This window comes from Ursus arctos, unplaced genomic scaffold, assembly GCF_023065955.2.
Source record: "Ursus arctos isolate Adak ecotype North America unplaced genomic scaffold, UrsArc2.0 scaffold_31, whole genome shotgun sequence".
In the NCBI taxonomy this organism is placed as follows: domain Eukaryota; kingdom Metazoa; phylum Chordata; class Mammalia; order Carnivora; family Ursidae; genus Ursus; species Ursus arctos.
In genome coordinates this window covers 28372336-28434887 of record NW_026622997.1, presented here as the reverse complement: position 1 = coordinate 28434887, position 62552 = coordinate 28372336, and the positions used below count along the sequence as shown (strand labels likewise).

Here is a 62552-nt window from a genome sequence, read left to right as displayed (position 1 = left end):
CCCTTCTATGAAGTCTTAGTTAAGCTAGTCAATAGATACTTTACGTCTTTTTGGTTAGTGTAAGTGATTTCTAACTTTTATTGTATCTCTCTCTTTTTTTAAAGAGTCTAATCCTCAACTCATATTCTTTTTAAATTAATTAATTAATTAATTTGAGAGAGAGAGAGAACATGAGCGGGTGGAGGAGCAGAGGGAGATAGCAGCTCCCTGCTAAGCAGGGAGCTGAATGTGGGACTCCATTCCAGGATTCCAGGATCATGACCTGAGCCAAAAGCAGATGCTTAACCGACTGAGCCACCCAGGCACCACTTTATTTTATCTCTTATTGGTTATTCTGTGTAGGGAAATGTTAGTAATTTTGTAAAGGCTAAAAGCCTTCATACATTCTATTGTTATCTTAATAGTTTGCTGCTTCTGTTGTTTTTTTATTTCTGAGCAGATGATCATATGATCTGCAAATTTATCTGCTTTGCTCACATCTCTTTCTTTCCTTATGCACTAGTCTGAATTCTAGTGCTATGTTTTGCTAGTAGTTATAGTCAGTGGTCTTGGGCACCCTCAATTTTTTTCCATTATGTATGCTGCTTGTTATAGATTTTTTGGAATACGACCTTTACCAAGAAAGTTTTAAATGATTCTGGGTTCCTTAACTGGTTTTTCAAAAATCATAAATGGATATTTAATTGTATAAGTTAAACTTTATAAATTATTTATTAATTGATTGAGAAAAGCAGCTGATTTTTCCTCTTTAGTCTACAATTATGGTGAATTATAGTAATACATTTTATTATATTGGAAGCTTCCTTGCATTCTAAGGATTTCTCATTTGATCTTGACGTATTATTATTTTTTCCCTAGTTTTAATTTAAATTCCAGTTAGTTAAAATACAGTGTAATGTTAGTTTCAGGTGTACAATATAGTGATTCAACACTTCCATACAACACCTGGTGCTCATCACAAATGCACTCCTTAATTCCCATCACCTGTTCCCCCATTCCCCCCACCCACCTCCGCTCTGGTAATCATCAGCTTGTTCCCTATAGTGTGTATTATTATTTTTAATACTGTTGAATTCAGGTTTATAGATAATTATTTATTTTTTCATCTATGTTCAAATGAGATGGGCCTGTTACTTTCTTCCTTGAATTTTCCATACTTGAATTTGAAATCAAGATCATGCTAGCCTGATAAAATTAGTCTGACAAGCTTAATGTTTTTTTTCTACTTTCTGGGGAAAAAAAAACCCACATAAGATAAGAGTTGTAATTTCCTTGAATATTTGGTGTAACTCACCTGTGAAACCATGTGGGCCTTAAAAAAAATTAGTTTTATCAGATGCTACTAGCAACTTTTTTTTCATTTCTTCAATGTTATTGCATACTCAACTTTTATTTCTTCTTGTGTGAATTGCATTAGATAAGTTTTTCTAGGAGTTTACTTATCTCATCAAAATTTTTCAAATTCATTAGCATATACGTGTTTATTACACCCTTTATTATGTTTTTGTATCTGTTGTATCTATAGCTACTCCCCCCCTTTTCATACCATATTTTGTTTCTTCATTTTTTTCTCCCCTTTATTCATGATCAGTCTTGTTCTAAATCTGAATATCTTACAAATATTTTTTTAAGAAGCAGCTAGCTTTGGTTTTGTGAGTTTTTACTACATAGTTTTTTGTTTCTTATTAAATTGCTCTCTGTTCTTATCTTTATTATTTCCTTCCTTCTTATTTCTTTAAGCTTGCTCAATTGTTCTTTTTCAAAATTTTGGAGAATTTTTAGGCATCTATATTTAACTTTCTTGCTTTAATAAATGTATTTGTAGCTATAAAATTCTTTCTGAGTACTGCTTTAACTGTATCTCATAAAATTTGATATGCAACATTCTTACTACTTAGTTCTAAATGTGTTAATTTCCTTAATGACTGCCTTATAAATCCAGGTTATTTATCAAAATTTTCTTAGTTTGCAAACTGTCTGAATTTTAGGTATCCTTTTTTTTTTAAAGATTTTATTTATTTATTTGACAGAGATAGAGACAGCCAGCGAGAGAGGGAACACAAGCAGGGGGAGTGGGAGAGGAAGAAGCAGGCTCATAGCAGAGGAGCCTGATGTGGGGCTCAATCCCAGAACGCCGGGATCACGCCCTGAGCCAAAGGCAGACGCTTAACCGCTGTGCCACACAGAAGCCCCTGAATTTTAGGTACCCTTTTGTTACCAAGTTCTAATTTTATTATAATATGGCTACAAAAATGTAGCTTTTTTCAAAGATATTGATACTTTTAAATCTATTGTAGCTTTCTTTATGGCATAATGCATATTCTGTTTTAGCAAATGTGTGACTTGAAATTTATACAACATAGGAGTTGTTTCTGTTGGATTTTTTTTTTTTTTTAAGATTTATTTATTTACTTGGTGGAGAGAGGCAGAGGCAGAGGGAGAGAATCCTCAGGAGACTCCCCGCTAAGTACGGAGTCCCCTGCGGGTCTCAGTCTCACAACCCTGAGATCCTGACCTGAGCTGAAATCCATAGTTGGATGCTTAAATGACTGAGCCATCCAGCAGCCGCTGGCTTTTCTTTTCAATGAATCCTTTTTTTTTTTTTAATTGAAGTGTAGTGGACACACAGTGTTACATTAGTTGCAGGTGTACAAGTGATCCCACAAGTTTATATGTTATGCTCTGCTCACTACACGTATAGCTACTATCTGTCACCATACAACACTATCACAATGCCATAGACTGTATTCCCTGTGCTGTACCTTTTTAAATGAATCTTTTGATTTTTTTTTTAAGATTTTATTTATTTACTTGCCAGAGCGAGAGAAAGAGAGAGAGTGAGTACAAGCAGGGAGAGGGAGAAGCAAGCTCCCTGCTGAGCAGGGAGCCCGACGACGTGGGACTCATTCCCAGGACCCTGGGATCATGACCTGAGCCGAAGGCAGACGCTTCACCGACTGAGCCACCCAGGCGTCCCTAAATGAATCTTTTGAACCTTGTACCTAATTTCCTTTCCTTCTTTGCTTTCACTACCTTGTAGCTCAGAGCCAGTTGTTTTTTACCCATCTGTAGCTGGGTGATAAATATATGTCCTGTTAAACTGGCTCTCTGGGGGAAAAAAACAAAAAAATTCTGACATGTAACATTCCTGATTTCTGTAGAATAAATACTTCCATCAAGGCCGATGTGAAGCTACCCATGGTCAACAACTGTCTTTCAAATTTCCTGAATATTTTACAATTTGCTCTTGTTAGCCAGTATAAGATAGCGCCCCCCCCCCCCCCCCCCCCCCCCCCCCCCCCCCCCCCCCGGCGCGGCTCGGTCTGCCTTTGCCTCATGATCCCAGGGTTCCGGGATCAGATCGGGCCCCTCACTGGGCTCCCTGCTCAGCAGGGAGCCTGCTTCTCCCTCTCCCTCTGCCTGACTCTCCCCCTGCTTGTGCATTCTTTTTCTGTCAAATAAATAAAATCTTTAAAAAAAAGAAGACAGCTCCTGTACTCCATTTTTTTTTTCATTTTGTATTTTAGTTTGACCCTTGGCTTTACTTATTTCTTAGCTTTATTTTTTCTTTGCCCCAATTTCTTCTTCTCCTTCTTTTTAAATTGTGTCTGCCTCTGTGAGCTGTTATAAGCGCTTTTTGGAATGAGGGACACAAGGACACGATTCTTTGGTCAGTAAGGAAAAAGACAGATTTCTAATTTTAAAGGCTTAAGTCTTAGTTGGGCTCTCAAAGTTTGCGCTGTGCTGTTGTGGCTGTCTCTCACCTACGTGCAGCTCAGGCGTCACGGGGTATTCGTCAGGCTCCACCCTAGAATTCAGGAATCCCCTTCTCCAGTTCCCTCATGTGGGAAACCCCCTTCACTTTCCTGCCCACGGGGCCCCTTTTTTTGGATTCCTCCATTCTTTTGGCCAGAACTGACTATGGTGTTTCTCTTGGCAATTTAGGGCACTACAGCTTTGCACCTGAAGCCTGAATTTTCAGGGCAAAGCTGGGAGATAAAAGGGCAGGGGGAACTGAAAATCACCCACAGGGAGCATTGCCTCTCCAAACTCTGGCTCTCCTCATCACCCACATGCTTTTGTCTGTTTTCCAGAGTCCTTTAGCCCTTGCTTTTTGTCTGCTTTCCAGAGTTATTCTAGTTGTGATCAGCGGGAGAGACTGGCTCTTAAACTATTATTTTATTTTTTAAAAAAGATTTTATTTATTCACTTGACAGAGAGAGAGAGCACAAGTAGGCAGAGTGGGAGACAGAGGGAGAGGGAGAAGCAGGCTCCCCGCTGGACAGGGAGCCCGATGAGGGACTTGATCCCAGGACCCTGAGATCATGACCTAAGCGGAAGTCAGACACTTAAGAGACCGAGCCACTCAGGAGCCCCTAAAACTATTATTTTAAACTTCAAAATAAATTAAATATCATGGCTAGAAAGAGCTCAAGTCTCTATAATTTTAGACTTTTCCCCCCACCAAACCAACACATGTTCCGAAGGGCATAGGATTGTTTTAGGGTACTTTGGTTTTTTTTTTAGATTTTATTTATTTATTTATTTATTTATTTATTTATTTATTTATTTATTTGACTGAGAGACACAGCCAGTGAGAGAGGGGGAAACACAAGCAGGGGCAGTGGGAGAGGCAGAAGCAGGCTCCCAGTGGAGGGAGGAGCCCGATGTGGGGCTCGATCCCAGGACTCTGGGATCACGCCCTGAGCCAAAGGCAGATGCTTAACAACTGAGCCACCCAGGCACCCCCGTTTTAGGGTACTTTGAATTTATAGGTTAAGCCTGAGATCCAGGAAGAAAAGCAGACAAAAGCTTCCTGAGGAGTCCATTATGATTTCTGTTAAATATACCTTTTAACTGCTTACTTAGGAGCAAAATGTCATTGAATATAAACCACGTTCATTTGTTCATTCGTTCATTCGAAGTCAATGCCTTCGTTTGACGGAAGAGGAAATGAGGGCTCACAGAAGGGGAATAATTAGTCCTGTCACTCAGGAAGTGCATGGCAAAGACTGGGCCAGAACTTAGCCCATTTAACAACAGTTACTCGGGCGTCTGCTAATAACTTCCTAAGTCTTAACTGCTGTGCTGGGCTAATTATTGCAGATTTCAAGGAGGACGTGATATATGAAGCTTGAGGGAATGGAAAGTTTTATGGTTTATGTGGAAGAGGAAGAGCATATGGTAAAAAAAAAAAAAAAAAAAAAAAAGCTAAATCCCAGTTTTCAGCTTTTGAATTCGCTATGACTTTGGTTAAGGGACTTACTTTTTCTAAGCCTTCATCTGTCCATAAATAGATCTAGAAGTCTAATCTATAAAGGTCTTTTGTTTGGGTTATAAGAGATAAAGCTTATAAACATTTAGCTAATGCTTTGCTCAATGTTTTGGTTGTTGTTATTATTCTTTGAAACTCACAAATCCCCAAATTCTACACCCTTATCATGTATTGATATCTAATGTGAATGAACACATCATGGAAAGAGTATCTAACATCTAGGAGGGAAGAAGCCCCCTCACCTAAGCTTCATCTCCCTGAGCACCCCATTTTCCATTGACCATACCAGGTTCTGGTCTGAAAAAGTTTATTACAAAATGACAAAGGGAGGTCTGAGGAGGAGTCACTCGTCATAGAATTTGGGCAGCTCATTACCCAAGATTACTTGATGGTCCACACCAGCAGCTGTAACAGTGACCAGGTAGATGACACCCCCACTAGAGCCATCCCGGTTCATGGCTAGAGCAATAGCTGCAGAGGGTTTCAGGGTGGAGAGGGGGAGAGAGAATGAGTTAGCCTCAGAAATCTTTACATTCCTCTCCCATTCATATGCTTACTACCACTCTCAGACCTCAAAACCCATCTCTTGGGGACACATATCGAGTGATGTACTGCTAAATCAACTTAAAAGAAAAGCCTTTATATGTAACACCTCTTGGTACCCACGGTCTCAAAACTCCCACCAGGACTGATTTCAAGTTACAAATAGCTAAATAAGCCGCTCATGAGTCCTTGGATATTTAACAACTGGCTCTCATGAGCTGGCCCAAGCCAGCTCCAGCACTTCCCGATTCTTACAGCAACTGTAGATTTTGATTTGGGTACTCAGAACACTCCTGGTTTCTGCCCTGGGTTCTGAAATCCCATCTAGTTGGGCGTTGTCCTGCTTCCTTTCACTCTCAAAAGTGTGCCAGTTTGGACATTAAATTAAACGGTCACCCATGTATTCCATCGTGTTCCTCACGCTCTACTTCCTTCCCAGGTTTAAAAACCCTCCCCAGGGACCCTTCCGCTTGGTCAGTTACCATTTGTGGTGAAGGTTCTGCACTCCTCGGGGGACATGCCTGGTTTATACGCCGCATCCACATAACCGTAGATATAGGTGCTGCCAGAGCCACCGATGGCGAAGGGCTGCCGAGTCAGCATTCCTCCCAGGGTTCCGTACACCTAGGGGGGCATCTTCAGGTCAGACTACGGAAGCATCAGTCCTCTCCTTGCCACCGAGACAGGCAGGGTATCTCCGTGTTCTGCAATAAAGCCCCACTCTCTCCTACTCCCATCGGTGGAGATGATACTCTGCTTTCAGAGGCGGCGTCCTGGGAACCCATTGCTAGAAGGATATAACCTCTATCTCCCCCCTAGTGTAGTGGGGAACACCAAGGGAGGGGGTTACATTGGAAGACATGCACCTGGCCCCCCGCCACGTCGGTCCCAGCCGGCAACCATGAGATGCGCAGACAGGTCCTCCCGATACTTATAACTGATATTCCTCACCACGTTGGCAGCAGCCAGAACCAGCGGAGGTTCCTCCAGTTCCAACCTAAGGGAAGTGTTCGTAATAGGGGTCAACAGAATTTCCTGAAGTTCCACCCTCCTGTGCCATTACCATCACCCCTGCCAAGTGACACGTGAAACCTGAACCCGTGGTTGCAATAGTTCAAACTCCAGCTCCTCTGCCACACGGGTAGGGGGACTAGTCTCACACCACCAACTGGTAAGAAGATTCAACGTTCCCCGTCTTTACTCTGTCCCACCCATCCCCCCAATTGTATACCGCTTAGCTGCAAGGGCCCTGCCCCTGTGGGTAAAAGCAGATAAGCTTTACTTCTGCACCAATGACCTCGGTTTCTCACCCGGTAACTTCCTGATAGACGGTGGGCCACATCATCATTTTCTTTCTCGTTATTTATAGTGGGACAGTGATTTACAACGTTCAAGCCATTTTCACATATATCATTTGATTCTCAAAATAACCGTCAGGTGAGGAAGGGTAGGTACTATTAATTATCTCCACTTTCCAGAGGCAGAAACCACGCTGGAGATTCAACTGCCAGTTCAAAGCTAATAAAAACAGGAGCCCAAACAAGAATTTTTTATTTTTCACTGCAGCGCTCCTGGAACGGGACACTGCCTTGGGGTTGGCTGGTTGGGCGAACTCTGGGGAATGTGGACTTGAAGACCCAGAGCCTCATACCCGTGGAGCTCCAGTTGGTAGGCGGCCATGTCAACCATGGCTTGGGCATCAGCAGCGGAACCAGAGAGAGCACAGTAGATGTACTGGTGTAGTGGGGACAGCTTGTCAAACACTCGGTTTACCACCCGCCTCTCTGCCAGGAAGAGTCAGCAGTCAACAACATTAGCAATGCCGGAACTGTTGAGGTTAATCATCTAGTGTTTCTCAAATATATTTGACAAGAGAACACCCCCCAAAGCCCATGAAATTTAATATTTGGATTTAAACAGGAAGAACAAAATCATCTAAAATAAATGAAACACAGAAAGTGATTATCAAAATTAGACTTATTTTCAAGCTTAGATTTTATAATAAAAAAATAGTAAATTGAGAATGATGTTCTTAAGCAATTTTTCTTTGCTATACCCATCTTGAGAAAGTTATGTGTTCTGTGGGACATAAAGTAAGTAATTTTGACCTAATCCCACATACTCATTTTGCATATGGGGAAAATGGCCAGGATGGCGGAGACCAAATCAGTTCACCGTGTGCTCGATGAGAAACCAGAATATCTGCTTGGCAGAACCACTTTTTCTATCTCTAAATATAGATGGAAGTAGGGCCCCTGAAATCTTTTGTACCCTATTCTTTTGTACACTATTCTCTTGTACTAATCCCTGCAGGGACAGGCCACATAAGCATTCAGGCCCAGATTCTCCTCCATGAATTCAGGGACCCAAGCACTTGCCCAGTATCTCATTAGAGGGGCCTTTCTGGAAGGTTAACTCAATTTCTGCAAAGCTTCACTTTCTCAGTCTCTTTACGAATGGGTAAGAAAAATCTGTATTTGGGGCCATCGGCTTCCTTCCAGAAGCATGCACCTTGACTGGTACTTACCCCGCAGACACCCGCGAATCGGAACCCACCACAACGCCTCCATCAAACTCCACTGCCATGATGGTAGTCTGCGGAGATGCGGGGGACGCAGTGTCAGAGCAGGACGAGATTTGATTCCCTCATGTTACACATGAGGAAACATTTCCAGAGAGAGGAGGTGACCGGCCCAAGATCATATAGCAATTTAGGACAGAGCAGACTCCCAGTATGGGATATCTCCTCCATCCCTCCACTTTCTCCATCTCCTCTCCCAGCTGCAGGGGAATGTCATAGCTTGGTCCTGGCATAACACAGAAAGAATCCTATCCCTGGGCCCCAACCTCCCTAAGTCAAATCCTTCCCACTGTAAAGACAGAGGTGGCGATGAGGTTCGCAAAGGCAGACAGTTGGTTCAGGGGGGTGCTTCCAAGCACTGGCGGGCGAGGCAGCCCCGCAAGTGAGTGACCTCCACCACATGTGCTCGTGGTGCGTGCCAATGTGGTACAGACCCAACACAGAGCAGGTTACTGTGACCTTGGGAAAGAAGCTCAATTCTCTTTTTGGCCCCTATTCTCCACCCCACAACCCTTAACCAATTTATTAAACAGCAGAAACAGGGGTGTGGCGGTTAGCAGGGTCACACATTAAGTATGGAGGGAAGCAGCCAGGAACACAAGATGGTTTCATTTAAGGATTTCTTTTTTTTTTTTTTTCCCTTTTTTTAAAGTAGGCTCCACGCCCAGCATAGAGTCCAATGCGGGACTTGAATGCAGGACGCTGAGATCAAGACCTGAGCTGAGATCAAGCAGTTGGCTGCTAAACCGACTGAGCCACCCAGGAGCCCCTCATTTAAGGATTTCTGATCAAGAGGTTAATAGGTATCTCAGTAGCCAGGGGAAGAGATTTGTACCAAGAGAGAATTTGCCTGGGGAGTTTGAACTCACTTTTTTAGGTCAAGAAAAGAAATTAAAGAAAAGAATTAAAGAAGGTGAAAGGGATAAAGCTACACGATTTCTACTACTGTTGAGTTGGAAGGAGCCTTAAAGATCCTTGGTTCAAAGGGGAAACTGAATCATGGAGGAGGCGATTGGCTTGTCAAGGTCACCCAGAATTAACAGCAGACTGGGACTAAAACCCAGGTCTAACTCCTGTCTCTTGTTGTGACTTTTGCTTCCTATTTCGCACTGCTCGTCTGGCACTGAGGGGAGATTTTCTACCTTACAAATGGTTTTAGTGCATTCTCATCACTCCGTAGGTAAGTTGGCACCCCAGCGCCATTGCCCTGAGCATGCTTTCTGACATACTCAGTGATCTACCATGAATTGAGGGCCATTGAAAAAGGGCAGCCCCATTCTAGAGGGTATTCCTCCAAAACAAAGCTACCCCCAAGCCAAGACTGGTGGCAGTAGTTTGGGAGCAGAAGCCTGCCAGTCTTGGGCTGCCGACAGCCTCAGTTGCCCAGCCTGGGCAAGCGGGTGGGAGTGGGCAGGAAGGACACAGGGAAGGGAACTTGGCAGCCCCTGGCCAGGTGGGAGCCTCCTTGGATCAGGCTGGCGAAGGACATCACCGTCTCACAAGGAACCCCCATTATCAGGACTGGGGCTATGAGTTACCCAGCTACCAGTATATCAAAGGTCGGTGTGATGGGCTGTCCCTTCTCAATCAGTGCCCATATTCCCCTCGCCCGAGTGCTGTCCTACTTCACCCAGGGCACCATTTCTTCATCAATCTGCACCTTCCCCAACCCCCTCCCTTGATTTAACCAGCCCATCTCTCCAGTCCAGAGTTGAAAGCGAAAGCGCTTCAGAGCAGCTTCCCCTTCACGCTTCCAGCTAAGACCCAAAGCACCCCCTTCTCCACCGCCTCGCGGGCCCAGTCCCTTGGCGGACTCCTACACGAACCCCTTCAGAACAGAGATGCCCCGTCTTCATCTCAGGGCATCTCTACAAGCACTGGCTGCTACAAACCACCTCCTCACTGTTTCAGTCACCGCATTCACTCCTCGGAGGTTCCAGCGTCTCCCTGTCGCTCCACCTCCTCCACCTCCCTGCTAACCCTTTAGCACAGACTCCTTACCCCGGTGTGGACTTCTCCGACCCGCAGCATCTCGGCGGCGCCTGGGGCACTGGTTTCCGACCTGGGACCGCGGGCTGCGCGCGCCTACAGCCCCGCGCCTGCACCACGCCCGCTAGGGGGCGCCTGAGTCCTCTCGGTGAGGCTTTGCACCAGGCGCTAACCTACTTGGCACAGATCTGCCCGGAGACAGGTGACGAAGGAGGCTGGGGTCAAAAAGTCCCGAGAAGTGGAATTCGCAAGAGGAAGCAAAGAAAAGGAGGATGACGAGTGTGCGTGGTGGAGAAGGTGGAGCCGCAGGCTGCTCCCCAGAACCTCAGATCTGATTTGCACGCCTTCTCCCAAAATAGTCTGGGCGGGCCACATTCTGAAGCGGGGCGGATCTACGGAGCCCGCTGCAGCTTTCGTTTTCCCTTTCCGCGAAACCGCCCGCTTCTAGTAGCGCGGCCAGAACCAGCCGGTCCTGGGACTTTCCGGGATCCCCGCCTCCGCCCGCCCTGCCCTCCTCTCCCCGCCGCGGGTGTCGGCGCCCTCTCCCGCACAGTCTCGGACAGCATCCGGAACCTCCGGCCCGGCGCGGACACTGGAGAGTCCCAGGCCGGGGCGCGACCTCCGGCAGCACCCACGCGCCCATGGCCGGCACAGGGTCCCCTGGCCCCTGCGGCTGCCTCTGCTCGTCCCGAGCTTCCCTGGCGTGGCTGGGGATAACGCTGCTGCTTCTCGCCGACTGGGTGCTGCTCCGGGAGGCGCTCCCCGGAGCATGCTCCGTGCTGGTCCCCACCGCGCTGCCCCTGCTCCGGGTCTGGGTGGTGGGCCTGAGCCGCTGGGCTGTGCTGTGGCTGGGGGCCCGTGGTATTCTCAGGGCAACGGTCGGCTCCGGAAGGGAAAGCGCCGGAGTCCGGGGATGGCTCGCCGCGTTGCAGCCGTTGGCGGCGGCGCTGGGCTTGGCCCTGCCGGGACTTGCCTTGTTCCGAGAGCTGCTCTCGTGGAGAGCTCCCAGGGATTCCGACAGCTCCAGGCTCCTGCACTGGGGAAGTCGCCTGGATGCTTTCGCCCTCAGTTACTTGGCAGCGGTGCCCGCAGCCGCCATGTGGCACAAGCTCAGCGGACTCTGGGGGCCGGAAAGTCACGGGGGTTCAGGAGACGCGGTGCGCCGGCTTCTAGGCTGCTTGGGTTCAGAGACACGACGCCTCCCGCTCCTGCTGGTCCTATTGGTTCTCTCCAGTCTTGGTAAGAGAGATGCAGGGGCAGAGGGACGGACACTAGGGGCCTTGGCAGGATAGTAGTAATAATGGTCAGTGAGATCGGTTAGTGCGGGTTCTGGGAAATGTGGATCAGGGGAAGGCGACCGAGCTCTCTGGTCGTGAGATGACTTACTCCAGTGTCAAGGAAAGAGCCCTGGACTGGCTGGGAGTCAGGAGTCCTGGACTCCAGTGTTGCTTCAGGCGTTGCTTCACCAGCCGCCTTGGGCAAGTCCTTTCTTCAGGGCAGCACAGCCTATGACCTCTGGTTTTCCTATGTAAACCTCTGAAGGTCTGGTGGGGCTCAGGGTTGTGAGTTCCAGGGTTCAGGTGCAGAGCTGGGTCCTCAGTGTCCTCTTGCTGCCAGCGCCCTCCAGGATAGAGTGAGGGTTGGAAAGAGTGGGATGGGGGAGAGAGGGTAGTCTGCTTGGAACTGATCTGCTTAGACTTATTTGATATTTGTGACTGATCCCTCCCTCCTCTTCCTCTCCAGGGGAAATGGCCATTCCATTCTTCACCGGCCGCCTCACTGACTGGATTCTACAAGACGGGACAGCCTCTGCTTTCACACGGAACATAACGCTCATGTCCATTCTCACCGTAGCCAGGTCTGGGGGCTGAAGATGGAAGGCTGAGAATGGGGGGTCCTGAAGAAGAGGGATCTGGACGTTGGGGCTGCTGTCCAGTGTGCACTTCTTTGGGACCTTCTCTGTGTCCCCTGAACACACCCTGATCCTTCTCCCCCCCCCCCCCCCCTCTAGTGCAGTGCTGGAGTTCGTGGCTGATGGGATCTATAACAGCACCATGGGCCGTGTGCACAGCCACTTGCAGGGAGAGGTATTTCGGGCTGTCCTGCGCCAGGAAACAGAGTTTTTCCAACAGAACCAAACGGGTGTGTCATGAAACTCTTTCATTATACATCAGTATACTCTTTATTTTCCCCATATATCTTTTACTTACAACCTTGATCTTTCTCTCTCTTTCTCACATAGTCATTGTCATTTCTTATTCTTGATATACCTCGAGTATTATATTCTTTACCTTCAGAAAAACCTAGTTTTTCCATCTAAATTTCCATGAATTTATCCCTATGTGTTTATTTAGATAGAAACTATAGAATTTCAAACCTGGAAATATTGAGATCCCAGAGTCCAACTGCCTATTTTGCAGAGAAGGAAGCTGAGGCCCGGACCCTAAATGCTGAAACTGGCATGGTCACATATGATAGAGATGGGCTTGGGGCTAGAGCCCAGTACTCAGTAGAGTTTTCTGGACTGCTTTCTAGCAGCACTCTGTTTTTCTCCAGCTCTGTTACGCGACCAGCTTAAGCCCTTCTTGCCTCTGTGTGCAGCTGTGTGTGCTCTTTAAGGGACAGAAATGTGCCAGAGAAATGGAAATTCACATGGGCATCAATTTCTTTATGGTTAAAATGAAAGTCTTTGGCCACGTGTTTCCTCTCTAACACTCATTCTCCCTGCACTGAGATCCCTAAACTCCCCTATCCCCCTTACCTTGTTTTCCTCAGCTTTCGGCCCCCTTCCCTTGGCTCCTCCCCCTGGCTCATTGCTAGTCCCTCTCACCACTCTGAGCCGCTCATTCATCCACCCTCTTCTTCCCAACCCCTGGCAGGAGCCATCACTTCTCGGGTGACGGAGGACACATCCACCCTGAGTGAGTCTCTGAGTGAGAAGCTGAGCCTACTGTTGTGGTACCTGGTACGGGGGCTGTGTCTCTTGGGGCTCATGCTCTGGGGGTCACTGTCCCTCACCATGGTCACCGTGGTCACCCTGCCTCTGCTCTTCCTTCTGCCTAAGAAGCTGGGAAAACGGTACCAGGTATGTCTGGGGAGTTGCCTCACCCTACACAGACCTTCATTTCCCAGTCTGGGTGGAATTAATTCCTCTCAGGTTTCTTTCCTGGCACCCTCACTGGTTCCCCATCTTCACGGGACTCCCTGTCCCTGCAGCCCATGCTGCCAGACTGCTCAGTGTTGAGCTCCATACTCTCTGTGTCTTCTCTTCTAATTTCTGCCCACAGTCTGTCTTTACGAACATAAGCACCAGTCTCAAGATTATGATTCCCTATGACCCTTCTGCTCTGTACCCCTTCGTATCCAGGAAGAGTAACTGTGCCCCTTTCTCTTTCCTTCATGCATCTGCCTCTTCTCACCTTTAATCTCCAACTAGGTAACTCAGGTACTAGTGTCCCTGATGGTTCCCCAACCCTTTGTGACATCTCTTGTCCATGTCTCCACAGGTGCTGGCAGCCCAGGTGCAGAAATCTCTGGCAGAGTCCAGCCAGGTGGCCATTGAGGTGCTGTCAGCTATGCCCACAGTCCGGAGCTTTGCCAACGAGGAGGGTGAGGCCCAGAAGTTTAGCCAAAAGCTGCAGGATATGAATACCCTCCACCAGAAGGAGGCTCTGGCCTATGCAGTCAACCTCTGGACCACCAGTGTGAGCATCTGGAGATGCATGCCTATTCCCTTGTCCCTGAGATGCCTCGACTCCATTCCCTTTTCCATGACCCTGCTCCACACGCCTCCTCCCCTGGGCAATGGTTGGTTCGGTGTTCTCATCCTAGCAACCTGGGGCTCAACCTCTCAGTGTTCCTACCTGCCTCGGTCTTTTTAGACCTGCCGGATGGCTTCCTGTCACCATGGTACACAGAATCCATCCAGCCCCCTTTTTAGGAAGGTGCCGTGTCTTTCAGTCCTTTGCCTCTTAGGCAGCACTCAGGCATAGAGTCCTGCGCCTGGCCTGCGCCATGTTGGGACTCTGTGGATGTGCCAGTGAGAGCCATGGGAATAGCAGAAGCCAAGGATGAGGGGCATCTCTACGTCATTGAAAGAGAACTAGAGGAGCATTCAGGAATTCCTGGCTCAGCGCTGCCATGTAGTAGCTCTGTGATCGTGGGCTAGTAACTTACTTTCTCTTGAGACTGTTTTCTCATTTTATTTTTTAATTTGTAACAAAGATTTATTTATTAGAGAGAGCAGGGGGAGGGGCAGAGGGATAAAGAGAGGGGAAGCAGACTCACTGCTGAGCAGGGAGCCCGATGACTTGGGGCTCAGTCTCAGGACTCTGAGATCATGACCTGAGCTGAAACCAAGAGTTCGATGCTCAACCGACTGAGCCACCGAGGCGCCCCTGTTTCCTCATTTAAAAAAGTTGGAATGATATAACCTTGTTTATAGGGTTCTTGCTATGAATATTGGATGACATTATATTCATTTAAAGCCTTTTATGTAGAGTGCTCTGCAAACAAGTGCTCTGCACACAAGGTGATAGTGGTGATTGGGAGGACAGTGATGACTTCTATGACGTAGCTGAGCAAGACTCCGTGGAGCCTCCATGGCGCATGCTCCTTATCTCTGCTCTTACTTGGCCAAAAGGGACTTATAGCTCCATAATGCTAATGAGTCTAGTGCTTTGCACCTCCCCTCTAGATTTTTCATGCACAATCCCTTTTCTCCGCGGTCTTTCCACAGATCTCAGGGATGCTGCTGAAGGTGGGAATCTTGTACGTCGGTGGGCATCTGGTGACAAGTGGGGCTGTAAGCAGCGGCAACCTTGTCACGTTTATTCTCTACCAGATCCAGTTCACTTCAGCTGTTGAGGTGAGAGCCTTCCATTTTCACGCCCCAGTGCTTTCCTTCTTAGGTCCCCTCACCATCTGTCACCTTCCTTCCATTCTTTACCCTTCCCCTATCACATCGCCCTGGCAAGCAGAGCTGTTCTCCCCTTCTCAGTACCCACCCCTCCCCTCCAGGTACTGCTCTCCACCTACCCCAGTGTACGGAAGGCCGTGGGCTCCTCAGAGAAAATATTTGAATACCTGGACCGGATTCCTCGTTGTCCTGCCAGTGGTGTGTTGACTTCCTTAAACTTGGAGGGCCTTGTCCAGTTTCAGGATGTCTCCTTCGCCTACCCAAACCGTCCAGATGTCCCAGTGCTGCAGGTACCAATCCTTGTTTTTCACCAGCCTCACTCTCATCTCTACCATCCTAAACTTTCTTCCTGCCTTCAGCCTGCTTAACGCGACGTACAGATAGACCCTTCCTAACCCCTCAAAGGCAAAGCCGAGCGCCGTCTACTCCATACAACTGACCCAAACTCAAGGACCGGTTTGGATTTGTAAGGAGAATGGGAGAAGAGGCTCTCAGGGAGAAGGGTCTCACATCCTAAGGAGCTGCTGAAGCAAAATCTGTCTCTAGTCTTCTATCTTTTCCTTTTCTTTCCGTTTGTCATTTAGAATGTGATTTCCCCTGTTTTCTCACGGTATTTGATATCAGGTGTGACACATTGGTGCTTGCTCTTTGCTCTGATCTTTGCCTCACCTTCCATCTCTACTTCTTGGGGAGCTATCATCCCTGAGGGACAGAAATCTATGCCTGTGGGAGAATAGAAGTTGCTGTATTTCCCCATATTTCCCCCTTTCTTCTCGGGGGTAAGACATCATGCTATGTAATAAGACAATGACAGCCTCAAGGTTAGAGGCCTTAGTCTGTCTCTTATTTATTTATTTTTTTTCTGATTCTCTGGCCTCCAGGGCCTGACATTCACCCTACGTCCCGGTGAGGTGACGGCACTGGTGGGGCCTAATGGCTCTGGGAAGAGCACAGTGGCTGCCCTGCTGCAGAATCTGTACCAGCCCACCGGGGGACGGCTGCTGCTGGATGGGCAGCCCCTTCCCCAATATGAGCACCGCTACCTGCACACACAGGTGAGCAAGAAGATGGCGGTGGGGGAGGGTATGGTGGGGGGGAGGGCAGGGACATCACTGAACAGTCTAACGGAGCACTCTGAAAGGAGAACCAGGGAATGATAGAACTTGGGTGGAGATGGGGTGTAGTCAGGAGAGAGTGTGTGTTATTTTGTGATATGCTTTCAATAAAGATTTCGAGTCGTCATTCTCTAGATAACTATACTCCTGTGTTCCTTGTTCTCTGACTCTTTTTTTTTTTTAAAGATTTTATTTATTTATTTATTTGTCAGAGAGAGAGGCAGTGAGAGAGGGAACACAAGCAGGGGGAGTGGGAGAGGGAGAAGCAGGCTTCCTGCTGAGCAGGGAACCCAATGGGGGACCACGACCTGAGCCAAAGGCAGACGCTTAACGACTGAGCCACCCAGGCGCCCCTGTTCTCCGACTCTTCATCATATTTTGTCCTAGGTGGCTGCAGTGGGACAAGAGCCGCAGCTATTTGGAAGGAGTTTTCAAGAAAACATTGCTTACGGCCTGGTCCAGAAGCCAACTATGGAAGAAATTGTAGCCGCTGCAATGGTGTCTGGAGCCCATGGTTTCATCTCTGAACTCCCTGAGGGCTATAGCACAGGTGCTCTTTCAGCTCGTGTCCTCACCCGGACATCTTTACTGAAACCTTCATTCTGTAGTTCTTTCCAACCCACTGACATCAGTTTGAAGTTGTAGGATCTTGTTCCTATGGCTTCTTCATGCTCACATCCTCAGAACTCGGTCACCTTTCCAGAACCTTCCCTATCCAGGGGCATCCATCCATCCTTGGTGTGTATATGTGTGTGTGTGCCCTCGTGTGCACACAGGCAAGCACGTGAAGGCACATGTGGTTATCCAGCTCTCACCTTGGCTCTTGTCTCTGCAGACGTAGGCGAGGCTGGGAGCAAGCTATCAGGGGGTCAGCGACAGGCAGTGGCCTTGGCTCGAGCACTGATCCGGAAACCACGTGTACTCATCCTGGATGATGCTACCAGTGCCCTTGATGCAGACAGCCAGTTACGGGTGAGAGGGACATTTTGTTAGTGACTACACCCCCCCAAAGTCTTCCATCCTTCATTCATCCTATGTTATTGATACTAACATAATTATCCAAACCAGTCCTTGCAATTTTCAGTTCCCAAAAGCTGCTCCCCAAGATGCTTAGAACGAAATCAAAGACACGATCTACAGACGCTGCATCTTTGAAGCCAACATAAGAAGATCATCCTAATAATATTTTTTTCCATCCTAATAATATTAATATCAATTGAGCTTTTACTCTTTTACTATGTGCCAGACATGTGACTAGGCCCTCTCCATGTATTATCTCACTCATTTATTCATCCTGAACGCCTGTGAGCTGGGCATTGTTATCCTCATTCTACAGGTGATGAAAAGGGGGCGAAGAGAGGCTGAACGACCCGCTCAGTGTCACTGAGCTGTTGAGTAGCAGAGCATAGACCCAAAGTCAAGCCCGCCTGACTTGAATGCTCATGCTTTTTACCACTAAGTTGTATTTCTTCAAAATAGAATGTAAAATTCCCAGTTTATAGGTAGAAAGGAGAGACTGTTCAATACCCTTCACTCTTTTCTTATAGGTTTCACCTTAGGGCTCTTACTTTTATCCCACTGTTGCTACTGCATGTAAATAGTCCTTCACAAATAAAGTTGGACAGAGCAGCACTCAGAATGAGAATCTTCAGCTCCTCGGGGTTGTTGGCAGAGGCGGTAGTGATCCTGGTGAAAGCTTTCTGGGCTCTGGAAACACAGGTGTCTCCCTGGGCTCTTGACAGAGTCTGTGTCTTTTCTCAGGTGGAACAGCTCCTGTACAGAAGCCGTGAGCGGTGCTCTCGGTCGGTGCTTCTCATCACGCATTGTCTCAGCTTGGTGGAGGAGGCTGACCAAATCCTCTTTCTGGAAGGAGGCATCATCTGTGAGGCAGGAACCTACCAGCAGCTCATGGAGAAGAGGGGATGCTTCTGGACCATGATACAGGCCCCTGGCGGGCCAGGAGCTCCAGAATGAAAGACTTCTCAGACCTGCACATGCCGTGTCCCTCCCTTCTTTTCTCCTCTCTAGTGGAGAATTTGGGAACAAATGGCTGACCGAGCTGCACAGTAGGCAGCTGTTTCTAGGAGGAACGACATCCTAGAATCTGGCTCTCTAGCTGATGCCAGAAAATCTGCCGCAAGTGTTCCCCCTTCTCCAAACTCCTCTTGATAATGCAGATTTCTTGGAAGAAAACGGGGTTTAGAACTCCTTAGTGTAACTGGGTTCAGAGCCAGGGTTTTGGTGTGGAACCCTGGAAATGAGAAGAACTTTAGAATATACAGAAAGGGGGAGATGAGCTACTTTCCAATATGACTAAAGTCATATGCTGGCCCATAAACACACTCTGGATTCTTGATATTTATAATAAAACTGGTGTTTTGTACTGTGGTTTCTCTTGTTTTCAGCGCACCAAATGGCTCCCTCCTCCAGCAGCCTCAAGGCGTCACAGTCCTAAGTGAGCCATATCCTCCCTTAAGTTTTCTGTTTCCTATGGTTGCCCCCTCCACTTTCCCATGCCCCCATGTCCGCCCCCGAGGATGAGCCAGAGCGGGATACAGCACCCTCCAAGCACTAGCAGCTGCAGTGCGGAGCCCTGGCCTTTTTGAGGGGGAAAATGGAGGTCGAGCGTAGCTAGAGGAAGAAGCGCATGGCGCTCCGACCGAGAAACTGACTTTACCACCGCCCCCGCCCTGGTCCTTTCCCGAAGAGCTCACCCCGCTCAGAAGTGACACCTGCCGGGGTAATTTCAGCGTAGTGGGCGGGGTTTTCTAGTAAATCTCTTCCATTCTGGGAGGGCCTCGGTATGTGACGTCAACAGTTGCCGGGCAGTTTAGGCCAACACAGGTTGCAAGGAGAGGCGGAGTTTCGAGGAGTTTCTCCGCTGTGCTCAGTCGAGCAACAGTCTGGCAAGCAGGTGCGGGCCGAAAGGGCGGTTCTTGTGGGTGGCTATAGAGGCCCTAAGGGACTAAGTCGAAGGATTCGGAGACTGCGCCCTCTCCTTGGTGCCTCCTTCCCCCACACACTGCGGGGATATTCTGTTGCGGGTTGCCTCAGAACCTGTCCTCAAGAATCACTGCCCGCACGTACTCCTCTTTCTCCCACTTTTATAAAATGATGCTCCTGTGAACCCCAAGCCCCGGAGGTGAAACTATTCCCAGCTTCTTGCTGACTTGCAGCTTTCTGGTTGAGGCTAAGCCTTTAGACGATACAACCCCATACCCACGTCGTAACTCTTCAGAAGATACCCGGAGGCGTGGTGGTGTCTCTCCCTGGAATCTCAGCACCAAGGGGGCTTTCGAAGCCGCGCCCTCTCTTTCTCCTTTTCTTCGTCACCTATTGTTTCCCCAACAAACGTAAGGGCGGAGCAGAGAAGCCTGTTCCCAATATGATATTCCTGGTCGCCAGCCGCCCACTGGCCTCTTCTAGGAAAGGGCAGGGGGATGTAGAAAACGTTCTGGTTCCCTCCCCTTAAGGCTGCAGGCTTTCGCTTTCGCTTCCTCCGACGATTTTCTGGGTCCTAGGCGATAATGGCGCTGCTGGAGGTGTGCGGAGCCCCCCGAGGGCTGCGGAAGGATTGCGCTGTCCCGGGCCTGGGAAGCCACCTTCGCTCGGACCCTGGACACTACAGCTTCTCTCTGCGGTCTCCGGAGCTCGCCTTCCCCCGGGGAATGCAGGTCGGGCTGTAAAGAGAACTCGGAGTTGGGGGGAGACGGGGAGGAGGGCGCAGAGGAAGGGAGGGTCACCCTTGAGACTACCCAGAGGCCGGGAAAGCCAGAGGGGGCCATCCTATAGTGAAGGAGAGCCGCGTCCAGGGCCCGGTGCCAGGGAGGAGGCCACGTGGGAATCGGGGGCTGACCGCCTGAGGGTTAGAAAGTACAGATTAGGGTAAAGAGTTAGAGGTGTGGTGGAGGGAGACAAGAGCGCTTTCCTGCCAGTTCTCCCTCATACACGAATCACGAAGCCTTTCTCCCGGGGCTCTCGTGCCTTGGAAAACCGGGGAACTTGGACGGTTAGCCTCCACTCAGCCGCTCAGTGTTGTGGGTCTTGGCTCAATCACTTCGTCTAGGTCTGGGGCATGGCTTCTGTAAAATGGGGATATTATTAATAAAACGTGTTGTGAGTGTTAAATGACCTATGAATGGGAAAAATGCCATTAAAGTCGCCCTTAAAATGTTTACTTATGGTTGACATTGATTTCCTCTCGTATCTATTGTGCTGGAAGATGGAAAAGATGGGTGTCATGTGCTGCTTCTTTTCCTTCTCCCGAGTCACATCCTGCTAGAGATTGGTTATTAACTGTTCCAATTTTAATGGTTGCAGAGTTTCTGCCCATCTCCTCACTCCCAGACTCTTGTAAAGCCTTTCCTGGAGCCCTGTGTTTCAGAAATTTTCAGTGCCCCTTTCTCTGCCTTTTCTCTCTCATTAGCCCACTGAATTCTTCCAATCCCTTGGTGGGAATGGAGAAAGGAACATTCGGATTGAGATGAACCATGGCACTACCACTCTGGCCTTCAAGTTCCAGCAAGGAGTGATTGTGGCAGTGGATTCTCGGGCTACCGCTGGGAGTTATATTAGTGAGTGTGTGTGTGTGCCAGCAGGCAGAATCTGGGGAGCTGGGCCCCTCTCTCAGCAGGAGCCCACCATCTGCATCAAAGCAGAAGCAAATACTGATTTTGGACACACAGGGAGAGCTGTGGGGTCAGTTCAACTCTCTCAAAGCTCCATCTTCTTCCAGGCACCTCAAGGGTTAACAAGGTGATTGAGATTAACCCTTACCTGCTTGGCACCATGTCTGGCTGTGCGGCTGACTGTCAGTACTGGGAACGTCTGCTGGCCAAGGAGTGCAGGTAGGCCAGGCCTCCTATCTCTCTCCTAAGCCCAGTGGTCACTCGCGGACCCTGGAACCTCCAGATCACTGTCACTCACCCTTTCCCTCTGTGCTAATGCAGTGTATCACAAAACAGCCTTCTGGTGATTAAAAAACGTTCTCCCAAATCTCAGCCTGTGCTCTTGGTGCAATGCAAAGATAAGTTGTTGGGTATTTAGCACTGACGTCATCAATCCTGGTGGGACGGTGTCATTTACTAGGATTTCTTTATGTGGTTTAGATACTTCAAATTCCAAATCTCTCCCTGATCCTTAGATCCTACAAAACCATTCTTCTGAAACGCTTATCTCTTTAATTATTTCCTGCACATCAAGTGGGCTGCTCCGGGAGCTAGCCTTCCCCTGCCACCTCTGAGTCCGCTGCCCCCACCACCCTGTTGTACCCAGGCTGTACTATCTGCGGAACGGGGAGCGTATCTCAGTGTCAGCAGCCTCCAAACTGCTCTCCAACATGGTGTTCCAGTACCGGGGCATGGACCTTTCCATGGGCAGTATGATCTGTGGCTGGGATAAGAAGGTGGGTGCTCTCCATTCCCCCTATTCCCGCACAATGGATGAGAGACTGGCTTCCCCTTCGTACACTCCCACTCCTTCCCTATGAGATGCATGGCACATAGAACACTGGGTTATAGAACCGTTCCAGCATATCATGGACTATTTCTGGGTCCAGAGGTGGACCATTGTTTCATAAGCTTGTTCCTTTGAATAAAATAGCTGATTCCAACTTTTTTCCCTTAAAGTTCTATGATTGTTACTAAAATGCTGTGCTGGTTCAACCGTTCCTGGGTAATTCTTATTCTTTTAGCCACTTTTTATGGCTCACGCTTGAACCTGTATGTTACTAAAAACTCCCTCCCAACTCTGACTGGGAAACATGTTGCTTCCTATAGGGTCCTGGCCTCTACTATGTGGATGCAGATGGGACTCGGCTCTCAGGAAATATGTTCTCCACTGGCAGTGGGAAAACCTATGCCTACGGGGTCATGGATAGTGGCTATCGGCCTGATCTTAGCCCTGAAGAGGCTTATGAACTGGGCCGCAGGGCTATTGTTTATGCCACTCACCGAGACAGCTATTCTGGAGGTGTTGTCAACAGTAAGAGACCAATGCTACCACACCCGTGGGTGGGGAGGGAAGGGGGATTTGAGATTGGGAGAGTTAGAGGGGACAGAGTGGTAGGGAGGAGGTCTTTTCTTTTCTTTCTTCCTTTTAAAGATTTATTTATTTATTTGAGAGAGAGGGAGCAAGCGAGCATGCGTGTGATGTGGAGGGGGCAGAGGGAGAGAAACTTCAGGCAGACCCTATGCTGAGGGCGGAGCCCGATGTGGGTTCGATCTCATGACCCTGAGATCCTGACCTAAGCCAGAACCAAGAGTCAGAGGCTTAACCGACTGAGCTGCCCAGGCGTGGGGAGGAGGTTTTCAGCATCCAAAGAGGGGCATTGAAGCTCCGGTAATCAAGTATGTGTTGAGTGTGTGTTTGGGACTATGTTATTTTCACCTTCCACATAACACCATGAACCGGAACTTGCTGGAGCGAAGGGTGACTCCATGTTCATTCTCCTTTGCTCACAGTGTACCACATGATGGAAGATGGTTGGGTGAAAGTGGAAAGTACAGACGTCAGTGACCTGCTGCACCAGTATCGGGAGACCAGCCAGTAACAGCGGTGGCTGGGCACGCCTTTTCCGGCAATGTCTCGCCAGCCAACTCAGGAACCTGGGCTAGCTTACACCCCATAGGAAATGGGAGCCTTAACCTGGGCCCTGAGGGAGAGAACTAGTGGCCAGTGGGGGTAGGATGGAGTTCATCCTATTGTGTGTTCTCTGTTTCAAGGAGCGTTCCCCCTACCCCAACCTCTGGGTGCCCCACTAAGCACAATAAAAGAAAACGGTTATAAATGTCTCTGTGTTGTGGCTGAGTGGACTTGGGGCTGGGGCTGTTGTGAGGAGGAGGGGGCAGGAAATAGAGATGCTTTCTCTGAGAACAGACATGAACCCCAACCTAAGAAATGGGGCCTCACCAAATATTTCTGTTGGATTTTCCTTCCACACTTGTCTCTCCATGCCCCCAGGAAGGCCTGGTCAAGGTCTGTGGACACATATGTGCGATTTGATTTATTTTAGGGTCCTTTTTATCGGGACACAACCTGAAGACTCCTGTGTGGTCCATTGTTAATGGTTTGTGTGTCTGGGAGTAGGTACTAGAACAATGGTTTTTGATGTGGCGTCAGATGGAAAAGCTTCCACCTCACATGTATATGGTGATTGGAAACATGGTACATTTACCTCAAATAACACTTTTGGGATACTGGATATTGAATGCAAAGATGGACATTAGGGGTTCAATTTCATGAGGTGTCATGCTCAATTGCAAGAGGACAGGACCATGATTGAAGAGGAAGAGAACTCCCTCCCTGAAGAGGGAAATATGAGTGAAATACACGCAGGTTAAGAAAATGAGACAGACATAATGAGATTCTCTGAATCATGCTGGAGCTGCAAGGAGCACAGACAATGTCCCCTCTTAGGGAGGGTTAATAAAAAAAAAACCTTGAAAGTAGTTAGCAGTTGAACAGGGAGCTTTTTTTTCCATTAGGGAGAGATTCTTAAAATCTCAGAATGGCAAGGTTGGAGACATTTTGCTTATCTTCTACTTCAAATACCCCCCCCCCCCTTAAACTAGAAGTGCCTCATTGGTAAACATACCAGTAACATTTCATTTTTTTAAAAAAGATTATTTATTTATTTATTTATTTATTTATTTATTTATTTATTTGACAGAGAGAGACAGCCAGCGAGAGAGGGAACACAAGCAGGGGGAGTGGGAGAGGAAGAAGCAGGCTCCCAGTGGAGAGCCTGATGTGGGGCTTGATCCCAGAACGCCGGGATCACGCCCTGAGCGGAAGGCAGATGCTTAATGACTGAGCCACCCAGGCGCCCCACCAGTAACATTTCAAAGGGGTGGTTTGGAACCCAAGTGATCCTTCCTTTGGGGAGATTTTGAGTTGGGGAGGTAGTTTCAATCTGAAGAGTTATTTCTGGAATAAACAAACCAGCATGTTCCATAGATGGGCTCTGGGTCAGGCAGGACCTATAGAATCCTGTCTACCACTTGATCAATGTTAAAATGGACCAGGAAACAAAGTCCGTCCTCCTCATATGCCAGAGGTGCTCCCATGACATAATCTGAAGCACACACCTAGAGGCACCTGAACACGTGTTCTGCTCAAGGAGTTGCCTTGAGGAGGGCGGATGAAGGTAAGAATCAGGGCCTTTCAGCTCAAAATCTGTGTAAGTGGAAACCCACTTAGGCCCCGGTGAAAGTGTCTGGGACCCTCTATTTAGGAGAGGTCCAGATTGTTTCTCGCTCAGAATCTGGCTCTGTTTTGACCCCAGACCCTGAAACTGGAGCTTTGGATGGAGGACGAAGCAGTTCTCAAAACAGGATGAGAGCTGGAGGCAAGAACATCCAGTGGTTCTCCAATTACAAAACATCTCATTCCTTGAAATAGCTTTATTTTACTTAATGACAATTTAAAACACTTGCAGAAGTTTTCTGTTCCAGGGTGATTGTTGCTAAGCACAAGAGGCTCCCTGCGGGGCGGGGCGCGTGCGCGCCCAGCTTGGCACTGGGCTTCCGCGCACGGCAGGTGTCGCGCGTCCCCCGCTGGTGGCCGCCCTGCCTGGAACCAGGGCTCGGTCTGGGGAAGCGAAAGCGAAAGCAAAAGTGGCGGGCGCCGGACGCCCCCGCTTGCAGACTGTCGCCAGCAGACAGAAGCGGGAAACGAAGGTGAGCCAGCGCGAGCGGATTTCAGAGCTCGGTGCTCAGCACGTAGCCGAACGCCCCCCCGGACGGAGGAGCTGCAGTCCCGAAGCCGCCGCCGGTGAGTTCAGGCGGCCGGCCGGAAGCCTGCAGCGCTAACCGACGCATCCCAACCCGCCACCCACTCCGCGCCCTCCTGCTTCCCGTCCCTCTGGCCTCCCGGTGAGTGCAAGGGAGCCGGCCGGACCGCAGGGCGGCTCTTCGGAACTCGGCAGCGGCTGGCGGTGGGGCATGGGGGGAGGGGGTCACGGGATTTTTCTTTTCTTTTCTTTTCTCTTTTCTTTTCTTTTCTTTTCTTTTCTTTTCTTTTCTTTTCTTTCTTTCTTTCTTTCTTTTTTTTTTTTTTTTTAAAGATTTTATTTATTTGAGAGAGCGAGAGCGAGAGAGATTATGAGCCGGGCTGGAGAGGCGGAGGGAGGAGAAGAAGGTTCCCCGTTGAGCAGGGAGCCCAGAGTCGGGGCTAAAGGCGCACACTTAACCGACTGAGCCACCCAGGCGCCCCAACGGGATTTTTTTTTTTTTTTAAAGGATGAGGCTCCCTCTGACAGGCAGAACGCCTTCTGTCATAAGCCGCCGTACCGATGGGCACCAGGGACCCAGGGGATCATTCAGGGTAGGGTTGGGTAAAATGAGAAACCGATGGGACGGGTTGAGCGGAGTCTGGGCGGTGAGCATAAGAGCGAGGATTGGGACCCCACCTCTGTAATTCCTCATCTTCTACTCCTAGATAACACCATGCTGTTCCCTGACCTGAGACCCTGGGCCTTCCTGCTGCTGGCAGACTCGGCTCTACTATGGCTGCTTCAGGGGACTCTGGGGGCTCTCCTTCCCCCAGGGCTTCCTGGCCTGTGGCTGGAGGGGACCCTGCGACTTGGAGGGCTCTGGTGGCTGCTAAAGGTGGGAGGACTGCTGGGATTGGTGGGAACACTGCTGGCCCCGCTCTGCCTGGGGACTCCGCTGTTTCTCTCTCTGAGGGCCCTGGTCCCAGGGGCCTTGAGTGCTCCCCCAGTCAGAGTGGCTTCAGCACCCTGGAGCTGGCTGCTGCTGGGGTATGCGGCTGTGTGGCTAGGCTGGGCCATGTGGGCTCTGCTGAGCTCTCCAGGAGCCCAAGAGACGAAGCAGGGCCAGGAGAACAATACAGACTTGATGTGGAGGCTGCTGAAGCTCTCCTGGCCAGACCTGCCTTACCTCCTTGCAGCCTTCTTCTTCCTTATTGTTGCCGTGTTGGGTGAGTCAGGAAGAGGGCATGGGAATCGGAGGTGGGCAAAGGCCCTTGCTGCCAGTATGTTCATCTGTTCTCCTTCATGCCTCTTACAGGTGAGACAGTCATCCCTTACTATTCGGGTCATGTCATTGACATCCTGAGAGGTGATTTCGACCCTGATGCCTTTACCAGCGCCATCCTTTTCATGTGTCTGTTCTCCATTGGGAGGTAGGTGATGCTTGATTGGGTTCATTTGCTAGCCCCACATCTTTACAGGGGCCCTCCATTTCCTAACTCTGTTTTCAGATCCTTTAGTACACGAAGCATAAAATACTGAAACCAAAATATGTGTGAATTTGTTTATTTGCGATTCTCTTTCACACACTCATCCATCCATCCATCCATCCATCCATCCATTCACCATATTTACCCAACATTATGCTTCCAATCCATACTTGCTACTCTTTGCTGAAACCAATTCCTCAGAAGTGACTCCCGGACCTATATTTCTACACCCAGCTCGAGTCTTGTAATCCACTTGTCTTCTTGACATTGCCATTGGACAACCCACTGTCACCTCACACTCTGCATATTCAGAGCTTCAACTGTATCACACTCCCTCCTGGTCTTCTTGAACATGGCTCCCTCTTTTATTCCCATGTACGAAACAATCAGTTTCTTAGGCTCCAAGCATCGGTATTGTTGATGCCTTTCTGATGTTCAGACACTAGCCCCATCATTTTCTGCTTTCAAAGTGTTTCTCCTTTGGCTCTTTTCTGGGGATTCTCACTGGGGTCACTGGAGTTCAAACCCTCCTCATTTTATGTCTCACTATCCCAACAGCCTTTTAAACAGAAACCATATTTTGTGAAATACTTGCTTCTATGCGTTCACATTTTTCCTTTAAGTTTTGTTGTATAAATGGTTGGCCTAAGAGGAATTCTCAACTGCAGGGACAATAGAGATGAGGGAACAGCATGTCTCTGGAGCTCCAGAGAAAGGGAAGGCAAGGGAATTCATGGCTGAGGTTCCCACAAGAAGGTAGGAAGAAGGACTTTGGGGTGGGGAGGAAAGAGACCAAGACAGAGGAGGAGAGTAAAGGGACAGCACTGAAGGAGGCCATAGGCTATTCCTTTGACAACATCTCTTCATTTCTGTTATAGTCTTCCCTGTGTCTAGCATGGAGTGAGCTCCATAGGTGCTCGTGAATTTGTATGTGTTATGATTCTGTTCCCACATCTAGCTCTCCCTGTCCTGTTTTTCCTCTCTCTGTTTATTCCTGCCCTTCCCCTTGTCTCCCTCTCCCGCTGCTTCTCTTCTGCCTCTCATGGTACACTTTCTCCAGCCTTGTATTTCTTTTCATTCTGTGCTTTCTCCTCTGCTTCTCTCACTCATTCCCTCCTTCTGTGCACCTGTGTCTCCATCCCGTGTTCCCTCCCCCCCCACAGCTCACTGTGTGCGGGCTGCCGAGGAAGCTGCTTCACCTTCACCATGTCCAGAATCAATGTGCGGGTCCGGCAGCTGCTTTTCTCCTCCCTTCTGCGCCAGGACCTCAGCTTCTTCCAGGATACTAAGACAGGTGGGGCCTGGAGTCCAGGTCTGGGATTCCCCTGGACATTTCTTGCCCCTCAGTTACCCTCCATCCCAGAAACAGCCTCTCTTCCCACCTACACCCACTGTGCCGGGGTGAGGAGCTGCTGAGCTGTCTTTTGGGACAGGGTAGTGAGATCACCTCCACCGGTCTCTGCAAGTGTGTTGGGGGGGGGTGTTTAGAAGAGGGGGCAGTGCCAATGGGGAGGGTCGGGGGCAGTCTCTGGGGGTTCTGCATTACCCATGGTTTTCTCACCCGCTCTGTCCTCCCTAGGGGAGCTGAATTCAAGGCTGAACTCGGATACCAAATTGATGAGCTGCTGGCTTGCTTTTAACGCCAATGTGCTCTTGCGAAGCGTGGTCAAAGTGGTGGGGCTGTACAGCTTCATGCTCAGTCTGTCCCCTCGACTTGCCCTCCTCTCTCTGCTCAAGGTGCCTCTGGAAATAACGGCTCAAAAACTGTACGATGTCCGCCATCAGGTATGTGGGGGTGTTAGGGAATCCCCAGGGCAAAAGAAGGCTCTCCCAGGGGTCTTCTCTTCTCAGCCTCAAGAGCAGCAGTTCTGACAGGCCTGAGAAGGGCCCTGAGCCCTGGGACTTTGTGCAAGTGTGTGTGTGTGTGTGTGTGTGTGTGTGAGAGAGAGAGAGAGAGAGAGAGAGAGAGAGAGAGGAGAGAGGGAGAAGAAAAGGGAGCATTTTTCTGGGATCAGGATAACTTCTTATCAGATTCTCAAAGGCGTCTGTATATACCTTCCCCACAAAAGATTAAAAATGCTGTCTTAGAGGATTTTAGGTAGAGTTTTCCCCTTTCTAATCAGGGGAAGGAATTTGGATGGAATGTAGAGAAAGTAGAAAGTGTAGTCAGGAAGTCCTGAGTCGGAATCTCAGGTCTGCTTTCTCTCTTTTTAGAAAAATGATGGTAAAGTATACATAACATAAAATTTACCATTTTTACTAGTTTTAATTGTGCCATGTCAGTGGCATTAAGTATGTTCACATTGTTGTGCAATGATCACCACCATCCATCTCCAGAACTTTCTTCATCTTCCCAAGCTGAAACTCGGGACCTATTAAATCATAACTCCCCACTTTCCCTCCTCCCAGCCTCTGGCAATGACAGGTCTATTTTCTATGAATTTGCTTACTCTAGGTATCTCACGTAAGTGGGATCATACAGTATTTGTCTTTTTGTGATTGGCTTATTTCATTTAGCGTAATGTCCTCCAGGTTCATCCCTGCTGTAGCACGTGTCAGAATTTTCTTCCTTTTTCAGGCTAATATTCCACTGATGCATGGACCACATTTTGTTTATCCATTCATCTGTCGCTGGATGCTTGGGTGGCTCCCACCTTTTGGCTATTGTGAATAATGCTGCTGTGAACATGGGTGTGCGAATATCTGTTCAGGTCTCTGCTTTCAGTTCTGTTGGGTGTATACCCAGAGGTAGAATTGCTGGATCTCATGGTAATTCTGTTTTTAATATTGTGAAGAGCTGCCGCCATACTGTTTTCACAGGGCCTGCACCATTTTACATTCCCCTTGGCAATACACAAGGGTTTCGAGTTCTCCACATCCTTCTCCAACACTTGTTATCTTCTGTTTATTTCTTCTTTATTACATCCCCGGTACTTATTGATCTTACAACTGGAAGTTTGTGCCTTTTGACCACCTTCCCCCAATCAATCCCCCACCCCTGCCTCTGGTCTCTGGTAACTACAAATCTGATTTCTTTTTCTTTGATTTTTTTTTCTTTAAATAGAACATATAAATGAGATCATACAGTATTTGTCTTTCTGTCTGGCTTATTTCATTTAGCATAATGCCCTCGGGGTCCATCCATGTTTGTGCAAGTGGCAGGATTTCCTTCTTTCTTACGGCTGAGTAAAATTCTGCTGTATGCATACATGCGCTGCTTTTTAAAAAATAACAGCCCTCCTAATTTTTATGAGATGCTAGCTCACCATGGTTTTGATTTGCATTTCCCTAATGACTGGTGGTGTTGAACATCCTTTCATGAGCTTGTTGGCCATTTTTATATCTTTTTCAGAGAAATGTCTGTTTAAGTTCTTTGCTCCTTTTTAAAATTGGGTTATGTTTTACTTGTTGAATTGTAGGACTTCTTTCACTATTCTGGATATTAGCCCCTTATCAGATACATGATTTAAAAATGCTTTCTCCCACTCGGTGGGTTTCCTTTTTGGTGGATAGAGTTGTTTGATACACAAAAGTTTTAAATTTTGAGGAAGACCAACTTATCTGTTTTTTCTTTTGTTGCATGTGCTTTAGGTGTATATCCAAGAAATCATCACTAAATCTAGTGTCATGGAGCTTTGCTCCAGTGTTTTCTTCTAAGAGTTTTATGGTTTTAACTCTGGTTTAGGTTTTTGATCCGTTTTGAGTTACATCCTCCCCCCCACCTTCTGTTAACTAGCTGTGGCCCCTTAGGAAAATGATCCCTCTGCCTTCATTCAGACACCAAGGGTGGTGTGAATCCCATAAATGAAGGGGCCAAAACCGCCTGTGCCCCCTGTACTACCCAGCACTGAGAGCTCAGTAACATTTTGTTCCCTTCCTTTCTACTCTCGTTAGTCCTTCTGGAAGGAAATGTAGGAAAGAGGGAAAGAGGACAGTGAGATGTTTTTAGGTAGCTCGGGGGAGCATCTCCAGGGCAGGGATGAGACATGGGGGGTCTCCTGTCTTCTGTCCCATCAGCCCCTTACACCCCCTGGCTCACTTTTGCAGGCAGTGCTTCGGGAGATCCAGAATGCTGTGGCAAAAGCAGGACAGGTGGTGCGGGAGGCAGTTGGAGGGCTGCAGACCGTGCGCAGTTTTGGGGCCGAGGAGCATGAGCTTGGTCTCTATAAGGAGGCCCTGGAACAGTGCCGGCAGCTGTGGTGGCGACGAGACCTGGAACGTGCCCTCTACGTACTCTTTCAGAGGGTGAGGAGGCTGCGTGGCTGGGGGTAGGACCCAGGGAGGGCCAGGGAAGGCAGTTGGGTCCCCGCTGCTCAGGGTGGTAGGAGCGGACTCCTTCTCAGTGCTCTCTTCTTGCCCTGCAGATGCTGCACCTGGGAATGCAGGTGCTGATGCTGAACTGTGGACTGCAGCAGATCCTGGCCGGGGACCTCACCCAGGGTGGGCTGCTCTCCTTCCTGCTCTACCAGGAGGACATGGGCCATTATGTGCAGGTGAGTCAGGAGCCTGGACATAGTCTTTATCCCCCCTGTTTTTCTCTCTGGCCTCTGGGCCTTGGGCTTTATTTGCACCCCTTAAAAATACAAAACCAAACCAAACCCCAACTCATTGTAGTATGGAGAATTTCAAACATACGCAAAGAAAAAAAAAAGATAAACTATAATGAACCTGCATATACCCATCACCTGCTTTACAGTTATCAACTCATGGCCGCTGCGTTTCAACGGTACCCCCACCCCTATGATTTTGAAGCAAATTTAAGACACAGTTTTATCTGTAAATGCCTCAGGGCGTACCTCTAAAACATGAACATTAAAAAAATATAACCATGAAGCCCTTATCGCACCAAAACAGTGTAACAGTAATTCCTAAAATTCATCAGATACAGGGGTCGTATTTCCACTTGTCTCGTATATGTAACGTGTGTGTATATTACACTTATCTCTCTTCTGTAGGCCTGTGGTAGCATCAGCCATTAGTGCCCAGTGCCTAGATCCATTAAAATTATGAGGGGCTGCAAGACAGAGACGCTCTACCATTCCTCCACTTATTAGCGGGACTACATCTCTCCAGGGAGACTTACCCTCGCTACTCTTTGGTGACCCAGTGGTGCAGCTGGAGTAGGAAAGGCCGAAGAGCATTTAGTTCTTGCCCTATATTTACCAGTTTTCAAAGAGAGTTACTTCACCTTGGTCTTTATTTTAGAATTTTCTTAGATATTTGTGAAACATCTTCTGTGTATGGAGAGCGGTGCTAGGTACGCTGGTGGCTGCAAAGATGAGGTGGGCACAGTGCCTGCTTTTAAGGAGCCCCCTGGCCAGTTAGGCAGCACAGAACGGTGCACAGGTAATACAGAAAGGTAATTGGCGGGTCTGGGGACAGAAGTAGCGCTGAACAGGAGGAGTATGGACCTCTCTATCCTTTACATTGCAGGTTGGCCCGCTAGGGTATTGGGTTGCCTTTGAATTCCATCTAAATTGCACCTTTAGGGGTAGGGAACCCTTTTTGGATGAGGGGAGGGGAAGCTTGGCGTGGGCGGAGTGTGGCAGGGGAGTGTGTGAAGAGCTGGGGAGCTGGTTTTCCGGTGAAGCTGCATTCGATTAGCTGACCCCTCCATTCCTCTTTTCCAGACCCTGGTTTACATGTGTGGGGATATGCTCAGCAACGTAGGGGCTGCCGAGAAGGTGTTTCAGTACCTGGACCGAAAGCCAAATCTGCCCCCGCCTGGGACGCTGGCCCCTCCCACTCTGCGGGGGCTGGTGGAATTCCAGGATGTCTCCTTCGCGTATCCCAACCGCCCGGACCAGCCTGTGCTCAAGGTGTCTGAAAGGGGCCCCGCTCCCAGGCAGCCTGTGGGTCCTTTGCCCTGAGAAGCGGATCGTCTCTCCGACAGAACGAGAAGGGGAGGGCCCTGAGGCAAGCCTCTGACCGTTTCCTGGCTTTTCTAGGGGCTGACGTTCACCCTGCGTCCTGGTCAGATGACGGCCCTGGTGGGGCCCAACGGGTCCGGGAAGAGCACAGTGGCTGCCCTGCTGCAGAATCTGTACCAGCCCACCGGGGGACGGCTGCTGCTGGATGGGCAGCCCCTCTCCCAGTATGAGCACCGCTACCTGCACCGACAGGTGGGTGGCCGCGGAGGAAGAAGAGGGGCAGGAGATAGGAGGGGAGAAGCGGGTGCAGAGAGCACGGCCGATCCGTGGGAAGCAGCACAGGGAGCCTATTCTGAGGGAGCTAGAGCAGGAGGAAAAGCGGATCCCTGACGCACCGTCCCCTACTCCCATCCCCTCTGCACAGGTGACTTCGGTGGGGCAGGAGCCCGTGCTCTTCTCCGGTTCTGTGAGGGACAACATTGCCTACGGGCTGAAGAGCTGCAGTGATGAGCAGGTGATGGCTGCGGCCCAGGCCGCCAACGCCGACGGCTTCATCCAGGAGATGGAGCACGGGCTGTATACAGGTACGTTCGGTCAGAAGAGGAACTGAAGCTGCTGCTTGGGGGTGTGGGTTGTGTCTGCTGTTTCCTTGCCCTTTGCTTGGCTCCCACTTGTCCACCTTCCTCAGCACCAGGAGTTCTCTAGTTGGCCCTCGGGGTTGGGAGTCTTTGTTCCCGGCAGCCTCAGGGTAGTTGTGGCCCTCTCCGAGGGCAGCCCCAGCAGGTGTCCACCCCCCCCCCCCCCCCCCCCCCCCCCCGCCTTCCTGACACCGGCTCTCACGCCTCCTAATGGGTGCTGGTGGAAGGACCAGTTGTGCACTTGCCCGTGCTCGTGGGGAGGACTTGTCGTGGCCACTTGTGTCTGAAGAAAGGTGTTTCTGCGTTTCCTCAGATGTAGGGGAGAGAGGCAACCAGTTGGCTGTGGGACAGAAACAGTGTCTGGCCATTGCCCGGGCCCTTGTGCGGGACCCACGAGTCCTCATCCTGGATGAAGCCACCAGTGCCCTGGACGTCCAGTGTGAGCAGGCGGTGAGTACTGGTGTGGGAGGGCGGGGCGGTGGGACCTGAGCGGCACGTTTGAAGGACCAGCTAGTGCAGAATTGGGCAGAGGCAAGACGAACGGCCCACTAGTGGAAGAGTAGCTGTGCTTTGGCAGGGGGTGGGGAGTGGAACGGAGAGTATGGGGTGTGGGACCACCCCCCCTTCTCCACAGCTCCCTTTTCTGTGTGCCTCCTGCAGCAGGACAGCTGAGAGAGACGCGGTGCAGGGTCTGTCGTCCACTCTTCCCACGTTGTCATCTTTCACGCCTTCTTTACGCCATGAGAGGTGGTGCCCAGTTGGGATATGGTGCCCATCCTGTTCTTACCTTTCCCTTTATTTTTTAAAAATATTTTATTTATTTGAGAGAGCGAGAGAGCGAGAGCAAGTGAGAGAGCTCAAGCAGGGGGAGCAGCAGAGGGAGAGGGAGAAGCAGACTCCCTGATGAGCAGGGAGCCCGACTTGGGCCTTGATCCCAGGACTCTGGGATCATAACCTGAGCCTAAGGCAGACACTTAACCAACTGAGCCCCCCAGCCGCCCGTGTTCTTATGTTTCTGAGGCGTTATGATCCTCCCCCTTCAGCTGCAGGACTGGAAATCCCGCGGGGACCGAACGGTGCTGGTGATCGCTCACAGGCTGCAGACGGTGCAGAGTGCGGACCAGATCCTGGTGCTCAGGCAGGGGGAGCTGCTGGAGCGCGCGCAGCTCATGGAGGGGCAGGACCTCTATTCCCGCCTGGCGCAGCAGCTCCTGGAGGACTGAGGCCCCAGGCACACGCGGCCCTTCTCATGGCCATCTCCATGACCCAGGGTAGCTCGTGCTGGGAGTTTCGCTGCGCTTGTGCCCCTAGGTACTTGCTCCTAGAGCTGGGGGCATGGTGGAAGTTTGGAGCATGTGTGCTCCTAGCGGGGCGGGGAGTCCCCGGAGGTGGGGGTGGGGGCTGCCGTCTGTTTCCAAGATCCTCATTTCCCTGGTGCTGAGTAGTGTGTTGTGGCATAATATATCTATTTAAAAATATTTTCCTTATTATGTAAATAGCACTTACGCATCGAGAAAAGTAAAACTAACCTTTGTTTCACTTCCCAGAGGTCACCATAGCTACTATTTTGCCAGCTACCTGTGTCTTATCTGTTCTTTGAGATAGATATTAGCCAATATGATGGAAATATTCATGAGGTTGCCTTTCTGTATCTTTCTCCATTCTCACTGATGTCTGATATTCTGGGGGAGCCTAAGGTAGAGAGGCATAAAGCACAGTTTCCTAATTAACAATGTTAAAACATTGGTAATATCTACCATTTATAGAGTTTTAATATGAATAGGAACGATGCAAACGTTTTTCAGGTATTATCATACTTAGTCCTTTTCCTCAACCCTATGAGGTTGGTTGTTATTATCCCCATCTTACAGATGAGGAGACTGAGTCTCAAAGAGATTAAACAACTTTTCCAAGGTTACACAGGGCTGGAGTTGGAGTTGAATCCAGGCCTGACCCCTGAGTCCACAATCTCAACCAATAAATTATATGACATCATGTGTTCCTAATCTTGAATTCATACTCAGATCCAGTCAATAGCTCGGAATCCACTGCCTTCTCTCTAGCCCCATTGTTATTACAACTTTCACTTAGTCTTAGATGATCTCATCTCCAGAGAGGTTTCCCCACCGTTGGTTCACTGGTGCTGAACCACTGGTTCATTTGGTGCTGACTGAGCCGTTCTTCACGAAGTCATTTTTCTTTCTAGCAGACACATAAGATGACCTCACTTCCATAAAGTCCTTCAAGCGCTCTTCATCCCTTTCTGCTCCGATCTTCTCACGGCATGCAAGGTTGTGCAGCTCATTCGCAGCACCCTTTCCTGTTGCATTAAGCTCCCACTGCAAACTTACAGCCCTCCTCATGCCTTTGTGCCTTTGCACATGGTGTGTTCTTGCTATTTCCTGAACCACCCTTCCCGATTTACCCCAAGTCCTTCAAGGCTTAACTCAGGGGTGAGGTCTTCCAGGAAGCCTTTTCTGATCGCAGTCTGGAGAAAGTGTCCTTTCCTTGCCCTTTTATCCCCCAGGGCTTACCTCTTTCACAGCCTGTAGTAAACTCCTTATCCTCCCACCCCTCTGTTTTCCCACTAGACCATGACCTCCTGGGGGGAAGGCCATATATCTTATCAAACTTTATATCAACTACCTGGCTCAGGGCTCGATTCAAAGCAGACAATAAGCAAATGTCTGTTGCACAAATGAGTAAATCTTCTCTGTCCTGCCTCCTCTTGCCAACCACTGAAAATTCAGAGCTGTGAACATTACTGCCTTTTGGGAGGGACTTACCTTTGAAGGTTCCTATTCTAGGAAAGAGAAACTTTCACATTCCCAGAAACACCAGGTACTTTCCAGCTCCAGCAAGGAACTAGCCAGAACTTCTGCTGTTTTTTTTTTTTTTTTTTCTTCCTGGTAACTGTTGTTGGGAACCCGGCAGGGTGAGAGTAGGGAGCTTTCTTATGCAGATAAGCCTTTGCTTCCTTCTGCTGTTTGCGTCTCCAGTATCACTGAATGTGAAATACCCACGTGGAGAGAGACAAGTCTGGCCTAATTCCTTCCCCTCTCAACCAAAGGTCCTTCCTCTATTTATACAATGGAGATAATCATTCCTGTATCTCCCAACCTTAGGGAAACTGTTGCCCTCATGGAGGAAGATAATCTGTTAAATTCATTGATATCCTCAGTATGACACCCATAGGCTCCTAATAGTTCAAGCTAGAAGGGATATCCTCAGTATGACACCCATAGGCTCCTAATAGTTTAAGCCTAGAAGGCATCTTAAAATAACATAGCTGTCAAATCTTACTTTACAGAAAGAAAAACTGGCCTGAAATTGCAGGGCTACTCAGTGATTGAGCTGGGAAGAAAACTCAGGCATCCAGATGGGCAGTTCAGAAAGCTGCAGCAGACCTCAGGATCTTAGGATGTCTCGAAAGTTGGTTATCTCAGGGAGAGTCCTTATGTCAGGGACACATTCTGGAAATGTTCGCTGGAGGTCAGAGTGTGGAACTCTGGTGAATACCTACAAGTGTGGTCTGTCTGGTAACCACAGATATGAGTAATTCTAGTCTGTTCCCGAGTTCTAGTTCTTTTCATTCACCCTGCCTTCCCTCCAACACCATTTGATCTGCCTGCCCGTTAACTTCCCCTTCTTGTCACTTACTTGAGGCATCTTTCCCCTTTGGTCACATTTTACTCTTTCCAAAGGATGATATGAATGGAGAGGGGAAACCTCTGGATCCCCCAGACAACCTCCCACCCCATCTGCTTTGCCCAGTGTGAAAATGGCATTGAATTTCAAGTCCTTTATTCCTCAGCCGAGTAGGGTAGCCCACTTGCAGTAAACATGGGAGTTGTGATTCAAGAGCAGGAAGAGTGCAGTTGTCAGAATTTTGGAGAAAGTAGTAGGGAGTAAGGAAAACAAAGATCTTTCTGGTTTTTGGCGCTGACTGAGCCAAAAAAGCACCCGTCTGACTGAGTCTGATGCCCATCTAGTGATCCTAGGAAATACTGGGTTTTGAACCTAGAGTTTTATGGACTTATGAATTGTAATAACTTTGATGACAATAATCATTCAAGTGCTATGCTAAGTGCCTGACTTATATCTTTGTACTTTATCTTCGAGATAATCCTGTGTGGCAGATATTAATATATCAATTCTAAGAATGAGAAAATGGAGGTTTAGGCACATTGCCTGGGTCACAAAGCTTGGAAGAGGTGGACTCTGCCCATCTTTACAATAAAACTCCTGAAAAGAGTTGCCTGTACTCCCTCTGTCTGCTTACCCTCCTACTATTCTTTTTTTTTCTAAAGATATAATTTATATAAATAGGCAATATATTAATGTGATTTAAAATTCAAAAGCCACAAAAAGGTATGCAGAGGAAACCCTCACTCCCATCCCTCCCATGGTTTGCCAAGACCCCTTGCACACGCAGTCCATGCTCCAAGCTTTATGTTTATCCTTCTAGGGAAATTTCATGTATATTTAAGCAAATATGTATATGTGTTCTTGTTCCCTATTTTCACAAATAGCAGGTTGTTAGATCCACTGCTCTGAACTTTCTTTTTTACACTTAGAAATATATGACTATATAGCATTCTATTTTATGGTAGTACCGTATTTCATTTAGCTTGTCTTCTCCTATTGGTGGGTAATTTCATTTAGCTTGTCTTCTCCTATTGGTGGGTAATGGAAGTCTTTAGCTATTTAAGCAATGCCTTGTGTAGACATTATAATACACATGTGCAAGAATATCTGTAGGGTAAAATTCTAAAGGGGGAGTTGCTGAGTCCAGGTGTGTATACATTACTAATATTGCTATATGTTGCAAAATTGCCTTCCTGTAGGTTGTATTCATGCGCAGTTCCATCAGCAATATGTGAATTTATCTGTTTCCCCACATGCTCATCAACACAGAGTGTTGTTAAATTAACTTTTTAGGTTTTGTCAATCTTATGGATAAAAAGTGACATCATATGGTAGTTGTCATTTGTTTTTCTTTTATTACAACTTACATAAGGATACTAAATTCAGCAAGAAAAATTGGGACACAGGAAGCAAAGATGAGAAACACACACACACAAAACAATAACAACAAAACATCTGTCTAAAATATTGAAATCAGAATGAGGAATGAAAGATGACTATAAAAGTCACTAACAGTTATGACTATTAAATTTAAGAACACGATAGAACAATCACAACATGAGAATGAAGCAGATAAAGTAAAACATTCTAAAGCCTTTGTCTTATTTGGAAGGAGGGTAGAGTTTAACTTTGGATGTTGCCAGTTTAGGTAGCTATGTTAAAACGTAGGGGTAAAAATAGAGTTACCCTATGTCCCAGCAACTGCACTACTAGGTATTTACCCAAAGGATACAAACATAGTGATCCAAAGGGGCACCTGCACCCCAATGTTTATAGCAGCAATGTCCACAATAGCCAAACTATGGAAAAAGCCCGGATGTCCACTGACAGATGAATGGATAAAGAAGATGTGGTATATATGTATATGATGGAATACTACTCAGCCATCAAAAAGAATGAATTCTTGCCATTTGCAATTACATGGATAGAACTAGAGTATATTATGCTAAGTTAAATAAGTCGATCAGAGAAAGAAAAATACCATAGGATTTCACTCATATGTGAAATTTAAGAAACAAAACAGATGAACATAGGGGAAGGGAAGGAACAATAAAATAAGATCAAAACAGAGAGGGAGGCAAATCATAAGAGATTCTTAACTATAGGAAATAAACTGAAGGTTGCTGGAGGGATGTGCGTGGGGGATGGGGAATTGGGTGATGGGCATTAAGGAGGCCAGTTGATGTGATGAGTGTTGGGTGTTACATGCAACTGATGAATCACTGAATTCTACCTCTGGAACTAATAGTGCAGTATATGTTAATTAAATTGAATTTAAATAAAAAAAATTTAAAAATTGTAGGGGTAACTCTAATATAATTAGAATTTAAAATTCTTAAGCCAGTAAGAGGAAATTAGAGAATATTTTAAAAATGTAATCAATTTAATATAAGTGATGAAAGGAGAAAAAAGGAAGCAAAGAAAGAACATAACAAAATAGAAAACACAATAATAGTAGAAACAAATCCAGATAATTTAGTAATTGCAATAAATGTAAATAGCTTAAATTTGAAGGTAAAAGAAAGAGGTTTTCAGATTGGATTAATAATACAGCTGTCCCGCCCTTATCTGTGGGGGATATGTTCCAAGACCCCCCAGTGGATGCCCAAAACCACAGATAGTTACTGAACTCCATGTATACTTTGATTTTCTCTATATGTACATGCCTATAATAAGGTTTAATTATAAATTAGGCATAGTAAGAGATTAAGAACAGTAACTAATAATAAAATAAAACAAATATAACAACATACTGTAATAAAAGTTATGTATTGTTTCTTTCTCTCAAAATACCTTATTGGACTGTGCTCACCCTTCTTATGATGATGTGAGATGATAAATGACTATGTGATGAGATGAAGTGAGGCAAGTGATGTAGGCATTGTGGTCTAGCATTAGACCACCATTGACCTTCTGACCTGTTGTCAGAAGGAGGATCATTGGCTTGTGGGTGGCAGTTGACCACATGTCACTGAAACTGCAGAAAGTGAAGCCGTGGGTAAGGGGATCACAAAATCCAGTTACATGCTCTTCACATTAATCACAAGGAAAACCTAAAGACATGAAAAGGTTAAAATAAAAACCATGTAATAAGATATACAAAATGGACACTAACAGAAGACAATGTTTGTAGTTACTTTGATACCTAAAAATATAGTCGAAGGCCAAAGTCATTAGTGGAAACAAAGACGATCATTGAATAATGATAAGAAGTCACTAGAACATTATACTGAAGCAGACTCAGTCTACACTTAGCAAAAATACCACAAAATAGGTAGGTAAATATAGACAGAATTATAAGAAGAAATTGACAAACATTTTTCTCAATAATTGTAGATTGAGTGGAAAAATGAGTAAGGATATAGAATAAGCTTATTGATGGCCTTGTCTATAATATCTGGGAGTCTCAAACTATCTCACAAAATGGATAAACCAAGTATTCATATTTAGAACATATTAAGAGTACAAAGGTAAACACAAAGAAAATGGAAGAGGAGAGGAGAAGATGTAAGCTGGCACTTTTATGATGTTCATAACTAATAGAAACTGTCTAAAGAAAAAGGAAACTAATTGTATTATATAAGAATAAAGTTATCAGGACAATCCCCAAATATACAGCTTTTAAAATATCTGAAAAACTGCAATTAAGAAAACATGAGACACAATGAAAGCTTTTCTAAAAGAAATACATAGGTGGCATATTTAACAGAAAATGATATTATTTACAAATCAAAAATTACACTGAATCTATTTGCTATACTAATTGTAAACGGGCTTTAACTGACATATAAAACAAAAGCAGTTTTAGATTAGACTGAATGAAAAACTGCTAAAATAGAGTGACTCAGAAAGTCCATTCATTTATTCAAAAAATAACATGGTGGGAAAGGCACAGCAAAAGAATGCAAACAAAAAGGAAGCAGAGGTCACAACACTATTATTAAAAAGGCAAAATTCAAACAGAAAAAGTTGGTGTAAAATTCATAATGGATATATAAGAGATGTGCATTTAAGTTCTAGATAGCACATAAAGAACTCTCATAAAGCTGAAATTAAGGGAGATATAAGGAAAATATTCAGAAATGTACTAATATTAGGTGACTTTAATTTACTTTTCTCAGTGGACAAAAATAAATATGATCACAGAAGATATGCCAACAGTATAAAATTAGATCTGATGGACCTATATTAAACTTTCTTTATTAAAAACAGAGAACATATCTTTTCAAGTTCCAGCAAAACATTAGTGGAAATGGACTACGGTACAAAAAAACCTCAGTAAGTTCCTAAAAATAGAAATGATATAGATACTATTCTCTGACCGTAATGGAACAAGCTGGATAATAATAACAAAGTTAGAAAAGAAAAATACTTCTCCACGTAGGCACTTAAAGAAACTATTTCTTTCTTGATCAGAGAGAAAAACAAAAATGAAAATTTCTAGAAAAATGATAATTAAAAATCACATATCAAAAGTCTCGAGATATAGCTCAGGCAGTGCTCAGCAGAGAATTCATGGCCTTAGTTGCTTAAATCAATGAAAGGAAAGAAGGAAACCAAGCGAATTAAGTGAAAAGAGCAGCATACTTAGTCACATGAGAACAGGAGCAGATAATAAAAATAAAAGCAGAAATTGAAGAGTTAGAAAATGGAAAAATAGAATAAATTCAAAAGTTCTAAAAAATTTCAATAAAAATAAACCACTGACAAACCTAATCAAGAAAAAAGTAGAGAAAATAAGAAATGACAAGGACAACATTAATACATGAACAGGGGAAAATCATAAGAAATTGTTCAATTTTTTAAAAAGATTTTATTTATTTATTTGACAGAGATAGAGACAGCCAGCGAGAGAGGGAACACAAGCAGGGGGAGTGGGAGAGGAAGAAGCAGACTCATAGCGGAGGAGCCTGATGTGGGGCTCGATCCCATAACGCTGGGATCACGCCCTGAGCCGAAGGCAGACGCTTAACGACTTCGCCACCCAGGCGCCCCAAGAAATTGTTCAATTTTATAAAAATAAACTTGAAAACTTGGGTTGAATGAATAATTCTCTTGAAAAATACACCAAAACCAATCCCTTTAGAGGTAGAATATTTGTATAGAATAATTTCCAATGAAGAAACAGGAAAAGTTGTAAAAGAGCTACCCCAGTAAAAGCTCCAGCCAGGTCCAGACATTTAGGGCAATGTAATAAAGTCTTTAAAGAAAAACAAAAAAAAAGAAAATTCTAATCCTAATTAAATGGTTCAGCAGCAGCAAATGTGTTCTTTTAGTGAAGTAAGTATAATACCAATGTTAAACTATGACAATGCATTAAAATAAAAACTGTAGATGAATTTACTTATTAATATTGATGCAAAAATCCTTAAAAATATTTATAATATTCTGTTTACAACAGAATCTAGCATGAATTGAAAAAACAAAACAAAACATCAAGATAGGTTGGGTTTGTTCTAGAGAGACTTTTTAAAGTTCATAATATGATAATTTCAGTGGGTATTTCCTAAGAATAATGAGTTTAAGTAAACAAATTAGCAGAACAAAACACCACCAACATTCACTTTTTCCAGGATGATGTGGTGGACAAAACCATCCTAGGAGAACGGTGTCACATAGTAAGCATATATCAGTATGTTGGGTGGATCCGCCCAGCCAGCCGTCGTATCAAAGCCCAGACCCTTGGTTCCTCATTCTCAAATGGATTCTCACTGACTCAGATCACAAGTTTGCTTCCGACACCCCAGATTCCAACAATTTCTGTTGTCTCTCATATTCTTTCCTTCTTACCTTTCCCCTCATGTCACCACCGAGGGAGAATTTAGCAAGTGTTTTGAGCTGGCAAAATTCTTAGCTTAGTACAGTTCCTTCAGTTAAACCGTGTCTCAGCATACAGTGTTCCCTAAACATATGTCTTAATTTTCTTTTTTAAATAAGATTTTACTTATTTATTAATTTGAGAGAGAGTGCAAGGTGGTAGGAGCAGAGGGAGAGGGACAAGCAGACTTTGCACTCAGTGTGGAGCCCGATGCAGGGCTTAATCCCATGTCGCTGAGATCATTACCTATGCCAAAATCAAGAGTCAGATGCTTAACCAACTGAGCCACCCAGGCACCCCTACCCCATTCCTTCCTTCCTTCCTTCCCCCCTTCCTTCCTTCCTTCCTTCCTTCCTTCCTTCCTTCCTTCCTTCCTTCCTTCCCCCCTCCTTCCTTCTTTCCTTCCTTCCTTCTTTTTAAAATATTTTGATTTTATTTATTTATTTATTTATTTATTTATTTATTTATTTAAGATTTTATTTATTTATTTGACAGAGAGAAAGGCAGCGAGAGAGGGAACACAAGCCGGGGGAGTGGGAGAGGGAGAAGCAGGCTCCCAGCTGAGGAGCCCGATGTGGGGCTCCATCCCAGGACCCTGGGATCATGACCTGAGCCAAAGGCAGACGCCTAATGATTGAGCCACCCAGGAGCCCTAAAATATTTTTATTTTATTTTTAAATAGGCTCCACACCCCACGTTGGGCTCAAACTCATGACCCCAAGATCAAGAGTCTCATAGTCTACTGTCTGAGCCAGCGAGGTGCCCCTATGTTTTCATTTTCTGTTCAGTAACTCCGAATATTTTTCTAATGTCTCCAAGGAAGTTTATGTTTCTTGTGATAGGAGGGTGTAGGAAGAGGAAAATGAAGGTAAACAAACAGTTTATTTCAACTTCAAAGTCACCAAAATAGTAATTGAAGGGGGATTTGTGTCAGATACTAGGGAGAATAATGATTTTATACCTCTCTCAAGAAACAATCACACCAGGGTGCCTGGGTGACCTAGTCGGTTAAGCGTCTGACTCTTGATTTCAGTCAGGTCATGATCTCAGGGTTGTGAGACTGACTCCATGTTGGATTCCACACTCAGTGCAGAGTCTCTTCCTCTTCCCCTGTCCTCCTCCCACTCGAGTGTGTGCTGTCTCTCTAAAAAAAAGGAAAGAATCACATGTATCATACGTACCTTCTCTCACTCCCTAGAGAATAGATTAGGGAGGGAATGAGGAAGTGGGATGCAAGATACAGATTTGAGCGAAAAATCACAGAAGTATCTATATTAGGAAGTGTTCTTGGTTGAAATCAGACAGGAAGAGAGAGATCAGAATGCCCCACCTTGTTTTTCAAGCTCATACAAGTAGAATACAAAAACAGAAGCATGGAAGAAAGGAGCCAGGCCACCACCTCTCCCTTCGTTAGCTTCTCGCCAGAGCTGACTCAACAAAGTTTCTAACTGGATGAACTGATGCTTGTATCAGAGGCCATTGACAAGGGAGATTCACAGATTTATCCTGTTTTCTCTTCTTAGTGCCCATAGATAGGTTCTATGCCACTCCTTGCTTGCGATATAGGAGACCACTGACTTCCTTTTGTGAGATAGGATATGATGGGGGTCTCTTCTGGCTCCAAATAGTTCTAATAAAATCCTTCAGTTATTTTGCTCCTTTGTGCATCTTATCATTGCAAGGATACTGAAGGAGTAGAAATAAAGCTGTCCTGGGCCCCCAAATAAGAAATACCATGCAACGGAAAAAGCACTGCTGATATGTGACCCTTGGTTTATTCTTTCACTACTTTGTCTATAAAAGGGAGATCATAATAATATCTCTGCAAAGGGTCATTATTATGATTCTCTCTCTATTCTTCTTTTTCTCTCTTTCTCTCTCCCCTCATCCCCCACCACCATGCATAGACACAGACATTCATAGTGCTTAGAAAACTGACTCATAACGTAGAATCAACAAATATTAGCTATTATGGTGATGATGTAGGCAAATCAGATTTTAGAGTTTATGAGCCTGAAACACTTTCACACCAGTAGTAGGAAGGAGCAGCCCTCCTAACTTTCTGGTTCAGCATCCACATCCTCCAGTCTGCCCTCAATACGTCTTGCCGTCCATCAACTCTTTCTCTTCCTCTAAACCCAAATACAAGCACAGCTTTTATCTGTATTCTCTAGGCCTCACTCTTTCTTCTCTCCTCAAGATCTCTCTCTCATCCTGGAGAGAAGGGTCCAAAGCCCAGCTACAGTACTGCCTGCAGAAGAGCTAACTAGACGTGGACTTAAGCCTCTATTACCCTCTCATGCTTTTGCTGCTTCTGATAATCTCCATGACAGGTTCTCACTCATTTAGCTTCAAGTAGAATGTTTTTCTCCACTTCCAAATGAGATTAAATACCTGGGAAAGACTAAGGTAGGTGTGGGTAGGACAAAGGGGGGGAAGTTAAAACTCAGTGGCTTGAGCTCCTTCTGATTACCACCTTTTCACTCAGTTCCACACGTACCCTCCCAAGTGGGAGCAACATAACCATATGCCTCTAGAAGTACCACCCACAGTCATGGGTCAGATGCTCTGTGGACAGAGTCTACCAGTTTTGGCCTGTGCTCCGGCTTCTAATTCATGAATATTCAAATATACTTGAGGGATGTGGAGGGGGCAGGTCAACATTCTTGTTCTTGTTCTATATTAGTTAGGTTAAGTTAGCCAGGCTGGGGGCGCCTGGGTGGCTCAGTCATTCAGAGTCTGCCTTTGGCTCAGGGCGTGATCCCAGGACGCTGGGATCGAGCCCCGCATTGGGCTCCCTGCTCAGCTGGGAGCCTGCTTCTTCCTCTCCCACTCCCCCTGCTGTGTTCCCACTCTCACTGGCTGTATCTCTCTATCAAAAAAAAAAAAAAAAAGTTAGGCCAGGCTGTGGTAACAACCCTCAGAGCCTTAATCAAGTAAAAGTTCTCTCTCATTCATACAGCACCTGTTGTGGGTCTGGGTGACTCTCTAGGGTTTCTCCTCTTCATGATGACTCTTAGATTGCTTTTATATTCTGATTCCACCATTTCAACACAAGGCTATCTTGGTTGACTTGCTAAGTGAAGAAGAGAAGAGTCATGCAATGGTAAATTCTTTGACCAAGAATCTTTTTGTTCACTAACCATTGGCTAGAACTAGTCACACATTCCTGGGAAACCAGGAAGTACAGTTTTCCATGTGCCCAGGAAGTAGAGGATGTTGGTGAACATTAATGATGTCTTCCACACCTCCCCATCTTTTTGTTTATCTGTCGTGATCTCCCAGGAGAAGGAATTATTATTTTGATTGATCAGATTCCAGGGCAGGGCATGTTTACTAAGAGTAGGAGGGCCACAGTATTTAAAGGTTACATAGTTGCATTTACCTCTTTTCTGAATCCTATTTTTGCCATCTTGAACAGAATCCCTTTGTGACCCATGCTATTACTCTTACGTTTGGGAGTTCTTAATCCTTCAGGATTGATAGCTGGCTAGCAGTACAAGTGGGATTTAAGAGGGAACATGAGACCTGCCTTGGGTCTCATGCTTCAGAGAAACTTATCATAAAACTTCCTCCTGGGGTATCAGAGATTTGACCAGCTAATAACAGAGTCAGTCTTTGGTTTGCAATTCGGCATTACTACTTATGGGAAGAGGTGTCCTGAGGGCCTCCAAGAGTATTTGGCAAAGCATAAGTTAAGTATTCCTGGGTGTCCTGGTCAACTCCCATCATAATCCTACCTTACATACCACCAAAGCATGTGTGTTCTTTTCAGGAAGTGAAGAATTAAAGAAAGTTATGTTGTATCTTTTCCCATTCAATGAGGTAGTAGGCATGTATTTATTTATTTCAGATAATCAGAAATTTGAAAGGGATTCCAGATAAACTTTTTATTTCACTGTTTATCTCCTTTCTGTTGTTGCATGTACTGGGTATTCCAAATTCTAAAAATCTCTGCTTGTTATGTCACTTGTATCAACTATCAACTTTATCATGAACTCTTTCTAGATTTAATTAAAATTTACTCTTCTTGTGAGCCCAAACATTAGTAAATTAATCTCACTCTTCCTGAAGTTAGAGTGGATTGTTTCCTTGTCACTCCACTTAGGTTACACATTCTTGAGAACAAGGAACATGTCTGTGTCATCACTGCATGGTCCATAATATTGGGCATGGATGGCCTGTGCTAAATAAATAATAATGTACTTATAGGCTACTTTGGTTAAAAAGCAGCCTTCTCTCTGTAGTTGTCAAATAGATTTTCTTGCAATTCCTTTCTAGCAGGAGATATTTGCCCTGTTCTAAATGGAGTCCATTGAAGCCATACAACCAGAACTTCCTCATTCCCCTCTTGCTCACCTCCAATCTCCCTGTCTTCATTCTAGTCTCTGAACAAGTGTTCCTTTTTATAACCAAGTCTGACAATCTCTTTCTTTGGATTCCATTAAGAATTCTGGGGGTAATTTCTCTTTTCTTCTCCTTTTTATGTTCAATTTCTCCCGTGTACAGATGCCTTTCACTTGACTGAGAAACTTGTTAAGGTCTTTCCTTTTTTTTTTTTTTTTCCATTTCAAGTTTTTGTTTAAATTCTAGTTAGTTAACATATAGTGTAATATTGGTTTCAGGAGTAGAATTTAGTGAATCATCATGTACATTTAACACCCAGTGCTCATCACAACAAGTGCCCTCCATAATACCCATCACCCATTTAACTGTTGAGGTCTTTCTTAAAGGTAACTTACCTTTTGCATGCCTTTTCGCTCAAGTTAGAGTCCCATCTTTTCCTTTGTTTTCCCTTCCAACATTCTTGGAGGCCTGTTTATATCTGCTGCCTTCATTTCTAATACTCTATGTCCCACTGAAGGCTGTTAATGCTCCACTAATTATAAAACACAATAATTCTTCTTCTATTTCATCCTTCTAAACATTTTTTAAAAAAGATTGTATTTATTTATTTGAAGGGGGTTGGGGAGGGACAGAAAAACAACCAAAATCCCACTGAGTGGGAAGCCCATCGTGGGGCTCAATCCCAGAGCTCTGAGATCATGACCTGAGCCGAAGTCAGATGCTTAACTGACTGAGCCACCCGGGAGTTCTCTCTTGAACATTTTTGCAGCATTTTATTCTTTTATCTTCTCCCTTCTTCTCCTTCCTCCTCCCCTTCCCCTCCTCCTCCTCCTCCTCCTCCTCCTCCTCCTCCTCCTCCTCCTTCTTCTTCTTCTTCTTTTGGTGGCTCTCTCTTGGTTTATAGGAAATCATACTCTCCAGGTGGTTCTCAATCTCTTCTATGATAATCCCTTCATTAACTCATCTTAAGGCAAATGCTTCAGAATGCTGTCTACTTTCTGCTTTATTTGGCAATGTCGGCCACCCCGCAGGAGAAGAGACTTATTGGTTAAAAGATAGTGGAATGCAAAGCAAACAATCTGCGTAGTTCTTCTAGGACCACATACAGTGTACGCTATTTTATTTATTTATTTTATTTATTTATTTATTTTTTAAGATTTTATTTATTTATTCGACAGAGATAGAGACAGCCAGTGAGAGAGGGAACACAAGCAGGGGGGGTGGGAGAGGAAGAAGCAGGCTCATAGCGGAAGAGCCTGATGTGGGGCTCGATCCCATAACGCCAGGATCACGCCCTGAGCCGAAGGCAGACGCTTAACCGCTGTGCCACCCAGGCGCCCCAGTGTATGCTATTTTAAAAAAATTTTTCTCACAGCCCATTTTCCACACACATCAGACAGTGATTCTGCAGGTAAACAATTCTTGAGTGGTACACACGACTTTATGAAAGTAGTCTACCCAGCATCTAATGATGCAAAACCCTTCTGTCATGATTGGTTATCAGTGTGAAGAGTTTCCAATCCTGAGCAAATCAGAAAGGTATTCATACTCTCATATTTTTTTTGACTGAGTTTTGTGGGGGCAAGCCCCATTCTGAAGAGGTTGATGACTTTACTGTCTAATTTTTTATTTTTCCTTCCAGAATGGGTTCTGGGTGGTTTCCATGGATGGTGGCTCTCCTAGTGAGTGTAATCCGACTGGATTCCTCCATGACTCAAGTCAGAGACTCTCCAGGTAAGAACAGAGCAAAAAATTTTTTTTCAGTTGTGTATGCAAGAATTGACATGGGGGAGGGATGCTTTTCCCTGTAGGTCCAGGCTGCAGACCAGATTGAACTGGCTTCTGGCTTCAAAGTGTTCTTCCCTTTGAAATTAAAATATGCCTCCCCTCTTTACCACACACATTGGACTGCTGGGAAAAGGGACTTCCTACACCAGAGCCCAGCTTCAAGGAGAAGGGTGCTAGGAAGAAGGGAAACATTTTGTCTTGCTTAGAGTCCTTATTGTATCAATGCCAGTCTCAAGAACTGTATTAACTGGGGGTAGTCTAAGAATAGTTGCCATTTTTCCAGACAGGAGTTTGCTCTGATGGTTGCAACTGTTTTATATTTATCCAACTGGGATACATGTGGAGGAAAGAAATTGGAAACAAAGGTTTCTTCTATTGGCATTTATTAACCCCAGTTTTGAGAATGAAGAGAAGTTGAATGCAGTATGCCTGTGCTCTGGTTCCTGGGTATGTGTATTTATTGCTGTTATTTTTCTAGCCGAGGAGATGGGCTGTGTGAACATGAGGCAGTATTACACCCTGAAAACATATTTATCAGCAGAAAATAGGATAAATTGTGCTAAAAAAAGAGTTTGCTTGAATGTCAAAGTTTCATTAAATACAAAAGAGGAACAAACCTGGGAGGGTGGGGTGGGTAGGAGAAGATCTTTATTCTCCCAGAATAGAAACCTCTCTAAGCTTATAATGTCCATTAAGCAACACAAATGAAAAACAAACAAACAAACAAACAAACAAACAGTCAGTTTAGATCTTAAATCTAACCCCAAAATAATTTCCTTTTTCTGATTTAAACTGTAAGAAGGAAGAGCACTGGAGGTTAGAGCTGAGTTTAGCTGCTAAGAGCTGATTCCTGCAGGAAGGATGCTGCCATCCTTCACACTCAGCTCAGTAGTTCCCAGAGGAGGCCTCTGAGTTTAGAAATGAAAGTAAATTTACAATTCAGGATCAATAACAATTATCCCTCAAGCCTTAATTCATGCCATTTCTGCAGGTGGATCTTTTCTGACCAACCTGCCTTATCAATCGATTTGAATTTCCTTTTATTTTTGTTGTTCTCGAGTGCATACAGAGAATTGTTTCAATCTTACCCAGTGAGTTCACAGCACTTGGCAATCATTTGTCGGTGCAACGACTCTCTCCTCTTTCCTGGTCTGCATTTTCATGCCCTCCTTTCCTTACAGATCCATTCTAATATGTCTGGTGTGTCTTTAACTTTGAGGCTGGGCTTTAAGAATATTTAGCATTGTTTTTCATGTGTACTTAAAAATGTTAATAAACATTGTGCACTGAATCACATTCTTCTTTTTTTGGTCACCTAACACTATACTTTTGAGCTCTGCTGCAGTGTTGTTTTCAATGGAAAGCAGGTCAGGGAGGGTAAGTGGTTCTAGGTATAACTACTGGATATAGAACTAGAACCCAAATCAACTGAAACATAATCCGGGGCCGTTTACCACTTGGTTACTTAAAATTTTTCGGATCTTCACATCTATGACAGGTATCATTGTGTCTTAGTCCATTCTGGCTGCTGTTACAAAGTACCACACAGACTGGGTGGCTTATAAACAACAGAAATTTATTTCTCACGGTTCTGGAGGCTGGGAAGTCCAAGATCGGGGCGTCAGCATGGCTGTGTTCTGGTGGACACTCTCCTCCTGGTTCATAGGTGGCACCTTCTCCCTGTGTCCTAATGTGGTGGAAGGGTCTTGGGATCTCTCTGGAGCCTCCTTTACAAGGGCTAATCCCATTCATGAGGGAGGGCTCCACCCTCATGACCCAAGCACCTCTCAAAAGTACCTCCTACTGATAAATAACATCACCTTTGGGGGTTAGGATCCATTCATGAGGGAGGGCTCCACCCTCATGACCCAAGCACCTCTCAAAAGTACCTCCTACTGATAAATAACATCACCTTTGGGGGTTAGGATCGCAACACATGAATTTTGGGGGAGGGGCACAAACACTCAGGCCAGAGCACACTGTGTGCTCAGTGAATAAGAATTATACTCTTTCTTACCAATGAGAACAGATTACATAATTTTTTAGTGTTGAATTACACTGAAGAACATGAGCAGAGTAGACCTGGTATGAAAAAATATGTAGCTGAAACTAATCACTATCAACGTTAGTAAGGTGTCTGAAAGTAGAAAATCATAATGGACGATGGAATTATGTTTTTTTATTCCACCTTTAATGGCACAGTTTCATGTAAACCCCCTGCCCCCCAAAGAAGGTTTAAGCTAATTGTGTATCCCCTATCACCATGTTGTTGTAGCTACTGGAAGGGTAGGTATAGTGCCAATGATGCTGATGGCAATATTAATCTTTGAGCCGTGAATTAGAATTATTTTACTTCACACCAACAAAGTTAATGAAATCATTACCTTATTAGAGCCAACAGGGGGGTGAGGTCTCTAGGTAAGAGTGCAAGGGGAAAGGTCCAAAAGAAAATTTTTGGAGAAAACCCATAGTGAGGAAAAAGTATAAGGTGTGTTAGTTTCACATCAAAATGTGTACCTAGTCTGCATTTCTTTGCACATCCCCCCCCACCCCCACCATCACTCCCTCACTTCACTCCAGAAGGAACGTATAGAATGAACCTGCTACGGACAAGAGCACTATTGAATTATTTCATTTGGGGATGGATGTTTTTGACTTGATAACAAGGGGTGTTAAAACCTTGGGCTTCTGAAAACTTGGCTTGGAGAAACCGGCACAGTGTCAGCAAAACACAAACGGTCAAAAAATACTTGTGGAATGAATGTTTATGTCTCTTGGGACTCTCTCTTTGGCTTGCCTTTTTTGGGTTCCATGTCTTCTGTTTGGCTGGCCCAGTAGGATGGGCCTCAGGCTTTCTTCCACAATGGATGTCTCTTTGCTAAATGGAACCGGGGTGGGGCCCAGGGGAAAAGAGGCTACTTTGACCTATTTACTGAAGTTAAAAGGCCTCCTCTCATATCCATGTGGTCTAGCATAGTTTTACCATGTATGGGTTTCCACTTTTTAGTGGTGGTTGGATTATAGTCTTTCTTGTTTTCTAGAAGATTTCGTGATTCAGGCAAAGGCTGACTGTTACTTCATCAACGGGACAGAGAAAGTGCAGTTTGTGGTGAGATTCATTTTTAACTTGGAGGAGTATGCACGTTTCGACAGCTGTGTGGGAATGTTTGTGGCGTTGACAGAGCTGGGGAAGCCTGATGCTGAGCTGTGGAACAGTCGGCCGGATATACTGGAGAGGAGTAGAGCTTCTGTGGATGCCCTCTGCAGGCGTAACTACAAGCTGGGTGCACCCTTCACTGTGAGGAGGAAAGGTGAGGTGGGAGGTGAGGTCTGTTGGGGTTCAGGAGCCTCCCGCATGTGAACCTGACCATGGGCTTTACTTCCTTATGATAGGCAATTTCCTGCTTCACGATATATGGCTTATGAGCAGGGAAGTCTCTGTATGTGTTCTGTCCCCAGTTGTGATTCACTCATTATACTCACAAGTCAAGTCACTGTGGTCTTGGTCCCAGACCCCCAAAGTTCTCAAGGACGTTAAGGACCAGTGGGCTCTCGAGTAGAAGGGGTAATTGTGGGAGTATCTGATAAGGCCCAACTCCTCCTTGGGGCATTATTATACCCCGTTTCTGAGTCTTGGGGGCAGAGATTTCTTCCCATTTCCAGTTTCCCCTTGGGTGGTGTGAGAAGGAGATTAGGGGCAGAGATAGTCTCTTGAGGAACCTGTCTTGGCTTGGTGGTTTTCCTTCACAATGTCTCATTTTTCTCTCCCCTCCCAGTACAACCAGAGGTGACAGTGTATCCAGAGAGGATCCCGTCCCTGCAGCACCGCAATTTGCTGCTCTGCTCTGTGACAGGTTTCTATCCAGGAGACATCAAGATCAGGTGGTTCCGGAATGGGCAGGAGGAGAGGGTCGGGGTCATGTCCACTGGCCTCATCAGGAATGGAGACTGGACCTTCCAGACAATGGTGATGCTGGAAATGACTCCTGAACTTGGAGATGTCTACACTTGCCTTGTTAATCATCCCAGCCTGCTGAGCCCTATTTCTGTGGAGTGGAGTGAGAATCGGCTTCTTGTACTCTCTAGTTCCGACTCAGGGTGATGCCGCCTCAGCACAGGGCCTGTGTGACCTCTGCATTCATCTTGGTCCCAAGAGTCATTCTTCTTTCCCCTGATCTGGGGGAGTCATGGAAATCGGGTTCCTTGAGTTAGGGTGGGAGAAGACATGGCAGATATCTATGTTTGTATCTTCCAAGAAATAAGGAGGTCTAATCACCTCATCACTTATTTCCAACTGTGGGAACTAGTGTCCTCTAATACTTTGTCTTAGTAGGTTGGGGGGCATTCTCGTGGGCTGCAGGAATCAGTTACAGAAACTCCATGGGTGCAAACCTTGGCTTCAAAGAACCATTTCTAAATGTACTTCTCTTCTCCATAGCATTTGATTTGGTGTCCAGTACAGGCTCTGGGATTCCAAGAAGGCACACCAAATATTGGGAGCTTTCTACTAATTTTAAGACCTGTTTCCCATAGGAGCTCAGTCTGCATATTCTTGGAGAAAGATGCTAAGTGGAAGTGCAACCTTCCTGCTTGGGCTGATCTTCTTTCTCGTGGGGACTGTCATCTGCCTCAGGGCTCAGAAAGGTAAATGAGCCTCTCAAGAGTCCCCTTGCCACCTGCCCCATGGTTCTCCCATTTCCCACTTCCCCTAACTTCAAAGATGCAAGGCAGAGAAAGCTGATTATACTTCTCAGGAATCACCAGGATAGTCCTTTGCGGGGGGCGGTCAGCAGAGATGGAGTTCTGATATTTCAGGTCACTGCCCCACCCTTCAGGATAATCACAACATTTGGTCCTAATGAAGGGCGTTCTGTTTCTTCCCTCTCATTCCAGGATATGTGCAGATTCAGTTGTCTGGTGATGAGGTAATGTCTTCTTCCTTGTCTTTGGGTGGCCGATTGCTCTCCCAATGCTTTGGCCAGAGGGAGACGTTTTGGGGACAGGATATGAGGCTGGCTCTGGCTGGGTGGCTCGGGGTGCCGAGTCTCTGGAATGCGAGGGTGGGGTCCCTCCTGAGACCCTGATCACTGTCCCTGCAGGTCTCAAGCGCAGTTCCTTCACCACAACCATGCTAAGGTCCCAACCAAAGCTTCTTGCCTTGGAGCCTGAAGTAGTACCGAGGGGATTGAGCCCAGGACTAAGTGAGCCCTGTGACTTACCCTCACGTCTTCCTCTTTCCAACTGCGCTCTCCACTGTCTCCAGAAGACAAACACTCAGAGGCACTGTTTCTTTTTCACTGTTTTTTATGACCTATTTTCTGTAAAATAAAACTGAGATACCAATAACCACACAAAATGTAGAATTTAATGAATTACTTAAGGCAAACCCCCTGTAATTACCACTCAGGTCAAGAAATAGAACTTTACCAGCCATGCAGGAGTCTCCATGTACCTCAGACCTATCAACCCGCTCTGTCCTCTCAAAGGTAATCCTATTCTGACTGTTAGAATAACCACTTTGTTGTATTTTTTTTTTATTCCCTATTCACTCAAGTCTGAATTCATGACAACATAGCTTAGTTGACTTTTATGCCTCATACTTTACTGGTTTCTTCTGTATCCCTTTCCCTCCCTTATGATTAATATTTTGAAAAGCCTGAGGTATTTGACCTGCAGAGTTTCTCACGGTCTGGATTTTACCAATTGCACGCACCTGGTGCCATTTAGCATGTCCTTCTGTCCTCTGCATTTTCTGCAAGTTGGCATCTGGCTGCAGAGGCTGGATAGACTCAGGTTTAATTTCTTTGGCAAGTCTGTGGGTGGCAATGTGTTTTTTCACCATAAGGCACAGACTGTCCAGTTGTATCTCTTTTTGTGGTGCTGTCGCTGTTGGGGCTCATTGCATAGGCCCTTTCATTCACTGGGGGCTGCAGAATTGGGATATCTTCATTCTGTCATTCCTTCTTTATTCATATGCTTAATTGCTTCCATAAAGAGACACTTCCCTTCCTTTACCGGTGGGTTGCCCAGTGGTACAGTGGAAAGAAAGTAGCAGTGTTTAACTCTTTCCCTTTATTAGTTTTCCAGCTAATGAATTTGGTTCCTACTATTATCCAAAGGTGAGCAGTTAGGTTTTACTTTTTATTTTTCTTTTTTTGTATCATTATAAGCTCAAGGATTTGAATGTATTCGATGGATTTTAGCTCATGGCAGTTTTTAGCCATGAGTTGAATCGTATCACTTGAGGTGCATGGAAACTTCTTCAAGTGGCTCCTGAGTCCTTTTGACACAAGTCTTTTGATAGTTTCTTTGTTATCCGTTATATGGCAAGATGTTCCAGGTTTATTCTGCACGTCTCCTACCCAGACCTGCAATCAGCCATTGTTTTAGAAAGCCCTGGCTTATTTTAGTAGGAAATGTCGCTAAGACCATAATGTGGAGTTAGGAGTTTGTCATTATATCAGGTCTTCCTGGTGCAAGCATAAATGTTTATGTACAATGTTCATATTTACCGAAGTAAAAATTTATATATCTATAAATAAAAAATTAATCCCTTCTATATTACACTTGTGTCTCCTTTCTTCCACACCAACAATTCTGGTTTTCAAAGACACAGGGATACATACAATTAGAATACCCACCCATAACTCATTTGCTTTTACCACATGAACGCACACAGCAGTCTGATAATGGTACTCATACTACAACCACCAGAATGATTACTAAAAACAGTTAATATTCCTTTTGCTTTGTTCTCTTCATCATTTTCCCTTTTTATAAGTGTCCTGTATCTATATTAATGGATCATACACCATTACAGAGGATACTTGCTCCCTTTTTAGTCTTAGTTCCGTGAGTAATAATATGTACAATGCTGACTACTCTTCCTTATGTTGGTGTCCCTCGAGTACAGTGGTTCTCAAGTTGTGCTCTGTGGACTCCTGGAGGTCCTTGAGACCCTTTCGGGGGATCTGCAAGGTCAAAACTATTTTATAATAATATTAAGATCTTATTTGCTCTTTTCACTGTATTTGTACAGATGATGCAAAATCTGTGGTTGGGTAAAACTTTTGGTGCCTTAGCGTGAATCCAGGCAATGACACCAAACTGTACAGGTAATCATGGTATCTTTGACTGTCATGCACATGCAGTGAAAAATCCTCAAAAATGCCAGTTTCACTTAAAGATAGCCTTGATGAAGCAATAAAAATCATTAGTTTTACTAACCCTCGAATCTCAAGTAGGCACCTTTTTGATAATATACAGCGTGACAAATTAGTATTTCTGCTGCAACGTGATGGAAAGGCACTTATCTTATGGAAAATCACTGTGTAACTGCTTGAGTTGTGGATGAAACCAGCCACCTCCTCTTTTTCTAATGGACTGTCATTTTTCTTGAAAGAGTGACTGACAGACACAGTATGGTTATTATGCCTTGGGTATGTTGGGTAGACATTTTCTCAAAAATAAACAAAAGAAGTCTGTCACTTCAAAGAAAATGATATTGACAGTGAAAATCAGATTTTCCAGAGAAAATTAAAATTTTGGAAAACTTGTGTTTACCGCAGCTTCCCAATAATAAAGATTATCTGGATGAGATTAATGGTGACATTACCAAATATGATCTTTTCATATTGTTTAGTGAACCATGTCAACATTTTAGAGATTGGCATAATTCTGTGAACCCCTTTCCAAATGATCGATGCATGATACTGTGAAATTATCATGGTTAGAAGGTCCACTCAAAGTCAAGGTAGACCAATGAATTCTGACATAATAAAACATGAAAAGATCATTGATAAGTTTTCAGATTCCACATTGCAACTAATTTGCAAGAATCTACCATTCGTTGAGTTTTACTATCTTATCAAAGAAGAATATACACAATAACTGAAAGGCTATTAAAATTCTTCCCCTCTTTCCAACTACATATCTGAGTGAGGCCACATTTTCTTCATGTGTTTTAACCAAAACAACATATCGTTACAGACAGAATGTAGAATATATGACCAAGTGAGTCATAACTAAGTGAGACATTAAAAAGATTTTTTAGGGGCACCTAAGTGGCTCAGTCAGTTAAACCTCCGACTCTTGATTTTGGCTCAGTTCATGATCTCAGGGTTGTGAGATCAAGCCCCACATGGAGCCCTTCATGGAGCTGTTTGGGTTTCTCTCTCTCCCTCTCCCTTTGTCCCTCCCTTCACTCATGCATGCTTTTTCCCTCTCTAAAATAAATCTTTAAAAAGATTTTTTAAAATGTAAAAGAATTCCTTTTCTCTCACTATTTTTTCTGTGCTAGAAAATACAGCTAGTTTTCATAAATATGTTTTTTATGTTAACGTGTCATGGGTTTATCACTGTTATTTCAACAAACAAATATTAAAAGTTTTTCTTTTTTTTTTTTTAAAGATTTTTAAAAAAGATTTATTTGAGACAGTGAGAGCACTAGAGAGAGAGAGAAAGCCCTAGTGGGGGGCAGAGGGAGAAGAAGCAGGCTCCCTGCTCAATAGAGAGCCCGATGCAGGGCTTAATCCTAGGACCCTGGGATCATGATCTGGGCTGAAGGCAGACGCTTAACCAACTGAGCCACCCAGGTGCCCCGATATTAAAAGTTTTTCGGTTTTAAGTTTTCATATGGTAAGTATTGCTTGCATTAACCCCACATAAACTAAAGCCCTTTGGAGTTCCCAGTAATTCTTAGGAATGCAAAAGGATCCTGATACCAAAAGCTGTGAACTACCGATATAATCATTGTGGTTGTCTGAATCTCTTTCTCTAGTTGCTTGCTAGGAAGACCTTATATTCAATAGTTTGAAAGTCAGTTTTGTTGGATATAAAAATGTTGGCTCCCATTTTCTGGTCTTGAGTATCTTAATAAGGTACTACACTTTTATGTAACATTGTTGTCAAATCTAATTATAAAGTCAGTTATTGTTTTTGCTGAGATGCCTAGGTAGTGCTTTCTTTTTCTTTAATGTTCAGAGATTTTATTAGAATACATCTTGGTTTTGGTCATCTGGGTTGAGGTTCTCAAATAAACCATATTCTCTTTCTTTCTCTTTTTCCTAAAGATCTTATTTATTTGTTTGTTTGTTTATTTATTTATTTATTTATTTAGAATGTGAGCCTGGGGGAGGGGCAAAGGGAGAGGGCAGAGAATCTCAAGTAGACTCTGCACTGAGTGTGGAGCCAGACACAGGGCTCAATCCCATGACCCTGAGATCATGACCTGAGCCAAAATCAAGAGTCGAAATCAAGAGTTAACCTGCTGAGCCACCCAGGCACCTTGCCGTATTCTCTTTCAACATATTGTTAAAATCTTTTTTCATTTTAGGAATGCTTTATTGAATTTTATTTTTTAGTATTTTCTTTGGTTTTCCTTTTTTAGAAACTCCTGCTTACATATTAAATTTTTTTTGCATATCTTCAATATTTGCCATTTTCTTTTGAATCCTCTTGACCTCTCATTTCTTTTTTCTTTAAATTTTTCTTTTTTACTTCTTTTTTCTTTTGAGAGCTTCTTCATTGTGTCTATTTGTTATTTTGTTCTTTCTAGTTTAGTCTTCATCTGAAGTGGATTTTATTTCCAATTATCTTCTGAATACTGTGACCATATTTCTGAAATTAAAAAAAATCATAATTTTCTTATTTGATAAATTCGACGTGCTACATTTTGTAAATTTCAAGTGTACAGTGTGTTATTTTGATGCACTTATATATTGTAGTATGATTGTCATTGAAGCAATATTTAGTACATCATTATAGCACATCTTATAATACAATATTCTTGTCTATATTGAGATTTTCTAATTCTGATTTATGTTGCTATTTCATATCTTCTAACACTTTCTTAAAGACATTTAGCTTGTTTTGAAATAGAATATAGTTTAGTCTTTTTGGTGGTGTGATTTTTCTTGTGTGCTTTGTAAGGCACTTATTCTGTTTCATATTCCCTTCATATTGACACTAACTTTGTAGAAGATATCGCTTCAGTCCCTTTCTGTTGCTCTTTTTATATGAAATTGATCTTGAATTTTAGAAGGTGGCGTACTTCAGGATCATTGCCCACTTCACAGACCTCTCCTGGTATTTTTGCGTAATGCTAAAAAAATGGCCACTTTCTTGGGAGAGTTCCAGACTGTTTCCATCCCTCACTTCAAGCTTCTTTTCCTTCATCTCCTTATTTCTGCCTGGCTCAATTTTGATTCCACTACTCCTAGTGTTTTCCTCAGTGTAGAGCCCTACCTTGGAAAAGTTCCTGGATGGTCAGTTTAGAGAATTCTAAGGGGTGAGACTGCTCCATCCCCTTCTAACCTTACCCCGGCCCTTTGTGTTCAACCACTATTGGATTGGGCAGGTCCTTCCTAGTTTCGTCTGCTGCTCTCGTATTGGTCTGCTGTGTTTTCCAGTGAGTGTCTGTTGACTGGGATTTATCCTATTCTTAGACATGTCAAGTGCCTGGTTGCTTCCACCCACATTCTCCAGCACAGACACTAATTCCAGGGAGATCTTGTGACTGGTAGTGGATAGTCCCCATCAACTGGTCTTTTGAGGTGCATGGATGTACCTTATCATCTAGTTTTGTTGAAAATGTTAATATGTTTTTTAAAATTAAACTTTTCATTTTGATATAATTGTAGATAAGATGTCCTTATAAGAAATAATACAGAGATCTCATGTATCCTTTATTTGATTTCCCTGAAAGACAACGTCTTGTAAACTATAGTAAATTGTCACAGTCTGAATATGGACCTTGATTTAGTCCAGATACAGAACATTTCCATCACCAGGCTGTCCCTCATCTTGCTAAAACTTTAATAGCCACACCCACTTCTCCTCCTACTCCTTCCTGAACCCATTAATCCATTCTCATTTCTATAATTTTGTCATCTCAAAAACGTTATATAAATAGAATCATACACTATATAACCCTTTGGGGTTGGCCTTTTTTTTTTCCCCACTCAGCATAATTCCCTGCAGATTCACCCAGGTTGTTGTGTATATTTTTGTTTGTTTCTATTGCTAGCTACTATCATATGCTATGTATGTACCACAGTTTGCTTCCAGTTTTTGACTATTATGAATAAAACTGCTATAAACATTCATGTACAGGTTTTTGTGTGAACACAGATCTTTATTTCTCTGGGATAACTGCTGGGTTGCGTGGTGGTTGCATATTTAGGTTTAAAGAAACTGCTGAACTGTTCTCCAGAGCAGCTTCACCACATTACAGTTTCACCAGTGACGTATCAATGATCTAGTTTTTCTGCAACCTTGTTTTTGCCATTGATATAGTCTTTTTTTATTTTAGCCATTCTGATAGGTGTGTAGTGATAGATCACTGTGGTTTCAATTTGCATTTCTCTGATGGCTAATGATGTTGCCCATCTTTTCATGTCATCACTTGGCATCTGTGTCTCCTCTTTGGTGAAATGTCATTTTATGTCTTTTGCCCATTTTCTAATTGGATTGTTTGTTTCTTTACTGTTGGATTTTTTTTTTAAATAGGCTTCATGTCCAGTGCAGGGCCCAATGCAGGGCTTGAACTCATGACCCTGAGATCAAGACCTGAGCTGAGATCAAGAGTTGGACACTTAACCGACTGAGCAATCCAGGTGCCCCTTTTCTTACTTTAAATACCCCTCTGGGCTCATGGATCTTAATTTTTTTTTTGGACACTTAAGTGATTGAGCCACCCAGGCACCCCTTTACTGTTGAACTGAGAGTTCTTTATATAGATCTAGGTACTAGTCCTTCATCAGTTATGTAATTTCCAAATATTTTCCCCTAGTCTGTATTTTGTCTTTTCATTCTCTTAAGAGGGTCTTTTCTTTTTTTCTTTTTTTTTCTGCTTACAAGAGTCTGATTTTATTTTATTTTATTTTATTTTATTTTTTTAATGTTTTTTATTATATTATGTTAGTCACCATACAGTACATCGCTGGTTTCTGATGCAAAGTTTGATGATTCATTAGTTGCGTATAACACCCAGTGCACCATGCAATATGTGCCCTCCTTACTACCCATCACCAGTCTATCCCATTCCCCCACCCACCTCCCCTCTGAGGCCCCCAGTTTGTTTCTCAGAGTCCATAGTCTCTCATGCTTCATTCCTCCTTCTGATTACCCCCCCCCTTTCTTTATCCCTTTCTTCCCCTTCCGATCTTCCTAGTTCTTATGTTTCATAGATGAGAGAAATCATATGATAATTGTCTTTCTCTGCTTGACTTATTTCACTTAGCATTATCTCCTCCAGTGCCGTCCATGTTGCAGCAAATGTTGAGAACTTGTTCTTTCTGATAGCTGAGTAATATTCCATTGTATATATGGACCACAGCTTCTTAATCCAGCCATCTGTTGAAGGGCATCTCGGTTCCTTCCACGATTTAGCTATTGTGGACATTGCTGCTATGAACATTGGGGTGCATATGGCCCTTCTCTTCACTACGTCTGTATCTTTGGGGTAAACACCCAGTAGTGCAATGGCTGGATCATAGGGTAGTTCAATTTTTAACTTTTTAAGGGACCTCCACACTGTTTTCCAGAGTGGCTGCACCAACCTGCATTCCCACCAACAATGTAGGAGGGATCCCCTTTCTCCACATCCTCTCCAGCAATTGTTGTTTCCTGCCTGTTGATTTTTGCCATTCTAACTGGAGTAAGGTGGTATCTTAGTGTGGTTTTGATTTGAATTTCCCTGATGGGTAATGATTTTGAACATTTTTTCATGTGTCTGTTGGCCATTTGTATGTCTTCATTGGAAAAGTGTCTGTTCATATCTTCTGCCCATTTTTTGATTTGTTTATTTGTTTCTTGCGTATTGAGTTTGAGAAGTTCTTTGTAGATCTTGGATACCAGTCTTTTATCTGTAGCATCATTTGCAAATATATTCTCCCATTCCGTGGGCTGCCTCTTAGTTTTTTTGATTGTTTCCTTGGCTGTGCAGAAGCTTTTTATTTTGATGAAGTCCCACATGTTCATTTTATCTTTTGTTTCTCTTGCCTTTGGAGATGTGTCATGAACAAGGTTGCTTTGGCCGATGTCGTAGAGGTTGCTGCCTATGTTCTCCTCTAGAATTTTGATGGATTCCTGTCTCACATCGAGGTCTTTCATCCATTTGGAATTTATCTTTGTGTACGGTGTGAGAGAGTGGTCAAGTTTCATTCTTTTGCATGTAGCTGTCCACTTTTCCTAGCACCATTTATTGAAGAGACTGTCTTTTTTCCACTGGATGTTTTTTCCTGCTTTGTCAAAGATTAGTTGCCCAAAGAGCCGAGGGTCCATTTCTGGGTTCTCTATTCTGTTCCATTGGTCTATGTGTCTGTTTTTGTGCCAGTACCATGCTGTCTTTGTGATCACAGCTTTGTAGTACAGCTCGAAATCAGGCATTGTGATGCCCCCAGCTTTGTTTTTCCTTTTCAACAGTTCCTTGGTGATTCGGGGCCTTTTCTGGTTCCATACAAATTTAAGGACTATTTGTTCCAGTTCCTTGAAAAATGTCATCAGTATTTTGATCGGGATAGCATTGAAAGTGTAAATTGCTCTGGGTAGCTGGACTTTTTAACTATGTTAATTCTTCTGATCCATGAGCATGGAATATTTTTCCATCTTTTTGTGTCTTCCTCAATGTCTTTCAAGAGTGATTTATAGTTTCTAGAATATAGATGCTTTACATCTCTGGTTAAGTTAATTCCAAGGTAACGTATGGTTTTTGGTGCTATTGTAAATGGGATGGATTCCCTAATTTCTCTTTCTTCAGTCTCATTATTTGTGTATAGAAATGCAACTGATTTCTGAGCATTGATTTTGTATCCCGCCACAT

At 45.1% G+C, this 62552-nt stretch overlaps 5 protein-coding genes across 8 annotated transcripts; 4 read left to right on the top strand and 1 right to left on the bottom strand.

Annotated features, from left to right (window-relative positions):
* Window positions 1–5568: 5568 nt before the first annotated feature.
* On the bottom strand, window positions 5569–10729 carry PSMB9 (proteasome 20S subunit beta 9). Its single transcript, XM_057304888.1, has 6 exons — window positions 10401–10729; window positions 8346–8413; window positions 7470–7598; window positions 6688–6815; window positions 6301–6444; window positions 5569–5746 (listed from the first exon to the last, which is right to left on the bottom strand). Exons 1-6 carry the CDS (start codon window positions 10428–10430, stop codon window positions 5619–5621), a joined length of 627 nt encoding a protein of 208 aa, XP_057160871.1. The 5' UTR covers window positions 10431–10729; the 3' UTR covers window positions 5569–5618.
* A 74-nt stretch (window positions 10730–10803) lies between these two features.
* On the top strand, window positions 10804–18802 carry TAP1 (transporter 1, ATP binding cassette subfamily B member). Its single transcript, XM_026482625.4, has 11 exons — window positions 10804–11627; window positions 12132–12246; window positions 12400–12530; window positions 13268–13473; window positions 13895–14092; window positions 15127–15255; window positions 15408–15596; window positions 16188–16361; window positions 16809–16971; window positions 17257–17393; window positions 18183–18802. The coding sequence occupies exons 1-11, from the start codon at window positions 11030–11032 to the stop codon at window positions 18393–18395; spliced, it is 2253 nt and encodes a 750-aa protein (XP_026338410.3). The 5' UTR covers window positions 10804–11029; the 3' UTR covers window positions 18396–18802.
* Window positions 18803–19326: 524 nt separating this feature from the next.
* Window positions 19327–23212, top strand: PSMB8 (proteasome 20S subunit beta 8). 2 transcript variants are annotated; one of them, XM_057304887.1, is made up of 6 exons: window positions 19327–20095; window positions 20848–20995; window positions 21157–21268; window positions 21696–21825; window positions 22199–22403; window positions 22883–23212. In XM_057304887.1, exons 1-6 carry the CDS (start codon window positions 19949–19951, stop codon window positions 22969–22971), a joined length of 831 nt encoding a protein of 276 aa, XP_057160870.1. In that variant the 5' UTR covers window positions 19327–19948; the 3' UTR covers window positions 22972–23212. The 2 variants fall into 2 exon arrangements, with proteins under 2 accessions (XP_057160870.1, XP_057160869.1); XM_057304886.1 differs by having other exon boundaries at window positions 19402–20095; window positions 22199–23212.
* Window positions 23213–24964: 1752 nt separating this feature from the next.
* On the top strand, window positions 24965–38106 carry TAP2 (transporter 2, ATP binding cassette subfamily B member). Of its 2 annotated transcripts, XM_026482623.4 has the most exons (13): window positions 24994–25294; window positions 25661–25745; window positions 25860–26360; window positions 26450–26564; window positions 27785–27915; window positions 28201–28406; window positions 30669–30866; window positions 30986–31114; window positions 32252–32440; window positions 32570–32743; window positions 32916–33075; window positions 33443–33579; window positions 34173–38106. In XM_026482623.4, the coding sequence occupies exons 3-13, from the start codon at window positions 25868–25870 to the stop codon at window positions 34350–34352; spliced, it is 2112 nt and encodes a 703-aa protein (XP_026338408.2). In that variant the 5' UTR covers window positions 24994–25294; window positions 25661–25745; window positions 25860–25867; the 3' UTR covers window positions 34353–38106. The 2 variants fall into 2 exon arrangements, with proteins under 2 accessions (XP_026338407.2, XP_026338408.2); XM_026482622.4 differs by lacking the exon at window positions 25661–25745 and having other exon boundaries at window positions 24965–25294.
* A 10423-nt stretch (window positions 38107–48529) lies between these two features.
* Window positions 48530–55289, top strand: LOC113243779 (HLA class II histocompatibility antigen, DO beta chain). Of its 2 annotated transcripts, none has more exons than XM_048225823.2 (6): window positions 48530–48676; window positions 51775–52041; window positions 52507–52788; window positions 53264–53374; window positions 53624–53655; window positions 53830–55289. In XM_048225823.2, exons 1-6 carry the CDS (start codon window positions 48586–48588, stop codon window positions 53863–53865), a joined length of 819 nt encoding a protein of 272 aa, XP_048081780.1. In that variant the 5' UTR covers window positions 48530–48585; the 3' UTR covers window positions 53866–55289. The 2 variants fall into 2 exon arrangements, with proteins under 2 accessions (XP_048081780.1, XP_026338399.1); XM_026482614.4 differs by having other exon boundaries at window positions 51772–52041.
* The last annotated feature ends 7263 nt before the right edge of the window (window positions 55290–62552 follow it).

What these genes read in the sequence shown, in the direction of transcription:
- PSMB9 (XM_057304888.1), bottom strand. Translation starts at nt 10,430, where the DNA reads ATGCTGCGGGTCGGAGAAGTCCACACCGGG. An exon ending in TCGGAGAAGTCCACACCGGG is followed by an intron (nt 8,414 to 10,400) that starts GTAAGGAGTCTG and finishes GCATCTCCGCAG; the next exon opens with ACTACCATCATGGCAGTGGA. An exon ending in TACCAACTGGAGCTCCACGG is followed by an intron (nt 6,816 to 7,469) that starts GTATGAGGCTCT and finishes CACTTCCCTTAG; the next exon opens with GTTGGAACTGGAGGAACCTC.
- TAP1 (XM_026482625.4), top strand. Translation starts at nt 11,030, where the DNA reads ATGGCCGGCACAGGGTCCCCTGGCCCCTGCGGCTGCCTCTGCTCGTCC. An exon ending in TTTCCAACAGAACCAAACGG is followed by an intron (nt 12,531 to 13,267) that starts GTGTGTCATGAA and finishes AACCCCTGGCAG; the next exon opens with GAGCCATCACTTCTCGGGTG. An exon ending in TCAACCTCTGGACCACCAGT is followed by an intron (nt 14,093 to 15,126) that starts GTGAGCATCTGG and finishes GTCTTTCCACAG; the next exon opens with ATCTCAGGGATGCTGCTGAA.
- PSMB8 (XM_057304886.1), top strand. Translation starts at nt 19,949, where the DNA reads ATGGCGCTGCTGGAGGTGTGCGGAGCCCCCCGAGGGCTGCGGAAGGAT. An exon ending in CCTTCCCCCGGGGAATGCAG is followed by an intron (nt 20,096 to 20,847) that starts GTCGGGCTGTAA and finishes CTCTCTCATTAG; the next exon opens with CCCACTGAATTCTTCCAATC. An exon ending in CTGCTGGCCAAGGAGTGCAG is followed by an intron (nt 21,269 to 21,695) that starts GTAGGCCAGGCC and finishes TGTTGTACCCAG; the next exon opens with GCTGTACTATCTGCGGAACG.
- TAP2 (XM_026482622.4), top strand. Translation starts at nt 25,868, where the DNA reads ATGCTGTTCCCTGACCTGAGACCCTGGGCCTTCCTGCTGCTGGCAGAC. An exon ending in TCTACGTACTCTTTCAGAGG is followed by an intron (nt 30,867 to 30,985) that starts GTGAGGAGGCTG and finishes CTTGCCCTGCAG; the next exon opens with ATGCTGCACCTGGGAATGCA. An exon ending in ACGTCCAGTGTGAGCAGGCG is followed by an intron (nt 33,580 to 34,172) that starts GTGAGTACTGGT and finishes CTCCCCCTTCAG; the next exon opens with CTGCAGGACTGGAAATCCCG.
- LOC113243779 (XM_026482614.4), top strand. Translation starts at nt 48,586, where the DNA reads ATGGGTTCTGGGTGGTTTCCATGGATGGTGGCTCTCCTAGTGAGTGTA. An exon ending in TCAAGTCAGAGACTCTCCAG is followed by an intron (nt 48,677 to 51,771) that starts GTAAGAACAGAG and finishes CTTGTTTTCTAG; the next exon opens with AAGATTTCGTGATTCAGGCA. An exon ending in CCCTATTTCTGTGGAGTGGA is followed by an intron (nt 52,789 to 53,263) that starts GTGAGAATCGGC and finishes TGTTTCCCATAG; the next exon opens with GAGCTCAGTCTGCATATTCT.